The sequence below is a fragment of the Cherax quadricarinatus genome, chromosome 33 (assembly GCF_038502225.1).
Source record: "Cherax quadricarinatus isolate ZL_2023a chromosome 33, ASM3850222v1, whole genome shotgun sequence".
Taxonomy (NCBI): Eukaryota; Metazoa; Arthropoda; class Malacostraca; order Decapoda; family Parastacidae; genus Cherax; species Cherax quadricarinatus.
Genome location: NC_091324.1, coordinates 5,665,617 through 5,737,705, shown reverse-complemented (window position 1 = coordinate 5,737,705; position 72,089 = coordinate 5,665,617). Strand labels below are relative to the sequence as shown.

General features: G+C 40.6%; 1 protein-coding gene across 3 annotated transcripts; it reads left to right on the top strand.

Annotated features, from left to right (window-relative positions):
* The first annotated feature begins 14,772 nt into the window (after positions 1–14,772).
* On the top strand, positions 14,773–64,438 carry LOC138853538 (uncharacterized). Of its 3 annotated transcripts, none has more exons than XM_070090782.1 (3): positions 14,773–15,083; positions 16,928–17,061; positions 60,289–64,438. In XM_070090782.1, the coding sequence occupies exon 3, from the start codon at positions 62,372–62,374 to the stop codon at positions 63,884–63,886; it is 1,515 nt and encodes a 504-aa protein (XP_069946883.1). In that variant the 5' UTR covers positions 14,773–15,083; positions 16,928–17,061; positions 60,289–62,371; the 3' UTR covers positions 63,887–64,438. The 3 variants fall into 3 exon arrangements, with proteins under 3 accessions (XP_069946883.1, XP_069946885.1, XP_069946884.1); XM_070090784.1 differs by having other exon boundaries at positions 14,788–15,083; XM_070090783.1 differs by lacking the exon at positions 14,773–15,083 and adding an exon at positions 15,094–15,617.
* The last annotated feature ends 7,651 nt before the right edge of the window (positions 64,439–72,089 follow it).

Genomic DNA, 72,089 nt, shown 5'->3' with positions numbered 1-72,089 from the left:
CAGTAGAACTATATACAAAAGATGAGGTAATTAAACCCTTAGCCATAGAGTTGGTGTGAAGGACACCATATATAGTTCTGCTGCCTTCAAATTACATCGGAACCTTCGTTTTCGTCATTAATTTGTTCCAGAAATTCTGACGAAAACCAAATTCGATGAAAACTGAAGCAATATTTCCCATAAGAAATAATGTAACTCAAATTAATCCATTCCAGACATCCAAAAGCATTAACAAAAAATACATTATGACCCTGCCACCTCCTGCTTCGCCTCTCCTGACTACAGTATATAAGCCACGTCTACGGCCCCATGCTGTACATTCTACAAGATTGATGGACTAAACACATTGACTCCAGGCTGAGGGACTGATTACCTCAAACTACTACTCTCCTTACACCTTTCTACTTTGTATTGGACTGATAAAGCCACTGTGTGGCGAAACGTTTCTTCAATAAAGATTCCGATATGTTGCATGTCTCAATCTTGAACTTGTCGGTTTTTAAACCATTTATCACATCTGTCAGACTGCAGCATCATGGGATCTTGGTACAAAGAATTCTTCAAAACTTGTCCAATCTTTGGACGAAGACCTACTTCGACTAGTGGATGGTACCACTATGACCCCGCTGCCTCCTGCTTCGCCTCGCCTGGCTACAGTATATAAGCCACGTCTATGGCTCTATGCTGTACAATCTACAAGATTGATGGAGTGAACACATCAACTCCAGGCTGAGGGACTAATTACCTCAAATTCCTCCTCTCCTTATGCCTTTCTACTTTGTAATGGACTGATGAAGCCACTGTGTGGAAGGTACACCATTGAGTGCCCAAGGCAACTTGCATGGCTATATTTCTAATACCCCATTCTCATAAGCTCGGAGGGAAAGGGTCATGCTCTGGAGCCTGCTACACACAAGAAGAGCTAGGCCACCACCACCGGGTGTGGAAGTGTGAATTGCTCATTACTCTATAATTTGTTCATGATTGTAGCCAAAGTATAAACGTAAGTAACCATTCTACAGAATTCATTACCTTTGTAACTTGTGAGCTCATTACCTTTGTACCTAGTTCAGCTATCAAAACTTGGGGGGCCCAGTCCCTGGACCCATTACGTACCTCTGTAATCTGTAAATACCTTTGTAACTTGTCATGATTGTGACCAGACTTACCTGGAGTTCATTACCTTTGTAAATTGTGAGTTCATTACCTTTGTAAATTGTGAGTTCATTACCTTTGTAAATTGTGAGTTCATTACCTTTGTAAATTGTGAGTTCATTACCTCTGTAACTTGCTCAGCTATCAAAACTTTGGAGTCCAGTCCCTGGACCAATTATGTACCTCTGTAATCTTTTGACTACCGCCCACAGGATGGGTATGGGGTGCATAATAAACATATTAAACTAACAACTAACCACCACCACCCACCTCAAGGCGATCCCGACAGTAAACAGTACAACCAGACAACGGAACAGAATGACGAGGACGTAACCATGTCTTGGAGAGGCCCACCACTAGTGGTTATACCTCAGCCAGATACTTCTGGAGGTCTGGGAGCTTCCCCAATATGGAACGGACGTTCCAGAGAAGAAAAACGGAAGAGCGGAAATGAGTCGTGTGTGAACTAAGAAGCCCAGTGAGGTGAGGAAGAACCGAGACATGCATTCACAAAAGAGGAGTCCTGTAAGGAGTGAAGCACTTCCTCCACCAAAAGGAGGACAGGACAAAGAAATGAAGCTCCTACAGGCGAGAGTGAAACAGCTGAACCTTCAGTAGGGAAGGGTCCTGAAACAGGAACAGGTTGGGGCTGGGGTTGAGAAGAAATGGAGGGGAAAAAAAACTTGTTAGGAGTGAGGCACTGGGTCAGACAAGAGGTCCACTTTGACTGGGTGGGGTACTGAACTTCGAGTCGGTTTTAAAGCTGCGCCACCTTGAAAGGGAAGACACCCATCATGAACGAGGAGGAGCGTGAGCAGTAACTTCCGCAGTAGAAGCTGGTTCTGAAGACACCTTGAGATGCTGCTGCTCTGGAAGTGGGAAATCCTTTGAAGGAAGAGAGAGTTCCGCAAGAGCCACAAAGTGATTTGTAACGGATATTAGCCCTCACAGCTGTGAAGAACAGGCAACGCAGTCTGACTGCTGAGTGAAACCCGCTACAGAATGTGCATTTAACCTTACCATGGCAAGACAGCTCTCCATACCCAAAAGGGAAACATTTCTGACATCGGAGTGTAGGAAAAATATAAGGAAGGATGGGGAACCTAAGAATGCTAAAAGTCACAAATTCCAGGAGAGCACCTGAGAAACACACGAACCATACAAGACAGGGCTGGACGAGTGGAGAGGCTTCAAACCTTTCGTTTATGAAAGGTTTGGAGCCTCTCCACTAGTCCCCCCCTCTCAAAACCAACTCAGAATGGATCACCTCATTTGAGAGGGACTAGGAAATCCATCTAATCCTGCCATAACAACCAGTAACAAGGCTGGAGGAGCGGCCCTCCCAACACACAACACTCCACTTGCCTAGGACATGAATGGCACTAAGTAGTAAATTTCTGGGCAGAAAAAATTACGATGAAACCGGAGCCTTAGGGCAGCACCCCTGCCGAGTTGCTGGACACCCCCATCTATGGAAGCCTTGCTGAAAGGAGAGCCACTGATAACATTGGTGACTTCTCGTGGATTGGTGAAGGGTGTACCACCGTCCTTGGGGCGCACATGAACCAACATCACATCTGGAGTAATTTGGGATGGAGAAGGAGCCAAGTTTTGGGCCACATAGGGACCTAGCTCCATCATCAACCTCAAAGACCCGTTTATGTATCCCAGTAGGGGGCACAGTAACCATATCATGGCCCAGAGGTGAAGAAACAGTTGTCAACTGAGAAGGGGCCGGAGGGGGCGTCTTCCTCCACTGGGCGAAAGACATCCCAGCCTAGCTCACCAAAAAGGGGCCAAACACCACCGCCTGATAGGAAGGAAGCACTGTAGAACACACACACACAAGAAAAGAGATACGATGATGGGAAACCTGAAAACAAAACAGGACCAACACCTCCAAATAACTGAGAAGCTTCCAGAAAACACGTCTACACTCCACCAATGCTGGCCGAGGAATCCTTTTTGAGAGTTGAATGCCTCATTCCAACCCTATAGCTGTACCACAGCTCCCCTCAAGGAAGGTTCCTTGATGTTGGTGAGGGGCTCTTGATTTAGGGAATTAGATCTGTGCTCCAGTTCCCCGAATTAAGCCTGAATGCCTTCCACATCCCCCCCCAGGCGCTGTATAATCCTCCGGGTTTAGCGCTTCCCCCTTGATTATTATAATAATATGTACCACAGCTACAGGGCGTCGACGACGATTGTAGCTAATTGATCCATCACTTTCGCTGAAAAAAAAAACTCGCCATGCCTGTGTCATAAGGCTGCCCCCGCCATAGGGCTATAAACGGTACTCCACTTGACATCATAGGGACACTGTAAACAGTAACTAAGTTGAAAGTTAAGACATGTGTAACATCTGGTTATCTTTATTGTAGACGTTTCGCCATCCAGTGGCTTTATCAATACAGATTCTAGGACATAACTAGAAGACAGATGAGGTAATCAGTCCCTCAGCCTTGGAGTTGGTGTGGAGTGCACGATTGATAATGCTGCTCCCATGTTGATATTAGCTAGAGAAAGTTCTCTCCGACCCTTAGAGTTAATGCAAAATGAAGCTCTCAGAATTATTCTTGGTTGTCCCAAATCTACAAAGGTTCTTAATATGAGGAAGGAGCTTGGTATTTCTAGTATCAGCGACAGGATTGCTGAGATTAACACTGTACTTGGTATTAGAATGTTAAGAAATGAATCAGACACTGTCACAATGAATCTTACTAAGTGTCTCGAAGTAAATACACACAGATACACACCCCTCGAGGAAGGTTCCTTGATGTTGGGGAGGGGCTCTTGATTTAGGGAATTGGATCTGTGCTCCAGTTCCCCGAACTAAACCTGAATGCCTTCCACATCCCCCCCCCCCAGGCGCTGTATAATCCTCTGGGTTTAGCGCTTCCCCTTTGATTATAATAATAATACAGATACACAAATAGCCCGCACATAGAAGAGAGGAGCTTACGACGACGTTTCGGTCCGACTTGGACCATTTACAAAGTCACACTAACGAGAAGAGCAGGACGGGTATATATAGGGAGGAGGAGGAGGAGAAGAAAGAATCAGAAAGAAGAAGAAAAGAAAGAAGAAGAAAAGAATAAGAAAGAAGAATAAGAAGAAAGAAGAAGAAAAGAAGAAAGAACAAGAAGAAAGAAAAGAAAAGAAGAAGAAACAAAAAGAAGAAAGAACAAATAAGAAGAAAGAAGAGGAAGAAAGAAGAAAGAAGAAGAAGAGGAAGAAAAAGAAAAAGAAAGAAGAAGAAAGAACAACGAAGAAAAAGAAAGAAGAAGGAAGAAGAATAAGAAAGAAGAAGAAAGAAAGAAGAAAAGAAGAAAGAAGGAAGAAAAGGAAAAAAAATAAGAAAAGAAGGAAGAAGAAAAGAAGAAAGAAAGAAGAGGAAAGAAGAAGAAAGAAGAAGAATGAAGAAAGAAGGAGGAAGAAGAAGAAAGAAGGAGGAAGAAAAAGAAAGAAGAAAAGAAGAAGAAGAAAGAAGGAAGAATAAAAGAAAGAAGAAAAGAAGAAGAATGAAGAAATAAGGAGGAGGAAGAAGAAGAAACAAGAAGAAGAAGAAATAAGAAAGAAGGAAGAAATATGAAGAAAAAGAAAGAAGAAGAAGAAAGAAGGAAGAAGAAGAAGGAAGAAAAAGAAAGAAAAAATAAGAAAGAAGAAAGAAGAAGAACAAAGAAGAAGAATAAGAAAGAAGAAGGAGAAGAAGAAAAAGAAGAAAGAAGAAGAAAAGAAGGAAGAAGAAAGAAGAGGAAAGAAGAAGGAAGAAGAAAGAAGGAAGAAGAAAGAAGGAAGAAGAAAGAAAAGCAGCAAGAAGAAGAAAGAATGAAGAAATAAGGAGGAGGAAGAAGAAACAAGAAGAAGAAGAAAGAAGGAAGAAAAATGAAAAAGAAAGAAGAAGGAAGAAGAAGAACAAAGAAGAAAGAAGAAGGAAGAAAAAGAAAAAAAATAAGAAGAAAGAAAGAAGAAAAGAAGAAAGAAGAACAAAGAAGAAGAATAAGAAAAGAAGAAAGAAGAAAAGAAGAAAGAAGGAGAAGAAGAACAAAGAAGAAAAGAAAGAAGAAAAAGGAAGAAAGAAAAGAAGAAGAAGGAAGAAAGAAGAAAAGAAGAAGAAGAAAGAAGAGGAAAGAAGGAAGAAGAAGGAAAAAGAAGAAAGAAGGAAAAAGAAGGAAGAAGAAGAAAGAAGAAGAAAGAAGAAAAAGAAGAAAAGGAAGGAAGAAAGAAGAAAAGAAAGATGAAAATAAGAAAGAAGAAGAAAAGAAAGGAGAAGAAGAAAGAAGAAGAATAAAGAAAAAGAAGAAAGAAGAAGAAAAGAAAAAGAAGAAAAGAAGGAAGAAGAAAGAAGAAGGAAGAAAGAAGAAGAATAGAAGAAAGATGAAAATAAGAAAGAAGAAGAAAAAGAAGAAAGAAGGAGAAGAAGAATAAAGAAGAAAGAATAGAGAAGAAGAATAATAAAGAAAAAGAAGAAAGAAAGAAGAAATTAGAAGAAAGAAGAAAGAAAGAAAAAGAAAAGAAAGAAGAAAAGAAAATAAGAAGAAAAGATGAAAAGAAGAAAAGAAGGAAGAAAATAAGAAAAAAGAAGAAGAAAAGAAAAGAAGAAAGAAGAAGAAAAGAATGAAGAAGAAAGAAGAAGAAAAGAAAGAAGAAAAGAAAGAAGAATAAGAAAGAAGAAGAATAAGAAAGAAGAAGAAGAAAGAAGAAGAAAAGAAGAAAGAAGAAGAAAGAAGAAGAAGGAAGAAGAAGAAGAAAAGAAAGAAGAAAAAGAAAGAAGGAAGAAGAAAGAAGAAAAAAGAAGTAGTAATGGGGAAGTAAGGAGGAGGAACCAGTCAAACCAGAGTCACTTGTTTGCACAGAACTGCTAAATGCCTCAAATGATGTAGTGGAAGTTTTAGCAGTAAAGGTCGAGAACCAAAACCTAGTCATTGTGGTAGTCTACAAGCCTCCGGATGCAACTTCCCAGCAATTCCAGGAACAGCTGTTAAAAATTGACCACTGTCTGGAAAATCTTCCAGCTCCTACACCCAACATCTTGCTCCTGGGGGATTTCAACTTAAGGCACCTAAAATGGAGGAATATAGCAAATAATATTGTTGCAGTAATAACACCAGGAGGCAGCTCTGATGAAAACTCACACTCACACGAGCTTTTAAATCTCTGCACAAAATTCAATTTAAATCAGCAAATAATAGAGCCTACTAGACTGGAGAATACACTAGACCTCATCTTCACTAACAATGATGATCTGATAAGAAATGTCACCATATCAAAACCAATATACTCAGATCACAACATAATTGAGGTTCAGACATGTATGCGTGGAGCCCCAGACCGACATAATGAGACTAGTCACGAGGGAGCATTCACCAAATTCAACTTCAATAACAAAAACAAAGTGGGACCAAGTAAACCAAGTCCTAACCGATATAAGCTGGGAAGATATAGTAAGCAACACAGACCCCAACTTATGCCTAGAACAGATTAACTTGGTGGCACTCGATGTATGCACAAGGCTTATTCCTCTAAGAAAAAGGAGGAGTAGATGTAAAATAGAAAGAGACAGGCGCTCCCTTTACAGGCGACGGAAAAGAATAACAGAGCGGCTAAAAGAGGTCAATATATCTGAAATGCGTAGGGAGACACTGGTCAGAGAAATAGCAAGCATCGAACTCGAGCTAAAGGAATCTTATAGGAGTCAGGAATCGCGGGAAGAACTAAAAGCCATAAATGAAATCGAAAGAAACCCAAAGTATTTCTTCTCCTATGCCAAATCAAAGTCTAGAACAACGTCCAGTATTGGGCCCCTACTTAAACAAGATGGGTCCTACACAGATGACAGCAAGGAAATGAGTGAGCTACTCAAGTCCCAATATGACTCAGTTTTTAGCAAGCCGCTAACCAGACTGAGAGTCGAAGATCAAAATGAATTTTTTATGGGAGAGCCACAAAATTTGGTTAACACAAGCCTATCCGATGTTATCCTGACGCCAAATGACTTTGAACAGGCGATAAATGACATGCCCATGCACTCTGCCCCAGGGCCAGACTCACGGAACTCCGTGTTCATCAAGAACTGCAAGAAGCCCCTATCACGAGCCTTTTCCATCCTATGGAGAGGGAGCATGGACACGGGGGTCGTCCCACAGTTACTAAAAACAACAGACATAGCCCCACTCCACAAAGGGGGCAGTAAAGCAACAGCAAAGAACTACAGACCGATAGCACTAACATCCCATATCATGGTTTAGAAAGACACGTAAGCAAACACTATAACATATTTATTAGAAAACGTTTCGGTCCTGGAACCTTGATCACTTCTAACATACAGAGGTAGAAAGACATTATATATATAGGCGGAGAGTGAGATGTGACGCACGTGACCTGAGGAATGTCACTGGAAACTACAAAATTTCAAAAACATTGGCATACATGATACTTAAGCAGCACCAACCCAACAACACAGGAGTCACGTGATTTCATCGTCTACCCTCGCCTCGCATGGGCCAGTTGGCCTTCTACAGTGTTCCTCCATTCTTATGTTCTTATGACATTCCTCCGGTCACGTGCGTCACATCTCACTCTCCGCCTATATATATATAATGTCTTTCTACCTCTGTATGTTAGAAGTGATCAAGGTTCCAGGACCGAAACGTTTTCTAATAAATATGTTATAGTGTTTGCTTACGTGTCTTTCTAAACCAACTTGTCGGTATTTATTACCAAGGTTTATACCATCCCATATCATAAAAATCTTTGAAAGGGTCCTAAGAAGCAAGATCACCACCCATCTAGAAACCCATCAGTTACACAACCCAGGGCAACATGGGTTTAGAACAGGTCGCTCCTGTCTGTCTCAACTATTGGATCACTACGATAAGGTCCTAAATGCACTAGAAGATAAAAAGAATGCAGATGTAATATATACAGACTTTGCAAAAGCCTTCGACAAGTGTGACCATGGCGTAATAGCGCACAAAATGCGTGCTAAAGGAATAACAGGAAAAGTCGGTCGATGGATCTATAATTTCCTCACTAACAGAACACAGAGTAGTCGTCAACAGAGTAAAGTACGAGGCAGCTACGGTGAAAAGCTCTGTTCCACAAGGCACAGTACTCGCTCCCATCTTGTTCCTCATCCTCATATCCGATATAGACAAGGATGTCAGCCACAGCACCGTGTCTTCCTTTGCAGATGACACCCGAATCTGCATGACAGTGTCTTCCATTGCAGACACTGCAAGGCTCCAGGCGGACATCAACGGAATCTTTCAGTGGGCTGCAGAAAACAATATGAAGTTCAACGATGAGAAATTTCAATTACTCAGATATGGTAAACATGAGGAAATTAAATCTTCATCAGAGTACAAAACAAATTCTGGCCACAAAATAGAGCGAAACACCAACGTCAAAGACCTGGGAGTGATTATGTCGGAGGATCTCACCTTCAAGGACCATAACATTGTATCAATCGCATCTGCTAGAAAAATGACAGGATGGATAATGAGAACCTTCAAAACTAGGGAGGCCAAGCCCATGATGACACTCTTCAGGTCACTTGTTCTATCTAGGCTGGAATATTGCTGCTCACTAACAGCACCTTTCAGCACACGAAAATCACTCACTACGAAAGCAAAAGACTTGGCAGACGATGCACCATCCCCCCAATGAAAAGCAGGGGTGTCACTAGCACGTTAAGAGACCATACAATAAGTGTCAGGGGCCCGAGACTGTTCAACTGCCTCCCAGGACACATAAGGGGGATTACCAACAGACCCCTGGCAGTCTTCAAGCTGGCACTGGACAAGCACCTAAAGTCAGTTCCTGATCAGCCGGGCTGTGGCTCGTACGTTGGTTTGCGTGCAGCCAGCAGCAACAGCCTGGTTGATCAGGCGCTGATCCACCAGGAGGCCTGGTCACAGACCGGGCCGCGGGGGCATTGACCCCCGAAACTCTCTCCAGGTAAACTCCAGGCAAGTGAAATTGCCGACCTAGAAAATGTAGAGTACTTTCACGGCGCGCATAACGGAGATAAAACACCTCAATTACTGGGAGCGCTTGAGGTTCCTAAACCTGTATTCCCTGGAACGCAGGAGGGAGAGATACATGATTATATACACCTGGAAAATCCTAGAGGGACTAGTACCGAACTTGCACACGAAAATCACTCACTACGAAAGCAAAAGACTTGGCAGACGATGCACCATCCCCCCAATGAAAAGCAGGGGTGTCACTAGCACGTTAAGAGACCATACAATAAGTGTCAGGGGCCCGAGACTGTTCAACTGCCTCCCAGCACACATAAGGGGGATTACCAACAGACCCCTGGCAGTCTTCAAGCTGGCACTGGACAAGCACCTAAAGTCAGTTCCTGATCAGCCGGGCTGTGGCTCGTACGTTGGTTTGTGTGCAGCCAGCAGCAATAGCCTGGTTGATCAGGCGCTGATCCACCAGGAGGCCTGGTCACAGACCGGGCCGCGGGGGCGTTGACCCCCGAAACTCTCTCCAGGTAAACTCCAGGTTTCTAATAGGTATCAGGCCCGGTGGCTAAAGCTCCCGCTTCACATACGGAGGGCCCGGGTTCGATTCCCGGCGGGTGGAAACATTTCGACACGTTTCCTTACACCTGTTGTCCTGTTCACCTAGCAGCAAATAGGTACCTGGGTGTTAGTCGACTGGTGTGGGTCGCATCCTGGGGGACAAGATTAAGGACCCCAATGGAAATAAGTTACAGTCCTCGATGACGCACTGACTTTCTTGGGTTATCCTGGGTGGCTAACCCTCCGGGGTTAAAAATCCGAACGAAATCTTATCTTACCATTACGGCCACTTGATACTGGAGTTCCGCAGGGAAGTGTCCTTGGACCCCTGCTCTTCCTCATTTACATCAATGATCTTCCAAACATATCCCAACACCTGAAACCCATTCTCTTTGCTGACGACACGACTTATGTCATCTCCCACCCTAATCTTGCCACCCTCAACACCATTGTTAACGAGGAGCTGTTCAAAATATGGAGCACCTCCACCAAACTTGCCTGGATATGCAGCTTATAACCTAAGGTCAACCAACTGTTGTGTGATGTATGTCAGAAAGAGCTTGCCACATTCACTCCTTTCCTTGCAGAGTCGAGTTAACATGCAGTATCATGGTGTCAAAGTATATGCAGGCGATTTTTCCATAAACATTTTTAATCTCTATGCCCCAGCGAACCAGCTTCGACCTGATGCTTTACCAGATCGCATCAATAGTGAACCTACCATCATTCTTGGAGATATTAATGCCAGACATAAGATATTGGTGGGTCTATAACAAACACCAATGGAACTAAACTAGTGAGATTGCTAAATGAGCATGATAATGTTCGAATTGTGGGCACTACTGAGCCTACTCACATATATGGTGGCATACTAGATCTGTGTCTTGGATTTAATACATCATATACGATGCATGACTCTGTCATAGTTGATGATCTTCTATCTGATCACTTCCCAAGACTAACAACTGTCAATCTTGATCACATCTCCAGCAATCAAGGAGCTAAATACAGAAGGAGGAAACTTATTCTCAAACCAGAACACAGAGACAACTTTATTAACCACTTGGATCAATGGTATAAGAATTACGAGCCCATTGGCACAAAAATTTAATGATGATTTAATTACCACTATTGAGAGTGTTCTCACAGATCAAGTGGGCAGGAATAGGAAACAAAAACCCTCCACTATAAATAACAATAAAAACCAATGTAAATACTATAATGATCCACAGCTGCGCAATCTAACACATGCAGCTAGGAGGATTGGTAAAGTTAGTTTAATATGTTTATTATGCACCCCATATCCATCCTGTGGGCGGTAGTCAAAAGATTACAGAGGTACATAATTGGTCCAGGGACTGGACTCCAAAGTTTTGATAGCTGAGCAAGTTACAGAGGTAATGAACTCACAATTTACAAAGCATACCGTGAATGTAGAACCCCAGACCTGCTCAGAACGTTCCAAGCTGCACTAACAAATGCAAGGAATAGAAAGGAAGAACTTAGGCAACAGGAATGGGAACAGTTTGTTAGTGGATTAAACAGGTCCACCCCTTTGAGTTTGGCTTGGAAAGGTATAAATAAAATAACCAGGAAAAAGACTGGCAATGTTGCTCATCCCTTTCCTCTTGAAAAAGCAAATGACCTCATAAATGACTGGTCCAAAACATCCAGGCATGAAAGCCTTCCATCTCATATTAGAAAAAATTTAGGGAGTACTTCTGAAGAAATGTTGAAACTGGTTAATTTTATGAGCCAAAATATTGATGAGAGTGATTGCCTCTTTACCGAGTATGAATTAGATAATGCATTAACCAAAGGTCGATCAACTGCTCCTGGAGAGGATGGTATAACCTATGATATTCTCAGAACTCTAAGGCACGTGCCTGATAACCCTTTGTTGGCACTGTATAATCTCAGTTACATTGAGGGCGTTCTTCCTACTTCCTGGACCAATAGTCTCATTGTGCCTATCCCTAAGCCCCAACAGCCTGATGCATTTAGGCCGATCTCCTTAACTAGTTGTCTTTGTAAAACTTTTGAAAGAATGATGCTTAACAGACTGTACTACAGAATCAGAGATCAACTTTCCCCCTACCTCTATGGGTTCATGAAAGGTAAAAGTGTGCAGAACTGTATTTCCACCTTTCTCACTGCACACACCTCTACTAGTTTTACCACTTTTCTTGATCTAAAATCTGCATTTGATATTGCGAACAGAACCGTTATACTACATGAACTAGCCAAAATGAATATTGGTGGTAGCTTACTCTGCTGGATAATAGGATACCTGTCAAATAGAGTATCCTCTGTCCTTTACCAAGGCTTCAGAAGTGATTCTAAAGAAATGTCTTTAGGTACACCGCAGGGAGGAGTTCTTAGTCCCATGCTATTTAATATTCTGATTAATGCTCTCCTAAATGCTCTACCTGCCTCACCTAAACATATAGCTATAAGCTATGCTGATGATATCATGATCCATACAACAGGGCATAAGAAGATGAATACCATTCTTAATGAAGTTCAAGCAATTTGTAATCGACTAGGCCTCATAATATCTTCCTCTAAAACTAAGATATTAACAAGCAAACGACATCCCCCACCCATCTATTTGCAGGGTGAAATCATTAGCTACGTTAAAACTTACAGATATCTTGGTGTAGATGTACCCTTTAACAAATCCACTATACCACAACTAAACAAGAAATGTAAAGCTAGGCTAAATGCTCTCAAAGCTGTTGCTGGCTACAATCCCAACTATGGTGCAAATGTGAGAATCGTGAGAATGATGTACATAGCCTATGTTAGGTCCTTAATTGATTATGCTGCTCCCATGTTGATATTAGCTAGAGAAAGTTCTCTCCGACCCTTGGAGTTAATGCAAAATGAAGCTCTCAGGATTATTCTTGGCTGTCCCAGATCTACAAAAGTTCTTAACATGAGGAAGGAGCTTGGTATTTCTAGTATCAGTGATAGGATTGTTGAAATTAACACTGTACTCGGTATTAGAATGTTGAGAAACGAACCAGACACTGTCACAGTGAATCTTACCAAGTGTCTAGAGGTAAATACACACAGATCTAAATGGATTGTGAAAACGTGCAATTGCATTAAGTTTTATAACCTGCATGAACTGTATCACTGTAGGCAACAAGAGCATTTCACCCCTCCATGGAAGATGTGTTCATTTAATATCACATACCTACAAGTCCCTCCCAAGAAGCTCATTGCTAGTAATCCCTTCCTTAAATCTCTTGTTAGAGCAACAGCTCAAGAAGAAATTTCTCACCTAGCTGGTAGTAACAAGTTATCACAAGTTATATACACTGATGGATCTAAACAGGAGTCTTCTGGCAGGGCTGCATCTGCTCTTGTTGCCACCTCCCTAGTTAACAACGATAATAAATTTGTTGAGTTAGGCATAAGAATTAACAACTGGGCGTCTACACTGCAAACTGAATTGTTTGCAATCCTAATGGCGCTAAAGCTAACCTATGACACTGAGCTTGACTCTATCATCATTACTGATTCTATGTCATCATTGAAGGCTCTTGGCTCATATAATGACTCCAACAACATGCTCATTGGGGAAGCCAGGTATAGATACTCAAAAATTAGGGACAAAGGAATTAATGTACAATTGTTATGGATCCCATCACACATTGGATTACTCCTTCATGATAAAGTTGATATGTTAGCCAAGAAAAGTATCGAGAAGGAGAATGTAGAATATAACTTTGGTATAACTGTGTCTAGCATTAGGAATAATATTAGGAGAGAAGTAAATAATGAAGATGATTGTTATAGGAATGCAGTTAGAAGCCTGAGTAGATCTATAACCCACTATGATAACATGAACGTAGATAAGTATGTTTATGGAGCAACTTGCAATGTGAACAGACTGACTGATGTTGTAGTGGCCAGGCTTAGGCTTGGTTACAAGTACTTCTGGCAGTTTGGGAGACACACAGATGATGATCAAACTAAATGTAAATTATGTGATCAGGCATATGGTCACTCTCTTGAACAATATGTGCTTAATTGTCCACTTATTGAGGAATACAGAGACAGACAGTATAATAACCTATGTGACATGTCAAGATATCTTATTAATGAAAATAAGATACCAGATATACTAAGCAAATTTCCTAAATTTGCTTGTAACAGATAAGTGAACTATAGATATGTAGATATAAATCCATATGTATTCCTGTTAACCCTTTGGGGCCTAGTTCCTAGGCCTTTTGTGTATCCAAATGCTCTCGCGCTACCGTCCACAGGATGGATATGGGGTGCACAATAAACTAGCCACTTCGGTGGCAAAATCTAAAAAATCTAAATCGTGCCGCAAACTGCCCTTCTCACACTATACCATTCACTTGTACATCCATACCTCACCTATGCTATCTGCACTTGGGGTTCAACTGCAGCAACACACCTAAAGCCAATAATAACCCAACAAAAAGCCGCAGTAAGAATAATCACTAAATCCCATCCCTGGCCACCCCCCCCCCCCCACTCTTCATAGATCTAAATTTACTCCCTGTTCAGCACATCCACACTTACTACTGTGCAATCTATATCTACAGGACCTTAAATTCCAATATTAACCTTGACCTAAAACGCTTGATAGTTGTGACAGGACCCACAGGCATAACACCAGACACAAACATCTCTATGACATTCCCCGTGTTCAACTAAATCTTTACAAAAATTCAACGTATTTCAAAGGACCTAAAATCTGGAACACCCTACCTGAAAACTCTAAAACTGCAGACACATTCGTCACTTTCAATACTAGTGTTAGAAAACATCTTATCTCCCTGATCCACCCCGACAACTACATGATAACCACCTGGTGGTTCACAATTACACTCACTCACCCACTGACTATAAACCCAGAAATACTAATCTTAATATTAAAATAATAAATCCTAACTAGTCATAAGTTTGCCTATGTTACTCAAATACAGACACCTTTTATTGTGCCAAAACAAAAGCATTCACATTGCTAAACTTACAAATTATGATGTAGTCACTTAGCCTTAATACCATAATCTGTAAGGATTTAATGTTAAGAATTAATCTAAGTCTGCTCGAAATTCCTAGCCATATTAGGTGTCCTAGTGGCCCCCTCTGTAATTAGTATTTTATAACATGTAAACCACACAATACCCAAAACCTGTAAACCCCACATTGTAACCCTTATAGAGAACAAACTTGAATTGAATTGAGAAGGGTTTGATACGGCGTAAATTGTGGTGATCCTATAAACCGTCAACAAGACTGTGAGACTGAGCGCGACACTTCAGCACCGGTGTTGGTGGAGTGAGGTTCAGTACTTCACTACTGTCTTGAGTACCGGTGATGCAGAGCACATTCTAGCTGCAGGTAGGTAATTAGTTTCTCTTGACCTATACTTAATGGGGGGGGGTATTCCTTCGTGCTCTTGATTCAAGTAGTTGGAGCTACCCTCCCTTCAATCAAACCTGATTTATTTCCCAGGCGTTGTATAACTCCTGTAAGTTTAGTACTTCCTCATGAATATAATAATTCTCTTGATTTATGTCCACTTACATTACAAGTAAATACTGTTTATTCACTGGAACAAGGCATTTGTGTACAGTTCAGGACATTTATTGAAAGAAACTTTTCGCCAGTAGTGACTGAAGAAGTCACTCATGGTGAAACATTACTTTTAATAAATATCTTAAACCGCACACGTGTCCTTTTCTACAGTTCGTCAGTGACACCATACTATTTATAACCAACTGTTAATTGCAGAACAGGTGAGGGCTCGAACCTATGGGAAGCAAGTCTTAAAACTCAAGCTAGTGTGTAATACACTAGCTTGTGAGTCTTAGTATATCTTCCACGGCTCAAGGCCCATCAACTGTAATTTGAGCCATTAATGTGGTAAAAATGGTATGTGCAACTGACAGGTTGTTGGGAAAAGACAGACTTTGAACATTAGGATATTATGGATAGACATATGCAGCATTTACTGCATTTGTGTTTACCCACTGTGTTGGTATTTTATATCATTTCTTTCCACTAGGGCCATTTTATTGGAAATGTTTTGGACCTGGGATCTTGGTCACTTTTCACATTTGGGGTGACCAAGGTCCTAGGACCAAAATGTTTCCAGTATAATATCCTAGTGTTTACATTTTTTTTTTTTTTTTTTAGCAATCCATTATTTAAATTCTCAAATATTAATAATAAGTAACTTGTGTAGTGCAGACAGTTGTACTGTGTATGGGCTTTAGAAGTAAGTTCTAGGTTAGGTTAGTTTACATTTTTTGGGCTTACCCCCCCCCCCCCCCAAAAAAAAAAAAAAAAAAAAAAATATCCTCATGGATCCACTACATAATGGTTTCCTTTGCATAACCCATTTGATATTAGAGAATTTACACAATAAATAACTCTAGCCTCTAAACTTGACATTAATTGTGATAATTGTGCTATGTAATTGACAGTTACAGAATGAAGGTAGATCTTTATCTTACCTGTGTTTGGTAAGATTTTCTATCAAATAATAATTCTTTGCTTCTTTAAACATTACATTTCTTGTATCTTTTTACATTATAAAAATCCTCTATACACCAGCCTCTGGTGGCCTGGTGGCTAACGCTCTCGCTTCACATGGCGAGGGTCTGGGTTCGATTCCCAGCCAGAGTAGAAACATTGGACGTGTTTCTTTCCACCTGTTGTCTATGTTCCCCATCAGTAAAATGGGTACCTGGGTGTTAGTCGACTGGTGTGGGTCGCATCCTGGGACACTGACCTAATTTGCCCGAAATGCAGAGCATAACAAGGGACTTTCTATATAGTAGTATGTCATTGTTGTCAGCTAGGACTGTATACCTTGTACATGTACTTGTAGTAAATAAAGATATTAATATTGTTACAATTGTTAGTGCTTCATTTTATCAGTCACTTCTCTTTCCTCCTGCATCTGCCTTCCCACAACCATATGTTTTTTCTGCACACTGATATTGCATTCTTTAACCTATACAACAATTTTCAACATCCTTCTCAATACTTTTTACACTAGCCAACTTTTCATCCACCAGTACTAATGCCTCTAACAAGCAGTTCTTTTCTTTAATTGATTGGCCTAAATTTTCACTGCCACGTACCATAGAGGTTTAGAAAATTTACAAGTTTAAAAGCTATAGGTTGTCAATAAAACTCATCAAGGATGTGATGTATAATATATTTTTTTGTTTCAGTTGTGTAGTGTGATTGTGGCCTCTGGAAGATCAGCTACATTTATTGAGGATTGCATCGGTAGTAAGGCCATTTCTCAGTATGGCTCAATGCACATTACTTCTACAGTCAATGTTCGCCAAACATTTCTCTTCAGGTATGATTGATTTTCAAATTAAACTGTTCCACGTTACCATGACTAGGTTTCACCAAGATTATGCACCAGATGCTGTATTATGAAAGTCGTCACTTTGTGTGTCATGGTGCTTTTGCTTGCAGAGGTTAAACTTTCGATAACAGGTTTACAAGAACTCGTACAGTTTCAAGCTTTACATTGGTTTTACTGTATGTTAATATTTTTTTTTGTGTGTGTACTCACCTATTTGTGGTTGCAGGGGTCGAGTCTTAGCTCCTGGCCGTGTGTGTTTGTGTGTGTGTGTTTGTGTGTGTGTGTTTGTATGTGTGTGTTTGTGTGTGTGTGTTTGTGTGTGTGTTTGTGTGTGTGTGTTTGTGTGTGTGTGTTTGTGTGTGTGTGTTTGTGTGTGTTTGTGTGTGTGTGTTTGTGTGTGTGTGTTTGTGTGTGTGTTTGTGTGTGTGTTTGTGTGTGTGTGTTTGTGTGTGTGTGTGTTTGTGTGTGTGTTTGTGTGTGTGTGTGTTTGTGTGTGTGTGTGTTTGTGTGTGTGTGTGTTTGTGTGTGTGTGTGTTTGTGTGTGTGTGTTTGTGTGTGTGTTTGTGTGTGTGTGTTTGTGTGTGTGTGTTTGTGTGTGTGTGTGTTTGTGTGTGTGTGTTTGTGTGTGTGTGTTTGTGTGTGTGTGTTTGTGTGTGTGTTTGTGTGTGTGTTTGTGTGTGTGTTTGTGTGTGTGTTTGTGTGTGTGTGTTTGTGTGTGTGTGTTTGTGTGTGTGTGTTTGTGTGTGTGTGTTTGTGTGTGTGTGTTTGTGTGTGTGTGTTTGTGTGTTTGTTTGTGTGTGTGTGTGTGTGTGTGTGTGTGTATACTCACCTAGTTGAGGTTGCAGGGGTCGAGTCCAAGCTCCTGGCCCCGCCTCTTCACTGGTCGCCACTAGGTCACTCTCCCTGAACCATGAGCTTTATCGTACCTCTGCTTAAAGCTATGTATGGATCCTGCCTCCACTACATCTCTTCCCAAACTATTCCACTTCCTGACTACTGTGTGGCTGAAGAAATACTTCTAACATCCCTGTGATTCATCTGTGTCTTCAGCTTCCAACTGTGTCCCCTTGTTGCTGTGTCCAGTCTCTGGAACATCCTGTCTTTGTCCACCTTGTCAATTCCTCTCAGTATTTTGTAAGTCGTTATCATGTCCCCCCTATCTCTCCTGTCCTCCAGTGTCGTCAGGTTGATTTCCCTTAACCTCTCCTCATAGGACATACCTCTTAGCTCTGGGACTAGTCTTGTGGCAAACCTTTGCACTTTCTCTAGTTTCTTTACATGCTTGGCTAGGTGTGGGTTCCAAACTGGTGCCGCATACTTCAATATGGGCCTAATGTACACGGTGTACAGGGTCCTGAACGACTCCTTATTAAGATGTCAGAATGCTGTTCTGAGGTTTGCCAGGCGCCCATGTGCTGCAGCAGTTATTTGGTTGATGTGCGCTTCAGGAGATGTGCCTGGTGTTATACTCACCCCAAGATCTTTTTCCTTGAGTGAGGTTTGTAGTCTCTGGCCCCCTAGACTGTACTCCGTCTGCGGTCTTCTTTGCCCTTCCCCAATCTTCATGACTTTGCACTTGGTGGGATTGAACTCCAGGAGCCAATTGCTGGACCAGGTCTGCAGCCTGTCCAGATCCCTTCGTAGTTCTGCCTGGTCTTCGATCGAATGAATTCTTCTCATCAACTTCACGTCATCTGCAAACAGTGACACCTCAGAGTTTATTCCTTCTGTCATGTCGTTCACAAATACCAGAAACAGCACTGGTCCTAGGACTGATCCCTGTGGGAACCCGCTGGTCACAGGTGCCCACTCTGACACCTCGCCACATACCATTACTCGCTGCTGTCTTCCTGACAAATATTCCCTGATCCATTGTAGTGCCTTCCCTGTTATCCCTGCTTGGTCCTCCAGTTTTTGCACTAATCTCTTGTGTGGTACTGTGTCAAACGCCTTCTTGCAGTCCAAGAAAATGAAATCCACCCACCCCTCTCTCTCGTCTTACTGCTGTCACCAGTAGGTTTGTGACACAGGATTTCCCGTCCCTGAAGCCATGTTGGGTGCTGTTGATGAGATCATTCCTTTCTAGGTGTTCCACCACTCTTCTCCTGACAATCTTCTCCATGACTTTGCATACTATACATGTCAGTGACACTAGTCTGTAGTTTAGTGCTTCATGTCTGTCTCCTTTTTTAAAGATTGGGACTACATTTGCTGTCTTCCATGCCTCGGGCAATCTCCCTGTTTCGATAGATGTATTGAATATTGTTGTTAGGGGTACACATAGCGCCTCTGCTCCCTCTCTCAGGACCCATGGAGAGATGTTATCTGGCCCCATTGCCTTTGAGGTATCTAGCTCACTCGGAAGCCTCTTCACTTCTTCCTCGGTTGTGTGTACCGTGTCCAGCACCTGGTGATGTGCCACACCTCTCCGTCCCTCTGGAGCCCTTTCTGTCTCCTCTGTGAACAATTCTTTGAATCTCTTGTTGAGTTCCTCACATACTTCACGGTCATTTCTTGTTGTCTCTCCTCCTTCCTTCCTTAGCCTGATTACCTGGTCCTTGACTGTTGTTTTCCTCCTGATGTGGCTGTATAACAGCTTCGGGTCAGATTTGGCTTTCGCTGCTATGTCGTTTTCATATTGTCGTTGGGCCTCCCTTCTTATATGTGCATATTCGTTTCTGGCTCTACGACTGCTCTCCTTATTCTCCTGGGTCCTTTGCCTTCCATATTTCTTCCATTCCCTAGCACACTTGGTTTTTGCCTCCTTGCACCTTTGGGTGAACCATGGACTCATCCTGGCTTTTTCATTATTCCTGTTTCCCTTGCACATTGTTGCTACATATTCCATCATCTCATTAACTGGCTTCCCTGCCAGTTCTCTGTCCCACTGAACCTCGTTCAGGAAGTTCCTCATTCCCGTGTAGTCCCCTTTCCTGTAGTTTGGTTTCATTTGTCCTGGCCTTCCTGCTTTCCCCTCCACTTGTAGCTCTACTGTGTATTCGAAGCTCAAAACCACGTGATCGCTGGCCCCAAGGGGTCTTTCATATGTGATGTCCTCAATATCTGCACTGCTCAAGGTGAATACTAAGTCCAGTCTTGCTGGCTCATCCTCTCCTCTCTCTCTTGTAGTGTCCTTTACGTGTTGGTACATGAAGTTTTCCAGTACCACCTCCATCATCTTAGCCCTCCATGTATCTTGGCCCCCATGTGGCTCCAAGTTCTCCCAGTCGATCTCCTTGTTGTTAAAGTCGCCCATGATCAGGAGCCTTGCCCTGCATGCATGAGCTCTTCTGGCCACTGCAGCCAGTGTGTCACCCATCGCTCTGTTGTTCTGGTCATACTCATGCCCTGGTCTCCTGCTGTTCTGTGGTGGGTTATACATCACTGCAGTTACCACCTTGGGACCTCCAGAGTGAAGCGTTCCCGCTATGTAATCAGTTTCTTCTCTGCTGTCTCCTCTCTCCAGCTCATCAAAATTCCATCGGTGTTTGAGCAGCAGTGCCACTCCTCCACCCCCCTGTTCCTTCTGTCTTTCCTCAGGATCTGGTATCCTGTTGGAAATATGGCATCTGTTATTATACCTGCAAGCTTGGTTTCTGTGAGCGCTATGATGTCCGGTGATGTCTCTTTGACTCTTTCGTGCCACTCCTCCCACTTGTTTGTTATTCCATCAGCGTTTGTGTACCATACCTTCAGTTTCCTTTCCAATACTGTGGTTTGGGGGGCCTGTTGGGGTGGGAGACCTGGTAGCATACTGTGGGATTCTATGATTGGGGGTTGGGTGGAAGCTGTGGGTATGGATTGTAGTTTGTGTTGGGATGGTGTGATAGGTTGTGGGGTTCTGAGGATAGTTGTGTGTGTGCTTGCCCTTGCTTCTCTGTTCTGCTCTGACTGACCTCTGCTGGCTCCATCCTTGTTTCCTTTCCTATCTCCTTTCACTTTTGTCCTCTCCCTCAGCTGCTGTCTCTGTGTTCTGTCTCTGTCTAGGAACACCTTCTTGTACTCATCTGAGTTTTTCAACCTTGGTTTCTCTTGGAGGATCCTGTTCCTCACTGTTTCTGTCCTGAGAATCAGCTTGATTGGTTGGTTTCTCCCCTTCACGTACCCCCCTATTCTCTGAAAATTTACAATCTCGTCCATGTCTTCTCCCCCTATTTCTGTGATGATTTTCCCAATCTCCTTTCTTCCTGCCGTCTTTCAGTGTGTGTCTTTTCCTCTCTCTCCCAAAGCCCATGGATAAACATTGATTTTGCCCTTTTCTCCTCCCATTGCCTCTCCCTCTGTGACTCTGGTTCCTGTCTGTATATGGTCATTTTCTCCCTTGAATTTTCCAGTGGCTCTTGGTAGCATGGTTGTGCCTCAGCATTCGACATATCTCCCTCTCTATCTGCACCCAGCTGCTCTTTCCTTTTACTCCCTGACCCTTCTTTGCAGGCTGATATGACCTTAGCATAATTCATATCTCCTTCCTTCCTGTTCATCCTCTCAGCTTCATATGCTGTGTCTTCTCTGGTCACTGCCCCTGAAACTTGCTTCAGCCTGTTTACCTCAAACTCTAGGACCCTTACCCTGTCTACTGCAGTTTCGACTTGTGCCTCCCATTTCTTTGTCTCCTTCTCCAACCTCTTTTCCCATTTTGCAGAGAGCTTTTTCTCCATTTTTTCAGAAAGCTCTCCTAATTTTCTCTCCCATTCTTGCTCCATCCTTTTCCACTGCTCCTCCATCCATTCCTCCCTACCAATACCATTGTCATCTGATCCCTGATTCCTACGAGTCCCAACCATTTTTTTTTTAGTAAAGGAGAGAGAGAGAGAGAAAGGGAGAGAGAGAGAGAGAAAGGGAGAGAGAGAGAAAGGGAGAGAGAGAGAAAGGGAGAGAGAGAGAAAGGGAGAGAGAGAGAAAGGGAGAGAGAGAGAGAAAGAGAAAGATCCAGAACTTCACTCCATCTGAGATCCTATATACCCAGGATGACTCGAGTATGGAACACATTCGTACAGCATAATGATGTCAACGAGATAGTCACTTGATCAAATGAAAATGCTGGCCCACAGATGGCTCCAACTTCATCCTGTTCCCTACTTGTATGTCTCATAACAATAAAAATGCTTTCAAATGAGCTGATGTAGAGAGAGAGAGGGAGGAAGAGAGAGAGGGAGGAAGAGAGAGAGAGAGGAAGAGAGAGAGAGAGGGAGAGAGATAGAGAGGGAGGAAGAGAGAGAGAGAGGGAGAGAGAGAGAGGGAGGAAGAGAGAGAGAGAGAGGAAGAGAGAGAGAGAGAGAGGAAGAGAGAGAGAGAGGAAGAGAGAGAGAGAGGAAGAGAGAGAGAGGGGAAGAGAGAGAGAGGGGAAGAGAGAGAGAGAGGAAGAGAGAGAGAGAGGAAGAGAGAGAGAGAGGAAGAGAGAGAGAGAGAGGAAGAGAGAGAGAGGAAGAGAGAGAGAGGAAGAGAGAGAGAGAGGAAGAGAGAGAGAGAGGAAGAGAGAGAGAGAGGAAGAGAGAGAGAGAGAGGAAGAGAGAGAGAGAGGAAGAGAGAGAGAGAGGAAGAGAGAGAGAGAGGAAGAGAGAGAGAGAGAGGAAGAGAGAGAGAGAGAGGAAGAGAGAGAGAGAGAGAGGAAGAGAGAGAGAGAGAGAGGAAGAGAGAGAGAGAGAGGAAGAGAGAGAGAGAGAGGAAGAGAGAGAGAGAGAGGAAGAGAGAGAGAGAGAGGAAGAGAGAGAGAGAGAGGAAGAGAGAGAGAGAGAGGAAGAGAGAGAGAGAGAGGAAGAGAGAGAGAGAGGAAGAGAGAGAGAGAGGAAGAGAGAGAGAGAGAGGAAGAGAGAGAGAGAGGAAGAGAGAGAGAGAGGAAGAGAGAGAGAGAGGAAGAGAGAGAGAGAGGAAGAGAGAGAGAGAGGAAGAGAGAGAGAGAGGAAGAGAGAGAGAGAGGAAGAGAGAGAGAGAGGAAGAGAGAGAGAGAGGAAGAGAGAGAGAGAGAGAGGAAGAGAGAGAGAGAGGAAGAGAGAGAGAGAATAGAGAGAGGAAAAGAGACAAAGAGACGGAGAGAGAAGGAAGGGTTAGAGGGTCAGTTCACAAAAAGGTGTGAAATCCTGTGTGTGCGTGCGCGTGTGTGCGCTTGCTTGCTACAGCTATTCAAGTGCCTAACAGCAGATCCTGTTCTCACCTAGTGTGTGTGTATGCGTGCGTTTATGTAAGCAGTCCTTATTTCCCTCGTATGTATGTACTACATATGTTTTGCATATGTACCCTATCTCTTGGTTTCCACTGTACTGTCTTGTGTGCCTCAAATTATGTAAATTCACATAAAGGGGTGAGTGTGAGTGTGAGTGTGAGAGAGAGAGGAGGAGGAGGAGTAAGACTCATTTTTTTTAACAAACCGGCCGTATCCCACCAAAGCAGGGTGGCCCACAAAGAAAAATGAAAGTTTTTCTTCTTAAATGTAGTAATTTGTACAGGAGAAGGGGTTACTAGCCCCTTACTCCCGGCATTTTAGTCACCTCTTACAACACGCATGGCTTACAGAGGAAGAATTCTGTTCCACTTCCCCATAGAGATAAGAGGAAATAAACAAGAACTAGAAAGAAAATAGAAGAAAACCCAGAGGGGTGTGTATATATAAGCTTGTACATGTATGTGTAGTGTGACCTAAGTGTAAGAAGTAGCAAGACGTACCTGAAATCTTGCATGTTTACGAGACAGAAAAAAAGACACCAGCAATCCTACCATCATGTAAAACAATTACAGGTTTCCATTTTACATTCACTTGGCAGGACAGTAGTACCTCCCTGGGTGGTTGCTGTCTACCAACCTACTACCTACAATCATGAAGAATATCGGTCATATTATCATGTGAAATTTGGTGGTAGGTGGATGATGGACTCTCACAAAGATGTGAGAAGTAAACAATAAGTGTGTGTTAACTTGTGAATGCAAAATAAGGACCAGTAGTGATTTTTAAGGAAATACACTATAGGTTGGCCATCAGTAATCTGGCAGTCAGTAATCCGGTTCCATCAGTAATCTGGCACTAATTTCAGCTAGCATAATTTCAAATTTCCGGAGTTGCCACACCAACCTTCTGCTACCGTTTGGTGGCACTACTTGCTGCACAAGTCATTCAAATTTCATTTTCCTCCATTTATTGTTATAACCTGCTCATTTTAATCCCTAGCCATGGTTTCAATGAATAAAGGAAATGCTCTTGTGTAAAGCACATACACCGTATATTGTTCATAAAAGATGAGGTGGCTTCGAAGCCACTGTTGATCGCCATGAGCTCGGCTCACTCAGATAAGCTGTGACCGGTAAATTTGGGCCTACATATGAGAGAATAGATCTGTGTGGTAAGTGTGCACTACACAAAAAAAAATCCTGCAGCATGCAGTGCGTAATGAGAAAAAAATGACGACCGTGCTTTTGGTGTAAAACATGAACTTTGAGGTGTTTTTTCATATTGTTTGTATGGTTGTATTCTCGTCTTTTTGGTCTCATTTGATAGAATGGAAGATTTGTCACAGAAATATATATAATTTTGATTGGTTTCGCACCAGAAAGTACCTTAAAATTCAGCTCAAAGCAGCGGAAATGTTCAAATTTTGTCAATGTTCATAGTAAACAAATGACGTCACCGTCCAATACGTGTCCAACTGGCTGGTCTAATACGCAGTCAGAAATGGCTTGACATTATTTATACAGTTATTACAGTAATGCAGCAGTTTACATAACAGTAAATCTATTTTTTGTGTTAATAAAAATTCAGAATGGAAAGTAAGTGTAGTATAAGAGGGGCCTGTAGATGTGACTAATGAACAGAAAATGTTTTTTTCTAGTGCCAGGAATGTCTGCATTGTTTATTCTGGATCCTGATTTTGAAATGGGCATCTCTTGAAATTTGTGTGAAATTGGCCAAATTACCAATTTCTGATCACTTTATTGGGTAGTTGAAATAGGCAAATGGGCGGTTTCCTGTACTTAGTCAACAGAATAGAAGGATTACTAGTGAAATAGCTATGAGTTTGGTAGACTGGAACAATGAAATGGATCAAAAATAAGGCGTAAAGTGGATGAAATCACCGATGCGTAAATATCGGCATTGGGTTAAGTGTATTCTAACCTAACCACTCTGTAATCCGACATACTCACTAATCTGGCACCCTACAGGCCCCGATGATACTAGATTAGTGATGGTCAACCTGTAGTAGAGAACCCTTTTAATATTTCATTTCAGGCTGGGCTTGATCATGTATCATATTTGATAAAGTCCAGCCTTGGGTGAAACATTATATTAAAATGGATTCTCTGCTACCAGTACAGGTCCGCCATCACAAATCCGGCAATCGGTTATTCGGCACTAATTTTGGCTAGCATAATTTCAAATTTCCAGGGTCGCCACACCAACCTGCTGGTACTGTTTGGTGGTGCTACTTGCTGCACAAGTCATTCCAATTTCTTTCTCCATTTATTGTTTTAACCTGCTTGCTTTTAGCCCTAGCCATGGTTCCAATGAATAAAAGAAATGCTTCTCATTATGTAAAGCACCTACACAGTACATTATCCATTAAAGATAAGGTGGCTTTGAAACCACTGTTGGTTGTCATGAACTCAGTCTCATGAAGCAGGAGAATATGCTTTATTATTATGCTAATATCAACACTACAGCTTATTTGCCTATCAAAATTGATCTAATATAACATAATAAATAATATAAATAACATAAAACATGTTAAATACTCCAGAATGAATAATATTTGGCATAACACCAAGCAGTTCGACAGTTATGAAGAGGATATGGTAAACAAATACCATTCTCCTATCCTTGTCTTGGTGGCTTATATTAGAGAAAACGGAGTATAGCACAGGGCTTACTATGATATACACTCGTACTCCACCATAAACATGAAACAAAAGTTATTTTCTCTCTATAGATTATCACACACAGCAGCATGTGTGTAGAGAACCTAGGATAACCCCAAAAAAGTCAACGTGGCTTATTTTTAGTACCTGGCTTGGGTTAGCCATATATGATTTTTGGTAAATATTCGATTCCCAGCCAGGGTAGAAACATTAGGCGTGTTTCTTTACACCTGTTGTCTATGTTTACCCATCAGTAACTGGGTACCTGGGTGTTAATCGACTAGTGTGGGTGTTATCCTGGGACACTGACCTAATTTTCTTGAAATACTCAGCATAACAAGTGCCTTTCTATACAGTAGTATGTCACTGATGTCAGCTAGGCCTGTATACCTTGTACATGTACGTGTAGTAAATAAAATTATTATTATTATTATTATTTATTATTTTTTATTTATTATTTTTTATTATTATTTTATTTTCTCAGTTGTTTGTTCGGTTATCTTATTCAAACTTGGGCAATATATGATGGAAAGATACTTCTTCACGTACACCAAAAATGAAAGAGATCAGACTATAAATAGCGGAGTTCACTTCTCAGCCATTAGCGGCCACTTAGCGGTATATTTTTGTATGGTTGTTATGGTTATATTCTCATTTTTTCGGTCTCTTTTGATAGAATGAAAGATATATTACAGAAATAGATATGATTTTGATTGCTTTCATGACGAAAAGTACCTTGAAATTGCGCTCACAGTAGCGAAAATGTTCTATTCTTTAGCAAAGCTCAAGAGTAAACAAATGACGTCACCGTCCAATACTTGTCCGCCTGCCAGTCCAAATTCCAGTACGGAGTCAAGAATGGATTGACATTATTTATACAATTATTACAATAATGCAGTAGTCTGCATAACAGTAAATCATCTATCTTTTTTTTTTTGTGAATAAAAATTCCAAATGGTAAGCAAGAGTAATATTAGAGGGGCCTGTAGCCGTAACTAATGAACAGAGAAAATGTTATTTTAGTGCCAGGAATGTCTGCATTGTTTATTCTGGATCTTATTTTGAAATTGGCACCTGTTGAAATTTGTGTGAAATCGGCCAAATTGCCAATTTCTGACCACTTTATTGGGTAGTTGAAATAAGTGAATGGGCGGTTTCTTGTACTCAGTTGACAGACTAGAAGTAAATAAGTTTATTCAGGTATACACAAATACAGTTACATAGATTATCATACATAGCAGTGTATGTATAGAGAACCTAGGATAACCCAGAAAAGTCAGACAGTGACTTATTTCCAGTACCTGGCTTGGGCTTGCCATATATGGTTTTTGGTAAATATTTTTTTTTTCTCGGTTGTTTGTTGGGCTATCTTATTGAAACTTGGGCAATGTATGATGGAAAGATGCTTCTTAACGTACAATAAAAATAAAAAAGACTGACGATAAATAAGGGAGTTCACTTCTCGGCCATTAGCCGCCTCTTTGCAGTATATTTTCGTATGGTTTTTATAGTTGTATTCTCATTTTTTGGACTCATTTGATAGAATGGAAGATATATTACAGAAATAGACATGATTTTGATTGCTTTCATGGCGAAAAGTACCTTGAAATTGAGCTCAAAGTAGCGGAAATGTTAGATTTTTGCCGATGTTCAATGAACTCTGTAATTTGGCAAACTCAGTAATCCGGCACACTACAGGTCCCAATGATGCCGGATTTGTGATGGAGGACCTGTATCTTATTTCCACTTGTCAGCTTTTGCCAGTGTTCACCAGTGAATTTTAAGCAAATGGCTGCAAACCTGTTAACCCTTACATTTGTTGCCTATGTTGACCTAGTAGTATATAGGTACCCAGGTATTAGTTAACTGTTATGAGCAGTATTCTGAGGAAGGAGGTTGTACACCTTAGATAGGTCTGGGCTTTGAAATAAGCCCAGATTATATTGGGTTAAGGGATTATCTGATTAGTATCAATTAGGGTAAACTGACTAATGATTATCATGAGGGTGACCAAATGGATGTTGGAGATAGTTGCCAATTTTCCAAAGTATTGTCAGGAAAATTGACAGAAAAATTATATCAAACATTAATGACCAAAAATGGATCAACAGTTGACTAAAAGATCTCTTGAGTATAGAGAGAGAGAAGTCAGAATTGGAGAAAGTCATCTTATAGACCCAGTGCAGTTCAAATAAGTAAATTGAAAAGAGTAAGAGAATATGAAGTTAAGTATTTTCGAGAAAGTTTTGGGTTCTTTATATTTGTTAGTGTTGCAGTGGTAGGTGATAACACATGAGCTTCTTTCTTATAAATAAATGAATGAATGATGGTATGTTAGCTGTTGGTATAAACCTTGGTAATAAATACCGACAAGTTGGTTTAGAAAGACACGTAAGCAAACACTATAACATATTTATTAGAAAACGTTTCGGTCCTGGGACCTTGATCACTTCTAACATACAGAGGTAGAAAGACATTATATATATAGGCGGAGAGTGAGATGTGACGCACGTGACCTGAGGAATGTCATAAGAACATAAGAATGGAGGAACACTGTAGAAGGCCTACTGGCCCATGCGAGGCAGGTCCTTATCAAAACAACCTCTGCCTATGATGAGGAGTTGGGTAGATGGCATGAATATTTTGAGGAACTTTTAAATGTTAATGAAGAAAGGGAGGCAGTAATTTCATGCACTAGCCAGGGAGGTATAACTCCTTTTAGGAATGAAAAAGTGCAAGATGCGAGTGTGGGGGAGGTGCGTGAGGCATTACATAGAATGAAAGAGGGTAAAGCAGCTGGAACTGATGGAATCATGACAGAAATGTTAAATGCAGGGGGAGATAGTGTTGGAGTGGTTGGTATTTTTGTTTAATAAATGTATGAAAGAGGGAAAGGTACCAAGGGATTGGCAGTGTATGTATAATTCCAAGGGGGACAAAAGAGACTAAAAATTATAGGGGAATAAGTTTACTGAGTATACCAGGTAGTGTATGGTAGGGTTATTAATGAAAGAATTAGAGGTAAAACAGAGAGCAGGATTACAGATGAGCCAGGAGGCTTTAGAATGGATAGGGGATGTGTAGATCAGGTGTTTACATTAAAACATATATGTGAACAGTATTTAAATAAAGGTAGGGAAGTTTTCATTGCATTTATGGATTTAGAAAAGGCATATGATAGAGTGGATAGGGGAGCAATGTGGCAGATGTTGGAAGTGTATGTAATAGGTAGGAAGTTACTAAATACTCTAAAGAGCTTTTATGAGGGAAGTGAGGCTCAGGTTAGGGTGTGTATGAGAGAGGGTGATTACTTCCCAGTAAAAGTAGGTCTTAGACAGGGATGTGTAATGTCACAATGGTTGTTTAACATATTTATAGATGGGTTTGTAAAAGGCGAGATTAAATTATGGGGAATCAAACACAGAATGGGAGTTGACACATACACTTTTTACTGATGATACTGTGCTTTTTGGGGATTCTTAAGAAAAGTTGCAAAGGTTGGTGGACGAGTTTGGGAGGGTGTGTAAAGGTAGAAAGGTGAAAGTGAACATAAATAAGAGTAAGGTGATGAGGGTATCAAACGATTTAGATAAAGAAAAATTAGATATTACATTGGAGGGAGTATGGAAGAAGTGAACGTTTTTAGATATTTGGGAGTTGACTTGTCAGTAGATGGGTTTATGAAGGCTGAGGTAAACCACAGAATTGATGAAGGTGGGTGGTGCATTGAGGTATCTATGGAGACAACATTATCCATGGAGGCAAAGAAGGAAATATACAAGAGTATAGTGGTACCAACACTCTTATATGGGTGTGAAACATGGGTTGTAAATGCTGCAGCAAGGAGTTGGCTGGAGGCAGTGGAGATGTAGAGTCTAAGGGCAATGTGTGGTGTAAATATTATGCAAGGAATTCATAGTGTGGAAATTAGGAGGTGTGGGGTTACTAAAAGTATTAGTCAGAGGGCTGAAGAGGGGCTGTTGAGGTGGTTTGGTTATTTAGAGAGAATAGAACAAAGTAGAATGACTTGGAAAGTGTATTAATCTGTAGGGGAAGGAAGGTGGGGTAGGGGTCGTCCCAAAAAGGTTGGAGGGAGGGGGTAAAGGAAGTTTTGTGGGACTTGACTTCCAACTAGCATGCATGAACATGTTAGATAGGAGTGAATGGAGATGAATGGTTTTTGGGACCTGACAAACTGTTGGAGTGTGAGCAGGGTAATACAGTAGACCATTTTATTACGCAGATTTATTTGCCATGTTTTCGTTATTGCACTAATGAAAAATCGTGGCACAATTTTATACAACACTTTGTAAAATTAACTTTGCATGGTTCCGTTTTTGGGTGCGGAAAAAATTTTCCCAGCTCAAGCTGCCACCTTCTTGTGGGTCAGTTGGGGGAGACCTCCTGCCATCCACTGCCACCCCCGACACTCCAGCCACCACCATCCCAGCATTCATGAATACGTGTTCATTTCCATTCTGTCTTGGGAGCTAGCAGTGTTTGTGAATTGTGTTTTGATCTTTTAATTACCGTATCTTGTATCTGCCAAGCAATCATGGCACCCAGTAGGCATACCAGTGTTGCTAAAAGTGGCAAGAAAAGGTATATCGAAGAAAATAGAGATATTAGACAAGAGATAGCCTGTGGCCATAATGAAGCATCACTGCAATTAAAAAGAATGAGGTAAATATATGAGTTTGTGTGATGCATAACTGATTGACTGACTGACTTAAAATTAGACTTTTTCACTGAAGAAGACCCTGAAAAGGTGTTAAGAGCAGATGATGCCTTACCATCAATTGTATAATGTACTGCTGGGTAAAATAGAACAGATATCCATTACAGAATTTATGCACACTCCAGTACAACCATCGACTTCAGTTCCAGAACCTTTACCATCCACCTCAGCCCAGTAGGGCCACTGCATAACTCTCCACTCTCTTCACAATCATCCACAAACACCAGCAGCCACAATTTAAAGTAAGAAATACTATTATTTCTGTTGCATTTGTAGTCTTAGGCAGTAAAAAAACGTAATACATCACGACAATGAACTACAATTACATACTCTTATTTTTGTAAGATGTGGAGGTCTAAAAAAAGTTGTCTTTTTTGGGGCTCATAGGAATGTATCCCTATTTTTCCCACAAGTTCTTCAGTTTATCTAACATGGATTTACCTAACACGGCATTTTCAGGAACGTAACTACCATGTAATATAATGGTCTACATATTTTGTGAAGGGATACAGGGAAACTGGTTAGCCGGACTTGAGTCCTGGAAATGGGAAGTACAATGCCTGCACTTTCAAGGAGTTTGGGATATTGGCTGTTTGGAGTGACCTCTAAACTGTTGTATCTGAGTGCCTCTGCAAAGAGTGATTATGTATGAGTGATGGTGAAAGTGTTGAATGATGAAAGTTGTTCTTTTTTGGGGGGTTTTCTTTCTTTTTGGGTCACTCTGCCTCGGTGAGAAGCACCCGACGTGTTGAAAAAAAAAATTAAATATGATTGGATATAAGGATTTCCTTTGAAATTATATACTGTACTATGGCACCTTGACTTACGAGTGTCCCAACGTACGAGTTTTTTGAGATACGAGCTGTCGATTGGTTGATTTTTTGCTCTGAGTTACGACAACATTCGAGTTACAAGCCAGCTCCCCCCACTTCCCCTCAACCCAAAACCTGGAGACCTCTCTTGTTTATCTGTGATTTCATGCTTTAATTCCATGGAAATCATCCTCATTTTCTTATCAGCACTGTCATTTACACTTTCTTAGGACCCATGGTTAGAAAAGTGAAATTTGGCCAAATGACTATCAAAAATGTAAGCAAAGCAGGAGAGAAATCCTCCCACAGCTAGGTAAACAGTGCACTGAGTTGGCTTCGTTCTGAAGCTCTCATTGTTATAATAATTTATTATTATTAATTTAGGGAACTGAAGCTCTCTCGTTATTGTAATAATAATTATTATTATAACTATTATTATTGATGATACTTCAGGAAACTGAAGCCCCTCACCAGCGTCAAGGTTCCTTGACGCTGGTGAGGGTCTCTTGATCTAGGGAATTGGATATGTGCTCTAGTTCCCTAAATTAATAATAATAATAATAAAAATAACAATTATTATAATAGAGCTTCAGTTCCCTAAATTATCAATTTATTTATTTATTTATAATTAATTTGGACATGATACATAGATGTACAAAGAAATACAGTGGTTAAGTGTAACATGCCAGAAGCCCCTTGTATGCAGAGCATTATGGGCAGGCTTAAAATTAACTTAAGATTAACTAAGCAATGATATATTCAGTGGTAAAAATTATAGTAAACAAATAACGATTAAGCACAAATGAGTATTTCAAAGACAGGTCAAATGGTCATTTGCTGAGTTGCTGTGCATTCAATAGAATGGAGTATTCTGTTAGGTAATGTAATTAAAAAAAAAAGTTTGATAGGGTTACAGGTTAAACATTTATGAGATACAATTACTCAGTATTTATTTAGTTCTGGGTGAGTAAGTGATTTTTAAGAAGAGACTTGAATTTATAAACAGACAGTGTTTCTTTTATATTCACAGGTAATGAATTCCTGATTTTTTGGGCCTTTTATGTGCATTGAGTTTTTGCATAGTGTGAGATGGACACGAGGAACATCAAAGAGTGATCTGTGCCTTGTGTTATGGTCATGTGTTCTGTTGAGGTTGGCAAGGAGACGTTTGAGGGGAGGGTTTATATCCAAGTTAAGTGTTCTATTTATGTAGTAGGTACAGTAATAAGTATGGATGTTTTGTATGGTGAGTAGGTTTAGAGTTTTGAATATTGGTGGAGTGTGCTGCCTGTAGTGGGAATTTATCATTCTGACTGCAGCCTTTTGTTGGGTAATTAATGGTCTGAGATGGTTTATTGTTGTTGAGCCCCATGCACAAATTCCATAGGTGAGATAGGGGTAAATAAGTGAGTGATATAGGGTCAGGAGGGCTGACTGTGGAACATAGTACCATATCTTCGATAGTATGCCTACGGTCTCTGAAATTTTCTTGGAAATTTGTTGTACGTGTTTGAAATTTGAGTATTATCAAGGTGGATTCCTAAGATTTTTCCCTCTGTTAGCTTTGTGGTAGGTGATCTGTTTATCATTATGTTAAGAGGGACATCTGTAGCTCTGTTTCCAAACTGAATGAAGTAGGTTTTGTCAACGTTGAGAGTAAGTTTGTTAGTCATCATCCAGGTAGATATTTTCTGTAATTCGGTTTTCACAGTATTGGCTAGCATGACTGGGCTTGGGTGAGAGAAGACGTATGTAGCGTCATCTGCAAATAGTGTGGGTTCGAGTAGTTGCGATGCATTTGGTAAGTCATTTATGTAAACGAGAAAGAGAAGAGGGCCAAGAACACTTCCCTGTGGGACACCAACTGTAATTGGCTGTGCAGAAGAGTTTACTCCATTTGTGTACACGTATTGGCTTCTGTTGCTGAGGTATGACTTTAGGTAGTTGAGGGAGTGCCCTCTTATACGATAGTGCGACAATTTTATGTGGAGCAAATCATGGTCAACTGTATCAAAAGCTTCACATAAATCAAAGATGATCCCCAGTGGGACTTCTTTTTTCTCTAGTGCAGTGTATATTTGTTCTAGCATGTGTATAATAGCATCATTCGTATTTTTGTTAGGCCTGAACCCAAACTGACGGGTTGAGTATGTTGTGGGAGATGAGGTAGGAATAGATTCGCTTATGAATTAATTTTTCGAAGATTTTAGAGAGAGGGTGTAAGTTGGATATTGGCCTATAATTATTCAAATCTGTTTGGTCCCCTCCCCTATGGATCGGGGTGACCCTCGCTATTTTGAGAACTGTAGGGAAGGTAGAGGATTCGATGGATTTGTTAAAGAGTGTTGCAATGATTGGTGACAGCACTTGCGACGCTTTTTTGTATGTAAAGGGTGGTAAGGTATTTAAATCTCTTGTTTTTTAGTGTGTTGATAATAAGGGAGACTTCTGTTGGGTTAGTCGGAGCTAGGAACAGTGTGTTCGGGTAGTTGCCAATGAGGTAGTCATTGGGTGGGGTATTTGAGCTTGGGATTTTATTGGCAAGGCTTTTTCCTATGGTGGAGAAGAAATCATTGAGTCTGTTTGCTGTATCAGTTGGTGGGAGTTGGGGTTCATCTGGTTTTGTTAGTTCAGTTGTGCTATTTCCTGATATCTTTTTTGTTCCTAGAATTTCTGATAGGGTTTTCCATGTCTTTTTTATATCACCTTTTAAGTTGGATAATCTGTTCTCATAATACAATTTTTTAGCCCTTCTTATCAGGCTGGTTAGGATTGACGAGTAACGTTTTGTTTGGTCTCTGGTTATGTGACCCATTCTGTACTGTTTTTTGTATAGGTGCTTTGTATTTATGGATTTGAGGATGCTGGGTGTTAGCCAGGGACTGTTCAGTCTCTTAGCTGTCATCTGTTTAGTTCTTTTAGGGCAGTGCTTGTTATAGAATTATTGTCTTTTTTTTAGAAAATTATTAATTTTTTATTTTTATCACACTGGCCGATTCCCACCAAGGTAGGGTGGCCCGAAAAAGAAAAACTTTCACCATCATTCACTCCATCACTGTCTTGCCAGAAGGGTGCTTTACACTACAGTTTTTAAACTGCAACATTAACACCCGTCCTTCAGAGTGCAGGCACTGTACTTCCCATCTCCAGGACTCGAGTCCGGCCTGCCGGTTTCCCTGAATCCCTTCATAAATGTTACTTTGCTCACACTCCAACAGCACGTCAAGTATTAAAAACCATTTGTCTCCATTCACTCCCATCAAACACGCTCACGCATGCCCACTGGAAGTCCAAGCCCCTTGCACACAACACCTCCTTTACCCCCTCCCTCCAACCTTTCCTAGGCCGACCCCTACCCCGCCTTCCTTCCGCTACAGACTGATACACTCGAAGTCATTCTGTTTTACTCCATTCTCTCTACATGTCCGAACCACAACAACAACAACTCTTCCTCAGCCCTCTGGACGACAGTTTTGGCAATCCCGCACCTCCTCCTAACTTCCTAACTACGAATTCTCTGCATTATATTCACACCACACATTGCCCTCAGACATGACATCTCCACTGTCTCCAGCCTTCTCCTCGCTGCAACATTCATCACCCATGCTTCACACCCATATAAGAGTGTTGGTAAAACTATACTCTCATACATTCCCCTCTTTGCCTCCAAGGACAAAGTTCTTTGTCTTCACAGACTCCTAAGTGCACCGCTCACCCTTTTACCCTCATCAATTCTATGATTCACCTCATCTTTCCTAGATCCATCCGCTGACACGTCCACTCCCAAATATCTGAATACATTCACCTCCTCCATACTCTCTCCCTCCAATCTGATTTCCAGTCTTTCATCACCTAATCTTTTTGTTATCCTCATAACCTTACTCTTTCCTGTATTCACTTTTAATTTTCTTCTTTTACATACCCTACCAAATTCATCCACCAACTTCTGCAACTTCTCTTCAGAATCTCCCAAGAGCACAGTGTTATCAGCAAAGAGCAACTGTGACAACTCCCACTTTGTGTGATTCTTTATCTTTTAACTCCACGCCTCTTGCCAAGACCCTCGCATTTACATGTACTTCTCTTACAACCCCATCTATAAATATATTAAACAACCACGGTGACATCACACATCCTTGTCTGGGAAATAATCTCCCTCTTTCCTACATACTCTAACTTGAGCCTCACTATCCTCGTAAAAACTCTTCACTGCTTTCAGTACCCCCCCTCCTATATCATACACCTGCAACATCTGCCACATTGCCCCCCCCCCCCTATCCACCCTGTCATATGCCTTTTCCAAATCCATAAATGCCACAAAAACCTCTTTAGCCTTGTCTAAATACTGTTCACTTATATGTTTCACTGTAAACACCTGGTCTACACAACCCCTACCTTTCCTGAAGCCGCCTTGTTCATCTGCTATCCTATTCTGTCTTACTCTTAATTCTTTCAATAATAACTACCATACACTTTACCAGGTATACTCAACAGACTTATCCCCCTATAATTTTTGCACTCTCTTTTGTCCCCTTTGCCTTTATACAAAGGAACTATGCATGCTCTCTGCCAATCCCCAGGTACCTTACCCTCTTCCATACATTTAATAATAGCACCAACCACTCCAAAACTATATCCCCACCTGCTTTTAAGATTTCTATCTTTATCCCATCAATCCCAGCTGCTTTACCCCCTTTCATTTTACCTACTGCCTCACGAACTTCCCCCACACTCACAACTGGCTCTTCCTTACTCCTACAAGATGTTATTCCTCCTTCCCTATCTTCATCAACATTTAACAATTCCTGAAAATATTCCCTCTATTTTCCCAATACCTCTAACTCTCATTTTAATAACTCTCCTCTCCTATTTTTAACTGACAAAACCATTTGTTCTCTAGGCTTCCTTAACTTGTTAATCTCACTCCAAAACTTTTTCTTATTTTCAACAAAATTTGTTGATAACATCTCACCCACTCTCTCATTTGCTCTCTTTTTACATTGCTTCACCGCTCTTAACCCCTCTCTTTTTCTCCATATAGTCTTCCCTCCTTGCATCACTTGTACTTTGTAAAAACTTCTCATATGCTAACTTTTTCTCCCTTACTACTCTCGTTACATCATCATTCCACCAATCGCTCCTCTTCCCTCCCGCACCCACTTTCCTGTAACCACACTAACACTACATTTTTAAACCTACCCCATACCTCTTCGACCCCATTGGTTATGCTCTAATTAGCCCATCTATCCTCCAATAGCTGTTTATATCTTACCTTAACTGCTTCCTCTTTTAGTTTATAAACCTTCACCTCTCTCTTCCCTGATGCTTCTATTCTCCTTGTATCCCATCTACCTTTTACTCTGTGTAGCTACAACTAAAAAGTGATCTGATATATCTGTGGCCCCTCTATAAACATGTACATCCTGAAGTCGACTCAACAGTCTTCCATCTACCAATACATAATCCAGAAAACTAATGTCATTTTGCCCTACATCATATCTTGTATACTTATTTATCCTCTTTTTCTTAAAATATGTATTACGTATAACTAAACCCCTCTCTATACAAAGTTCAATCAAAGGGCTCCCATTATCATTTACACCTGGCACCCCAAACTTACCTACCACACCCTCTCTGAAAGTTTCTCCCACTTTAGCATTCAGGTCCCCTACCACAATTACTCTCTCACTTGATTCAAAGGTTCCTATACATTCACTTAACATCTCCCAAAATCTCTCTCAATCTCTCTCTCTCTTCTCCAGGTGCATACATGCTTATTATGACCCACTTTTCGCATCCAACCTTTACTTTAATCCACATAATCCTTGAATTTACACATTCATATTCTCTTTTCTCCTTCCATAACTGATACTTCAACATTATTGCTACCCGTTCCTTTGCTCTAACTCTCTCAGATACTTCAGATTTAATCCCATTTATTTCTCCCCACCGAAACTCCCCTACCCCCTTCAGCTTTGTTTCGCTTAGGGCCAGGACATTCAACTTCTTTTCATTCATAACATCAGCAATCATCTGTTTCTTGTCATCCGCACTACATCCACGTACATTCAAGCATCCCAGTTTTATAAAGTTTTTCTTCTCTTTTTTAGTAAATGTTTGCAGGAGAAGGGGTTACTAGTCCATTGCTCCCAGCATTTTAGTCGCCTCATACGACACGCATGGCTTATGGAGGAAATATTCTTTTCCACTTTCCCATGGACAGTAGAAGAAATAAAGAACAAGAGCTATTTAGAAAAAGGAGGAAAACCTACATGTATGTATATATATATATATGCATGTGCGTGTCTGTGAAGCGTGACCAAAGTGTAAGTAGGAGTAGCAAGATATCCCTGTTATCTAGCGTGTTTGAGACAGAAAAAGGCACCAGCAATCATACCATGTAAAACAGTTACAGGTTTGTTTCACAGTCATCTGGCAGGACGGTAGTACTTTCCTGGGTGCTTGCTGACTACCAAGTTACCGACCTACATTAATACATTTGTCAATATCTGTATAGATTTCTAGCTCAGTGTGCCAGTCAATGTTTGTCATTGCTGTTGTGAAGTTATTAATGGCTGCCTCATTATGAAGTCTGAAAGTGACTTTAGTAGTGTCTTGGGGTAATTTGCCTATATTAGTTATGAGGAAGGTAGGGTAGTGGTCTGTGGTATTATCTGTGATTATGCCTGACTTTAAAGGGGATATGATGTTGGTCCAGATGTGGTCTAGTAGGGAAACACTAGTCTCTGTAATTCTTGTAGGTTTTGTTATTGTTGGTAGCAACAAGCAGTTACTCAGTGTTTGTGAATTCAGTAACATGTGGGTCCTGGTCTTGCAGGAGATTTATATTGAAGTCACCGGAGAGTAGTAAGTGATCTTTATTCATGTGTGCATCAGTTATCATACTTCCTAGGTTTTCACTAAAACGGCTAATGTTTGACTGTGGTACTCTGTAGATGTTTATCACTGAGAGGTTTTTGTAGGTATTTGGATTTGAATTTAGCTATTATATATTCCCCATGTTCATCCCTTGTGCATGTATTATTGATACATTCTAGATGGTCTGAGTAGGATATAGTTGTGCCACCCCCCTTGTTGATCTGGCCTACAGTTGTGTATGGCTATGTAACCAGGAATGGCATAGACATCTGTAGTATCAGGCTTTTGCCAGGTTTCGGCGAGAGTAATGATGGACATACTGCCATGCAGGGAATTTAGTAATGCTATGAGGTCATCGTAATGTTTGCTTATAGATCTGACATTGTAGTTAATTCTGTAAGAAAAAATATTTTTTTTTTTTTTTCAAAATTTCTTGGACACTGGTGCGTGACTTCAGATTTTGGCCTTGGACCCTGAAAGGGTTAAACAAAACAAATTGTATTGGTTGTGTTCAGTTTGTAAGTACATATACACTTTATATAAACATTTTATTTTTTCTTTACATTCTATAGTGTATTATGATCTATTATGTGCTTATATATGATATTTTCAGTGTTTTCCTTAGAAAACTAGTGATCTACTGCAATTAGCCTCAAAAATACTCTGTTTTCTCTTATAAGAGCATGGGATGATACTATATAGTCAAATTGGACAGGAAATGGCAGACACTTCCGCTGCTGCCTCTGCCATCATATTATGCCATCATATTTATAGATGGGGTTGTAAGAGAAGTAAATGCGAGGGTCTTGGCAAGAGGCGTGGAGTTAAAAGATAAAGAATCACACACAAAGTGGGAGTTGTCACAGCTGCTCTTTGCTGATGACACTGTGCTCTTGGGAGATTCTGAAGAGAAGTTGCAGAGATTGGTGGATGAATTTGGTAGGGTGTGCAAAAGAAGAAAATTAAAGGTGAATACAGGAAAGAGTAAGGTTATGAGGATAACAAAAAGATTAGGTGATGAAAGATTGAATATCAGATTGGAGGGAGAGAGTATGGAGGAGGTGAACGTATTCAGATATTTGGGAGTGGACGTGTCAGCGGATGGGTCTATGAAAGATGAGGTGAATCATAGAATTGATGAGGGAAAAAGAGTGAGTGGTGCACTTAGGAGTCTGTGGAGACAAAGAACTTTGTCCTTGGAGGCAAAGAGGGGAATGTATGAGAGTATAGTTTTACCAACGCTCTTATATGGGTGTGAAGCGTGGGTGATGAATGTTGCAGCGAGGAGAAGGCTGGAGGCAGTGGAGATGTCATGTCTGAGGGCAATGTGTGGTGTGAATATAATGCAGAGAATTCGTAGTTTGGAAGTTAGGAGGAGGTGCGGGATTACCAAAACTGTTGTCCAGAGGGCTGAGGAAGGGTTGTTGAGGTGGTTCGGACATGTAGAGAGAATGGAGCGAAACAGAATGACTTCAAGAGTGTATCAGTCTGTAGTGGAAGGAAGGCGGGGTAGGGGTCGGCCTAGGAAGGGTTGGAGGGAGGGGGTAAAGGAGGTTTTGTGTGCGAGGGGCTTGGACTTCCAGCAGGCATGCGTGAGCGTGTTTGATAGGAGTGAATGGAGACAAATGGTTTTTAATACTTGACGTGCTGTTGGAGTGTGAGCAAAGTAACATTTATGAAGGGATTCAGGGAAACCGGCAGGCCGGACTTGAGTCCTGGAGATGGGAAGTACAGTGCCTGCACTCTGAAGGAGGGGTGTTAATGTTGCAGTTTAAAAACTGTAGTGTAAAGCACCCTTCTGGCAAGACAGTGATGGAGTGAATGATGGTGAAAGTTTTTCTTTTTCGGGCCACCCTGCCTTGGTGGGAATCGGCCGGTGTGATAATAAAAAAAAAAATAATAGAGTATATATTATGTTTCTGTGTTAATTATATTGTTTATTATGCCAGATGAATTGCAATAAATAATCTGTACAGTTGATAACATATTTAAGTATTTTTTCTCGTCTCTCCGGAGTGCAGGAACGAATTAACCCTTTGGCCGTATATATACATCTTACGAGCCACCATTTTTGACGTACATATACTCAAATTCTAGCGGCTTAAAATCAAGTAGGAGAAAGCTGGTAGGCCCACATGTGAGAGAATGGGTCTGTGTGGTCAGTGTGCACCATACAATCCTGCAGCATGCAGTGCATAATGTGAAAAAAAAACTCTGACCATTTTTTTTTTTTATTAAAATGCCGACTTTATTTTCTATTTTCCTGTTGTACATATTTATGGTTGTATTCTCATTTCCTTGGTCTCATTTGATCGAATGGAAAACATAGAAATGGAGGTGATTTTGATTGGTTTTACTCTGAAAAGAATGTTGAAATGGAGCTGAAAGTAGGGGAAATGTTTGACTTTTGCCGATGTTCAAAAGTAAACAAATGTCATTTTTCCAATAAGTGTCCAAGTAGCCATTCTAATATGCAGTCATGAATGGGTTGACATTATTTATACAATTATTGCAATATTGCAGTAGTCTGCATTACAGTAAATCTTCAATTTTTTGTTTGAATAAAAATTCAAAATAGAAAGCAAGAGTAATATCAGAGGGGCCTGGAGATGTGACTGATGAAATTGGCCAAATAGCAAATTTCTGACCATGTTACTGGGTAGTTAAAATCAGTAAATGGACAGTTTCTTGTACTCAATCGATAGAAAAAGTAGTTCTAAAGAAATAACTAAGAGTTTGGTCTACTGGAACAATGGAATTAGCCATAAATAGGGCTTAAAGTTGGCAAAATCATGAGAGCATAATTCCGTAAGTTTTTCATTAAATTTTGTGTTTTTGGTGTCATTACAGTCGGGAAAAGATTCTCTATCATAAAAAATAATTGGGGGGGGGGATTTTGCGACACCAAGAGACACCTCAGGATTTGGGGTTGCAACAGTCAAGGGGTGAATGGCTTTTCATTTAATTTAAATGAGGAAAATTAATTTGACATAGGAGTAAATTGAGTTATGAGCTAGCTCCTGGCATGCATTAAACTCTTAAGTCAAGGTTCCACTGTATATGATATTTAACATTTGACATTACAGTGGAACCTCTACTTGCGAGCGTGTCGACGTGCGAGTTTTTCCAAATACAGTGGACCCCCGAGTTTTGTGATTAATCCATTCCAGAGAGCCCGCCAAAGGTCGAAATTCACGAAACTCGAAACCATTTTCCCCATAAGAAATAATGGAAATAAAGTTAATCCGTTCCAGACACCCAAAATATTAAATTTTTTTTTTTTCAAATTAAATGAAGATTTGCATAATGAAAACAATCAGAAATCAAGTACATGCATTTAAAATAAATAATAATAACATTACACTTACCCTTACTGAAGACTTCTGGGTGGATGGAAGATGGGAGGAGGTGATAAGAGGAAGGTGTACACTATTGTTTGGAAGGAGAATCTCCTTCCATTAGGACTTTAGGTAGCAAGTCCTTATCTGGGGTTACTTCCTTTCTTCTTTTAATGCCACTGGGAACAACTTGAGTCACTGGACCCCTGGCGCACAAAATATCTATCCAGAGAGGTCTTTTTCTAGCGTTTCTTTAACCCTTTCAGGGTCCAAGGCCCAAATCTGGAGTCACGCACCAGTGTCCAAGAATTTTCAAAAAAAAAATTTGTTATTTTTTCTTATGAAATCGTAGAGAATCTTTTTGTGAAGGTAATAAAACAAAAAGTACGAAATTTGGTGGAAAATTGACGAAATTATGCTCTCGCGAATTTTGATGTCAGCGATATTTACGAATCGGCGATTTTGCCGACTTTGACTCCCATTTTAGGCCAATTACATTATTCCAATCAACCAAATTATTAGCTATTTCACTAGTATTACTTCTATTCTATCGATTGAGCACAAGAAATCGCCAAGTCAACTGTTTCAACTACAAAATAAAGTGATTGGAAATTGTTAATTTGGCCAATTTAACACAAAGTTCAAAATATTCCAATTTCAAAATAGGGTCCAGAATAAACAATGTAGGCATTCCTGGCACTAAACTAACATTTCCTCTGTTCATTAGTCATGTTTTGAGGCTTTACAAATAAATTCCATTTTGATTTTTTATTCACATAATGAATTTTTATTCACACCAAAAAATAGAAGATTTACTGCTATGCAATACTGTAATAATTGTATAAATATCATCACCATATTTGTGAATGTATATTAGACCCACCAGCTGACGTGTATTAGACGTGTGAGGTCGTTTGTTTACTCTTGAATATCGGCAAAAATTTAACATTTCCGCTACTTTGAGCTCGGTTTCAAGCCATTTCCAGTGCTAAAACCAATCAAAATCATCTCTATTTCTGTAATATGTCTTCCATTCTATCAAATGAGACCAAGAAATCGCAAATACAACTATAAAAAACATACGAAAAAACACTGCAAAGTTGCTGTTTTAATAAAAAAATCATGATTTCAGTTTTTTTCTCTCATTATACACAGTGTGCTGCAGGATCTGTTTTATGTGGTGCACACATACCACATAGATGTATTCTCTCATATCTAGGCCCAAATGTACCACTCACAGTTTATCAGAGTGAGCTGAGCTCATGGCGTAGATCTACGGTTTGGACACTCACCATAAAGCCGTAGATCTACGGGACGGACCCTGAAAGGGTTAAGATTTCCCTGAAGTGGGACACAACACTGTCATTGTACATGTTGCAGATACGGCTTGTTTCAGCTTGGTCAGGGTGATACTTTTCAACAAAACTCATTCCACACATGTCCTTAATCACTGAAGAAGGCACCTCATCCACTCCCTCTTCCTCCTCCTCTGAAGCAAGTTCCTCGGCTGTGGTCTGATGCTGTTCCAGTTGAAGCTCTTGCTGTTCGTCAGTGGTTAGCTCTTCCCTGTGGTCCTCCACCAACTCTTCCACATCACCGTCACTCACTTTATTTACCAAAGGGCCTGCACTAGCTTTCCTTGGGTCCATGATGACTTATTTAGCAGTTGCAAGCACAAAAAACAATGGATTATGAAATGTATGAACCCACGGGGTGATGGTCACGTGTTGGTAAACAATGACACACCGAGCATGAATGGCGTAGGAGACTGGCTTTGTGTGCGCGGTGACGGGCAGACGGGTACCGGACGGTCGCCGAAACAAGTTTTTTCACGAAACTCGAGGCAAAATTTTTCAAAAAAAAAAAAAAAAAAAAAAAAACGCCGAAGGTCGAATTTCACGAAAGTCGAGGCTGCCGAAACTCGGGGGTCCACTGCACATGTACGAGCAGTCGATGGGTCGATTTTTTGCTTCCATACGCGAGCAAAATTTCCATAAGCGAGCAGACCTCAAGACAGGTTCCTTGACACTGGTGAGGGGCTCTTGCTCTTGATCTCGGGAATTGTATCTCATTTGTTTGTTGGACTGTCTTATTGAAACTTGGGCAATGTATGATGGAAAGATGCTTAACATACACCAAAAATGAAAGAAATCTACGCATAAATAATGGAGTTCACTTCTCAGCAGTTAGCCACCCCTTAGCGGTGTTTTCGTATGGTTTTTATGGTTGTATTCTCGTTTTTTTGGTCTCATTTGATAGAATGGAAAATATATTACAGAAATAGATATGACTTTGATTGCTTTCACAACGAAAAGTACCTTGAAATTGAGCTCAATGTAGGAGAAATGGTCCATTGCTTGGCTATGTTTAAGAGTAAACAAATTACGTCACTGTCCATTCCAATATGCAGTCGTGAATGGGTTGACATTATTTATACAATTATTACAATGAGGAATAACAGTAAATTTTATATTTTTTGTGTGAATAAAAATTACAAATTTATATAATAATAATAATATGTATAATACGTATAATAATAGTACAGGTCCTCCATCACAAATCCGGCATCATTGGGACCTGTATTGTGCCAGATTAGAGAGTGGTTAGGTTAGAATACACTTAATAAAATTAACCAACTTGACTTACACAAAGTTCATTGAACATCGGCAAAAATCGAACATTTCCGCTACTTTGAGCTAAATTTCAAGGTATTTTTCATCATGAAAGCAATCAAAATCATTTTTATTTCTATAATATATCTTCCATTCTATTAAATAAGTCCAAAAAAATGAGAAAACAACCATAAAAACCACACGAAAATATACTGCAAAGAGGCGGCTAATGGCCGAGAAGTTAACTCCCTTATTTATCGTCCGTCTTTTTTATTTTTGTTGTACGTTAAGAAGCATCTTTCCATCATACATTGCCCAAGTTTCAGTGAGAACGCCCAACAAACAACCGAGAAAAAAAATTTTTTACCAAAAATCATATATGGCAAGCCCAAGCCAGGTACTAGAAATAAGTCACTTTGTTATAACTTTTCTGGGTTATCCCAGGTTCTCTATACATACACTGATATATATGATAATGTATGTAACTATTTGTGTATACCCGAATAAACTTATTTACTTCTAGTCTGTTGACTGAGTACAAGAAACCGCCCATTCACTTATTTCAACTACCCAATAAAGTGGTCAGAAATTGGCAATTTGGCCTATTTCACACAAATTTCAACAGATGCCAATTTCAAAATAAGACCCAGAATAAACAATGCAGACATTCCTGGCACTAAAATAACATCTTCTGTTCATTAATCATGGCTCCAGGCCCCTTTTATATTACTTTTGCTTTACATTTGGAATTTTTATTCACAAAAAAAAAAAGTGTTATGCAGACTGCTGCATTATTGTAATTGTATAAATAATGTCAATCCATGTTGCGAATAAGAATTTTTTTTAAAGAACTTCAGAATGTGGCCTGTTACCATTTATCTCTTATACAACAAGATTTTGGATCCGAGTTATAGGTATTTTAGAGTCTAGGGGAAATAATTTCAACTGGGAAACTCCATAGAATAATATTCAAATTTATTAAAGTATTTAAATACAATACTTTATCTTCTCTTTGTAGTTAATTTAACTTAATACTTTGTACAATAAAATTACCATATACATTTAGTTCCAAATCATAGAAATGTCATATGAATAAGGAAGTTTAATTATTCTTCCTGTATCTAAGTCCTCATTAATATTTACGTCTCTTTCTTAACAAGACTGTAAACTCAAAATACGAAAGGTACAAGATTTAACAAGATTTTTGAATCTGGCCGTAAAGTATCTATGGATTACTGAACTGACCAAGAATATAAATATCAAAAGAGTCTTTCAAAGTAATGAGGAACAAAGTGAGTCAGCTCTAGAGTCCAATTCTCAAAACCATTCAACTGTACACCGTAAGAGCCAATATACGATCAGTTGTCAGGGCTAGAGCTGGGAGCAGACCGACTACTTGCCAGTCTGTTGACGTGTCGTCAGGTTGGATCAGCTGAGCCACGTCAGCCAGCCGGACATAAACAATTCACCGGATGGTTCCGAGACTTAAACTTTATATACACAAGAAATCCTATCTAACCATAATAGTAAAATAATAGTGATAATTACAAAATAGTGATAACGATAATAGTGATAACGATAATACCATGGTATTTTACATATATTAACAGATAATAATATAACGCTGAAAGTCTCTATTTTAGCTATAAACGGGGACCTTCGCGCTATAATATTAAGTGATGAACATATTCTTTTACAATAGTTAAATAACACAGGATGACCAATTTCGAAGATATAACACCCCCCTGTACGACAATAGGTCGCAGTAGGGAGTTTGCAAGCGTCCTTGGTAATATCTCCTTTATAATAAGCGTCCTCTTGGTAAATAAGGCATGTAGTATGACGGAAGAATGGAGAAGAAATAACTCGATCAGCATGGTTATTTGCCAGAGGATGATTATAATTATAATTATAATCAAAAAGAAGCGCTAAGCCACAAGGGCTATACAGCGCTGCAGGGTAGGGAAGGAAGCAAGGGAATTGGATGGCAGGAGGGAGGGGGGATGATCAGCAGGTTACAGAAAACAGCGGGGCAGGGGATAGTACGGGGGTAGAGGGTAGCAAGAGATACAAGTAGAAAGGGCTGAAAGTATCAGAATTTGTGAAGTAAGTCAGTCGTTGTCAAAAAGTCAATAAGAGAGTCCGGATGAAAGGTGGGTCCATCAGCGAGAAGGGAAGGTAAAGAGAGAGCAGCGGGGCGAAGACGACGACAGAGGTAAATTCTGCGTGCTCGTTGATAAAGTGGGCAGTCCAACAGAATGTGGCTGACTGATAATGGAGCTTGGCAATTCTCACAGAGAGGAGCAAGACGCCTCTCCATGAGATATCCATGAGTAAGACGAGTATGGCCAATGCGAAGACGGGAGAGAGTAGTTTCCCAACCTCGACACTGGTGATAAGAAGACGGCCAGTAACCTATACTCGGTTTAATAGACTGAAGTTTGTTGCCGAGCATAGTAGACCAACGTTGTTGCCAACGGGTGTGAAGGTGGGAAGATATTACAGCAAAATAGTCCGTACATGGAATACCTCTGTAAGAAACTGGTAGGTCATGTACTGCTGACCGCGCAGCAGTGTCTGCCTGTTCATTGCCCTGTACGTCAACATGACCAGGGACCCAACAAAAAACAATATCTTTATGCTTAGTAAAGATGCGGCGTAGCCAAAGTTGGATACGGAGGACTAAGGGGTGAGGTGTATCAAATTTTTGTATAGCCTGTAAAGCACTAAGGGAGTCTGAGACAACCACAAATGATGACACAGGCATAGATGCAATACGGATAAGTGCTGTAAGGATGGCATATAATTCAGCAGTAAAAATACTAGCCGAAGATAGTAAATGCCCTTGTACGACGCTGTCCGGAAACACTGCTGCGAATCCTACGCCGTCAGAAGACTTAGAGCCATCTGTGTACACAGCAATGGCATGAGAATGAGAGTGAAAGTGGTCAAGAAAAAGAGAGCGGGAAGCGACCGTAGACAGTTGGGCTTTCGAGCAAGGGAGGGAGAAAGAACAGACTCGAACAGCTGGGACCTCCCAGGGGGGTAGGGAAAAGTGAGATGCTACATGTACATAGAAAGGTGGTAGTTGAAGAGAAGACAAGAGCGAATGAAGGCGAAGAGAGAAGGGACGGAGTAAGCAGGGGCGGCGAACAAATAAAGAATGTCTACTAATATCAGTGACCATTCTATAAATGGAAGGATTGCGGAGATCATGAGAGCGTACATAGTAGCGCAGGCAATGGGCATCACGGCGATCGGATAAGGATGGAGCCAGAGGATGAGCTTTTGGAACAATGGCCGGAAGAACTATCTGGAGTGGCTTCCATCATAATTCGAGAATAGGAGTCTCAGACGTGACTGTCAGGGTCATCCATGTGTACTTAATACTTCGTCCCATCAACGAAGCGGCTTTCATAGTCATACTGTCAATATAAAAGAAAATCATTAACAAAAATATATAATATATATACAAATTAGGCTCTAAGAGTACTCATTTCTTAACTTTACATTTTAAGGTATACATTTTTTTTTTTTTTCAAGGGCAAGAAAGGGTATCAGCAATTATGTTAAGGGATCCACTTAAGTATTGAATACTAATCAGATAAGGTTGGATCCTCAGAGCCCACCTGAGGATTTGGGTGTTCTTTGATTATATAGAATTAATATAAATTAAAGGGTTGTGATCAGAAAATACCATAATTTTATGGGGGGAGGTTCCCAGATAAATGTCAAAATGTTCCAAAGATATTACTAGGGCAAGAGCTTCTTTCTCTACAGTGGCGTAATTCTTTTGGTGACGTTTCAACTTTGAAGAAAAATAAGATATAGGATGCAAAATATCAATAGAGGGGGATTTCTGAAGTAACACCACCCCCACAGCATAACCGCTGGCATCAATGTGTAAATAGAAGGGTTGATTAAAGTCAGGACTTTTCAATACGGGTGACGAAGAAAGCAACTGATTAAAAGCTGAAGGGGGTAGGAGAGTTTCAGTGGGGGGAAATAAATGGGATTAAATCTGGAGTATCTGAGAGAGTTAGAGCAAAGGAAGGGGTAGCAGTAATGTTAAATGATCAGTTATGGAAGGAGAAAAGAGAATATGAATGTGTAAATTCAAGAATTATGTGGATTAAAGTAAAGGTTGGATGCGAGAAGTGGGTCATAATAAGCGTGTATGCACCGGGAGAAGAGAGGAATGCAGAGGAGAGAGAGAGATTTTGGGAGATGTTAAGTGAATGTATAGGAGCCTTTGAACCAAGTGAGAGAGTAATTGTGGTAGGGGACCTGAATGCTAAAGTAGGAGAAACTTTTAGAGAGGGTGTGGTAGGTAAGTTTGGGGTGCCAGGTGTAAATGATAATGGGAGCCCATTGATTGAACTTTGTATAGAAAGGGGTTTAGTTATAGGTAATACATGTTTTAAGAAAAAGAGGATAAATAAGTATACAAGATATGATGTAGGGCGAAATGACAGTAGTTTGTTGGATTATGTATTGGTAGATAAAAGACTGTTGAGTAGACTTCAGGATGTACATGTTTATAGAGGGGCCACAGATATATCAGATCACTTTCTAGTTGTAGCTACACTGAGAGTAAAAGGTAGATGGGATACAAGGAGAATAGAAGCATCAGGGAAGAGAGAAGTGAAGGTTTATAAACTAAAAGAGGAGGCAGTTAGGGTAAGATATAAACAGCTATTGGAGGATAGATGGGCTAATGAGAGCATAGGCAATGGGGTCGAAGAGGTATGGGGTAGGTTTAAAAATGTAGTGTTAGAGTGTTCAGCATTAGTTTGTGGTTACAGGAAAGTGGGTGCAGGAGGGAAGAGGAGCGATTGGTGGAATGATGATGTAAAGAGAGTAGTAAGGGAGAAAAAGTTAGCATATGAGAAGTTTTTACAAAGTAGAAGTGATGCAAGGAGGGAAGAGTATATGGAGAAAAAGAGAGAGGTTAAGAGAGTGGTGAAGCAATGTAAAAAGAAAGCAAATGAGAGAGTGGGTGAGATGTTATCAACAAATTTTGTTGAAAATAAGAAAAAGTTTTGGAGTGAGATTAACAAGTTAAGAAAGCCTAGAGAACAAATGGATTTGTCAGTTAAAAATAGGAGAGGAGAGTTATTAAATGGAGAGTTAGAGGTATTGGGAAGATGGAGGGAATATTTTGAGGAATTGTTAAATGTTGATGAAGATAGGGAAGCTGTGATTTCATGTATAGGGCAAGGAGGAATAACATCTTGTAGGAGTGAGGAAGAGCCAGTTGTGAGTGTGGGGGAAGTTCGTGAGGCAGTAGGTAAAATGAAAGGGGGTAAGGCAGCCAGGATTGATGGGATAAAGATAGAAATGTTAAAAGCAGGTGGGGATATAGTTTTGGAGTGGTTGGTGCAATTATTTAATAAATGTATGGAAGAGGGTAAGGTACCTAGGGATTGGCAGAGAGCATGCATAGTTCCTTTGTATAAAGGCAAAGGGGATAAAAGAGAGTGCAAAAATTATAGGGGGATAAGTCTGTTGAGTGTACCTGGTAAAGTGTATGGTAGAGTTATAATTGAAAGAATTAAGAGTAAGACGGAGAATAGGATAGCAGATGAACAAGGAGGCTTTAGGAAAGGTAGGGGGTGTGTGGACCAGGTGTTTACAGTGAAACATATAAGTGAACAGTATTTAGATAAGGCTAAAGAGGTCTTTGTGGCATTTATGGATTTGGAAAAGGCGTATGACAGGGTGGATAGGGGGGCAATGTGGCAGATGTTGCAAGTGTATGGTGTAGGAGGTAGGTTACTGAAAGCAGTGAAGAGTTTTTACGAGGATAGCGAGGCTCAAGTTAGAGTATGTAGGAAAGAGGGAAATTATTTCTCAGTAAAAGTAGGCCTTAGACAAGGATGTGTGATGTCACCGTGGTTGTTTAATATATTTATAGATGGGGTTGTAAGAGAAGTAAATGCGAGGGTCTTGGCAAGAGGCGTGGAGTTAAAAGATAAAGAATCACACACAAAGTGGGAGTTGTCACAGCTGCTCTTTGCTGATGACACTGTGCTCTTGGGAGATTCTGAAGAGAAGTTGCAGAGATTGGTGGATGAATTTGGTAGGGTGTGCAAAAGAAGAAAATTAAAGGTGAATACAGGAAAGAGTAAGGTTATGAGGATAACAAAAAGATTAGGTGATGAAAGATTGAATATCAGATTGGAGGGAGAGAGTATGGAGGAGGTGAACGTATTCAGATATTTGGGAGTGGACGTGTCAGTGGATGGGTCTATGAAAGATGAGGTGAATCATAGAATTGATGAGGGAAAAAGAGTGAGTGGTGCACTTAGGAGTCTGTGGAGACAAAGAACTTTGTCCTTGGAGGCAAAGAGGGGAATGTATGAGAGTATAGTTTTACCAACGCTCTTATATGGGTGTGAAGCGTGGGTGATGAATGTTGCAGCGAGGAGAAGGCTGGAGGCAGTGGAGATGTCATGTCTGAGGGCAATGTGTGGTGTGAATATAATGCAGAGAATTCGTAGTTTGGAAGTTAGGAGGAGGTGCGGGATTACCAAAACTGTTGTCCAGAGGGCTGAGGAAGGGTTGTTGAGGTGGTTCGGACATGTAGAGAGAATGGAGCGAAACAGAATGATTTCAAGAGTGTATCAGTCTGTAGTGGAAGGGAGGCGGGGTAGGGGTCGGCCTAGGAAAGGTTGGAGGGAGGGGGTAAAGGAGGTTTTGTGTGCGAGGGGCTTGGACTTCCAGCAGGCATGCATGAGCGTGTTTGATAGGAGTGAATGGAGACAAATGGTTTTTAATACTTGACGTGCTGTTGGAGTGTGAGCAAAGTAACATTTATGAAGGGATTCAGGGAAACCGGCAGGCTGGACTTGAGTCCTGGAGATGGGAAGTACAGTGCCTGCACTCTGAAGGAGGGGTGTTAATGTTGCAGTTTAAAAACTGTAGTGTAAAGCACCCTTCTGGCAAGACAGTGATGGAGTGAATGATGGTGAAAGTTTTTCTTTTTCGGGCCACCCTGCCTTGGTGGGAATTGGCCAGTGTGATAATAAAAAAATAATACAGTGGACCCCCGGTTAACGATTTTAATCCGTGCAAGAGGGTTAATCGTTATGCGAAATAATCGTTATGCGAATGAATTTTCCCCATAAGAAATAATGGAAATAAAATTAATCCGTGCAAGACGCCCCAAAGTATGAAAAAAATTTTTTTTTAGCACATGAAATGTTAATTTTAATACACACAAACTGAAAAAGGCATGCACAATTAAATGACACTTACTTTTATTGAAGATCTGGTGATGATTGATGGGATGGGAGGAGGGGAGAGCATTATCTTCTTACTGTTTAGAAGGGGAATCCCCTTCCATTAGGACTTGAGGTAGTAAGTCCTTTTCTGGGGTTACTTCCCTTCTTTTTTTAATGCCACTAGGGCCAGCTTCAGAGTCACTGGACTTCTTTCGCACAAGATATCTGTCCATAGTGGCCTGTACCTCTCGTTCCTTTATGACTTGCCTAAAGTGTTTCACAACATTGTCAGTGTAATAATCACCAGCACGGCTTGCAATAGCTGTGTGAGGGTGATTTTCATCCATGAAGGTTTGCACTTCAAGCCACTTTGCACAGATTTCCTTAATCTTTGTAGTAGGCAACTTCTTCAATTTCTCTCTCCCCTCCTCTGAACCAGTTTCCCCAGGTCTGGCCTCTTGCTCTTGAAGTTGATCTATCAGCTCATCAGTGGTTAGTTCTTCATTGTCCTCCTCCACCAACTCTTCCACATCCTCCCCACTAACCTCCAACTCCAAGGACTTTCCCAATGCCACAATGGATTCCTCAACTGGCACAGGATTCTCGGGGTTAGCCTCAAACCCTTCAAAATCCCTTTTGTCTACACATTCTGGCCACAGTTTCTTCCAAGCAGAGTTCAAGGTGCTCTTAGTCACTTCCTCCCAAGCCTTACCTATAAGGTTTACACAATTGAGGATATTAAAGTGATCTCTCCAAAACTCTCTTAGAGTCAGTTGAGTTTCTGAGGTCATTACAAAGCACCTTTCAAACAGAGCTTTTGTGTACAGTTTCTTGAAGTTTGCAATAACCTGCTGGTGGTCCATGGGCTGCAGGAGAGGAGTGGTATTAGGAGGCAAAAACTTCACCTTAATGAAGCTCATGTCCCCATAAAGTCGCTCTGCCACGTCTGTAGGATGACCAGGGGCATTGTCTAACACCAGGAGGCACTTAAGTTCTAATTTCTTTTCAGTTAGGTAATTTTTCACATTGGGGGCAAATGCATGGTGTAACCAGTTATAGAAAAATTCCCTAGTGACCCATGCCTTACTGTTTGCCCTCCACAGCACACACAAATTATCCTTGAGGACATTCTTTTGCCTGAACGCTCTGGGAGTTTCAGAGTGATACACTAATAAAGGCTTCACTTTGCAATCACCAGTAGCATTGGCACACATCAACAAAGTAAGCCTGTCTTTCATAGGCTTATGTCCTGGGAGTGCCTTTTCCTCCTGAGTAATGTAGGTCCTGCTTGGCATTTTCTTCCAGAACAGGCATGTTTCATCACAATTAAACACTTGTTCAGGTTTCAGTCCTTCAGTTTCTATGTACTCCTTGAATTCCTGCACATATTTTTCAGCCGCTTTGTGGTCCGAACTGGCAGCCTCACCATGCCTTATCACACTATGGATGCCACTACGCTTCTTAAATCTCTCAAACCAACCTTTGCTGGCCTTAAATTCACTCACATCATCACTAGTTGCAGGCATTTTTTTAATTAAATCCTCATGCAACTTCCTAGCCTTTTCACATATGATCGCTTGAGAGATGCTATCTCCTGCTAGCTGTTTTTCATTTATCCACACCAATAAGAGTCTCTCAACGTCTTCCATCACTTGCGATCTTTGTTTCGAAAACACAGTTGAACCTTTGGCAAGAACAGCTTCCTTGATTGTCTTTCTGGTGCCCACAATAGTAGCGATGGTTGATTGGGGTTTCTTGTACAGCTTGACTAGGTCGGCTATACGCACTCCACTTTCATACTTATCAATTATCTCTTTCTTCATTTCTATAGTAATTCTTACCCTTTGAGGTGTAGGGTTGGCACTAGAAGCTTTCTTGGGGCCCATGGTCACTTATTTTCCAGAAACAGCACCGAAAATACTGTAATAATACGAAATATTCCGAGTGTATGCTTGGATGTTACCGCGGAGGCTGGCTGGTAAACAATGGGACGGCCGGCACATGTGAGGCTGGCTGAGGGCACATTGGACGCGTCTCGGACGAAAATCGGTAAGCGGGTTTTTAATCGGTATGCGGGGCAAAAATTTTGCGATAAAAGTAATCGGTATGCGGAAAAATCGCTATGTGATGCCATCGTTATGCGGGGGTCCACTGTAAAAATAAAAGCTATCTCTCAATCTTTCGTCCAGCAAAACTCTATCTTACTACTGGTTAACTCAGTAAGAGGAGATGCAACCTGAGAAAAATTAGGACAGAAACGTCGATAATAACCAGTCATTCCAAGGAACATCTGTATAGACTTTTTATCTTGAGGGATAGGAAACTCGGCAATGGCCCTAAATTTTACATCAACAGGACGTACCTCACCTTGACCTATACAAAAACGGAGGTATTTAATCTTGGCTTGTCCAAACTGACACTTTGCTAAATTTATGGTGAAGTTGTACTTTTCTAACTTCTTAAATAAGGTTTCCAGGCGAATTAAATGTTGCTCCCACTCATTGCTATATATATAACAAGATCATCTAGATATGCATCCACTCCCTCTAAATCATTGGTCAGCAGGTTCATCAGGCGCTGAAAGGTAGAGGCCGCGTTACACAACCCGAAGGGCATAACACGATAATTGAATAATCCACCTTGTATAGTAAATGTGGATATTTCTTGGGCTCGCTGGGTAAGCGGCACTTGGTAATAGCCCCTTAATAAATCCAGGCGGGTGACATAGGCGGCTCCTGATACTCTGTCTATTAGATCATCAATACGGGGTAGTGGGAAACCATCTGGTACCGTGAGAGCATTAACCTTACGATAATCAGTGCACATTCTATAAGTTCCATCAGGCTTGGGAACTAATATACAGGGCGAGGCCCACGGACTTTTACTCCATTCTATGAGTCCATGGGACAACAAAAATTCTACTTTGTTTAACGTTTCTTGTTTGAGCGGACTTGCCCTATAAGGTGACTGTTTGCAAGGCTTTGCTACTTGTACATCTATGTCGTGAATTTCCAATGTACAACACCTAGGGACGTCATCGAATAAAACCTCATAACGTAATATCAAGTCTTTGATATCTTTGGCTTTCTTCAAATCAAGGTCCATAAGAAAGGTATCAAGAGATTGCAATGTCTCTGAGTTTTTTAAACGTACTTCTATCGCTTTAGATATGCTGGGCAGACTTACATTTTCAGTTTCATCTAAAGGAAGAACTGTCGAAAGTGGTACGATACTAGGGTGGTAAGCCTTAAGTTGGTTTATGTGATAAGTACATTTTGCTTTTCTCTTTCCTGGAGTTTGTAGTACATAATTTACCTCATTGAGCCGCTCAATCACTTCCAAAGGACCTTCGTATCTAGGTTTCAGAGTGTGTCCAGGTAAGAATTTCTGTGCCATCACTGTCACCTGTTTTGAAGAAACGAGAGCGTGTGGGTTTGTCATGACAATGCTTCATCTTGGATTTGGCCTTAACTAAGTTTTTTGAGGCTAATTCCCTCAGTTGTGACAAACGCTTTTGTATTAGAGTTGGAGTTGTTTTAAGCGAGGGTTCTGATTTTCCTGTCCATGAATCTTTTAGTACGGCGAGGGGGACGCGTACTTGGTGTCCGTAAATTAGTTCAAATGGACTAAACCCAGTGCTTTCTTGTTCGCTTTCCCTCAAGGCGAACAAGAGGAATGGTATTCCTTCGTCCCAATCTTTGGAAAACTTCTCGCAATATGCTCTCATCATTGATTTTAATGTTTGATGAAATCGTTCGAGGGCTCCTTGCGACCGAGGGTGATAAGCAACAGAAAATACGGACTTAATTCCGAGGCGTGATAAGGCATCACGAAACATCTTAGAGGTAAAATTTGAACCTTGATGTGATTGAATTATTCGGGGAATCCCCACCTGTGAGAAAAATTTATGCAAAGCTTGAACAATGATGCGAGAATTAATTTTTCTCAAAGGGATAGCCTCTGGATATCGAGTAATGATATCCATAATTGTAAACAGATATTGATTCCCTTGTTTAGTCTTGGGTAACTGACCAACATAATCTATTATCAGGCGTGAGAAGGGCTCACCGCTGACGGGAATCGGAATGAGGGGAACTGGTGTAGTTGTATGCGAAGGTATGCCGGTCACTTGGCAACCTTTTAGATAGCTTTCCACAGTCTCCTTCATTCTGGGCCAATTAAAATGATTGGCTATTTTGCCCAGCGTTTTCTTTACTCCCAATTCTCTAAAGGTGCTAGGTAGCACTACTAGATGTTTGCTGGTAGCCAGATGATCGTCGGAAGACAAAAGAGACTTTTCGTTTCTCATTAATATACCGTTAGCAAGGTAGTAACAATTTTCCAGGTCTTGGGCGTCGTCTTCTGTAATAGCTATCTCTCGTAATTTCTCTAGGGATGGATCAAGGAATTGATCCCTTATTAAATCTTCCTTTGATAGCATTTTAATATCAGAATCTTGAAAAGGGCCGATCATAGAATACAGTGGACCCCCGCATACTGTTGGCATCACATAACGATTAATCCGCATACCGCTTAAAAACTCACTCACCGCTGTTTGTCCGAGACGCGTCCAATGTGCGCCCTCAGCCAGCCTCACATGTGCTGCCCGTGCCATTGTTTACCAGCCAGCCTCTGCAGTAACATCCAAGCATACAGTCCGAATATTTCGTATTATTATAGTGTTTTCGGTGCTTTATCTGGAAAATAAGTGACCATGGGTCCCAAGAAAGCTTCTAGTGCCAACCCTACAGCAATAAGGGTGAGAATTCCAATAGAGATCGTTGATAAGTATGAAAGTGGAGTGCGTATCGCCGACCTGGCCAGGTTGTAAAAGAAACCCCAATCAACCATTGCGGGCACTAGAAAGGCAATCAAGGAACCCGTTCTTGCCAAAGGTTTAACTGTGTTTTCGAAGCAAAGATCGCAAGTGATGGAAGATGTTGAGAGACTCTTATTGGTGTGGATAAATGAAAAACAGCTAGCAGGAGATAGCGTCTCTCAAGCGATCATAAGCAAAAAGGCTAGGAAGTTGCATGAGGATTTAATTAAAAAAATGCCTGCAACTAGTGCTGATGTGAGTGAATTTAAGGCCAGCAAAGGTTGGTTTGAGAGATTTAAGAAGCGTAGTGGCATACATAGTGTGATAAGGCATGGTGAGGCTGCCAGTTCGGACCACAAAGCAGCTGAAAAATATGTGCAGGAATTCAAGAAGTACATGTTCAGGTTTCAGTCCTTCACTGTCTAAGTGTTTAATTGTGATGAAACAGGCCTGTTTTGGAAGAAAATGCCAAGCAGGACCTACATTACTCAGGAGGAAAAGGCACTACCAGGACATAAGCCTATGAAAGACAGGCTTACTTTGTTGATGTGCTCCAATGCTGCTGCTGATTGCAAAGTGAAGCCTTTATTAACGTATCACTCTGAAACTCCCAGAGCGTTCAGGCAAAAGAATGTCCTCAAGGAGAATTTGTGTGTGCTGTGGAGGGCAAACAGTAAGGCATGGGTCACTAGGGACTTTTTCTATGACTGGTTACAACATGCATTTGCCCCCAATGTGAAAGATTACCTAACTGAAAAGAAATTAGAACTTAAGTGCCTCCTGCTATTAGACAATGCCCCTGGTCATCCCAGACGTGGCAGAGCAACTTTATGGGGACATGAAATTCATTAAGGTGAAGTTTTTGCCTCCTAATACCACTCCTCTCCTGCAGCCCATGGACGAGCAGGTTATTGCAAACTTCCAAAAACTGTACACAAAAGCTCTGAAAGGTGCTTTGTAGTGACCTCAGAAACTTAACTGACTCTAAGAGTGTTTTGGAGAGAGCACTTTAATATCCTCAATTGTGTAAACCTTATAGGTAAGGCTTGGGAGGGAGTGACTAAGAGGACCTTGAACTCTGCTTGGAAGAAACTGTGGCCAGAATGTGTAGACAAAAGGGATTTTGAAGGGTTTGAGGCTAACCCTGAGAGGATTGTGGCATTGGGAAAGTCCTTGGGATTGGAGGTTAGTGGGCAGGATGTGGAAGAGGACAATGAAGAGCTGATAGATCAACTTCAAGGAAACTGGGTTAGAGAAGGGGGAGAGAGAAATTGAAGAAGTTGGTTACTACAAAGATTAACGAAATCTATGCAAAGGTTCATGGATGAAAATCACCCTCACATAGCTATTGCAAGCCATGTTGGCAACCTGTACACTGACAATGTTGTGAAACACTTTAGGGAAATCATAAAGGAACGAGAGGTGCAGGCCACTATGGACAGATACGTTGTGCGAAAGAAGTCCAATGACTCTGAAGCTGGTCCTAGTGGCATTAAAAGAAGGGAAGTAACCCCAGAAAAGGACTCGACACCTCAAGTCTTAATGGAAGGGGATTCCCCTTATAAACACTAAAATTTTATCTCCCCTCCTCCCAATCATCACCAGATCTTCAATAAAAGTAAGTGTCATGTAATTATGCATGCCTTTTTAAGTTTGTGTATTAAAATTAACATTTCATGTGGTAAAATTTTTTTTTTCATACTTTTGGGTGTCTTGCTCAGATTAATTTGATTTCTAATGGGGAAAATTCATTCGCATACCAATTAGCCCTCTTGCAAGGATTAAAATCGGTATGCAGGGGTACTCTATATTTCAGATTTGAAGATCCAGGTAGTAAGGATCGGCTGAACAATAAATAGAGACCTAAATTTTCGTTTTCACTTAGGACTTCAGTTGACAAAGGATTTTGAGGCACTCTAGACATTATAACTCTTCTTCTTCTTCTTCTTCTTCTTCTTCCACTGGCCAATTCCCACCAAGGCAGGGTGGCCCGAAAAAGAAAAACTTTCACCATCATTCACTCCATCACTGTCTTGCCAGAAGGGTGCTTTACACTACACTTTTTAAACTGCAACATTAACACCCCTCCTTCAGAGTGCAGGCACTGTACTTCCCATCTCCAGGACTCGAGTCCGGTTTCCCTGAACCCCTTCATAAATATTACTTTGCTCACACTCCAACAGCAAAAAAAAAACCATTTGTCTCCATTCACTCCTATCAAACACACTCATCCATACCTGCTGCAAGTCCAAGCCCCTCACACACAAAACCTCCTTTACCCCCTCCCTCCAACCTTTCCTAGGCCAACCCCTACCCCACCTTCCTTCCACTACAGACTGATACACTCTTAAAGTTATTCTCTCTACATGTCCGAACCACCTCAACAACCTCCAGCCTCCAACTGCCTCCAGCCTTCCCCTCACTGCAACATTCATCACCCATGTAAGAGCATTGGTAAAACTATACTCTCATACATTCCCCTCTTTGTCTCCAGACTCCTAAGTGCACCACTCACTCTTTTTCCCTCATCAATTCTATGATTCACCTCATCTTTCATACACCCATCCACTGACACATCCACTCCCAAATATCTGAATACATTCACCTCCTCCATACTCTCTCCCTCCAATCTGATATTCAATCTTTCATCACCTAATCGTTTTATCCTCATAACCTTACTCTTTCCTGTATTCACCTTTAATTTTCTTCTTTTGCACTCCCTACCAAATTCATCCACCAATCTCTGCAACTTCTCTTCAGAATCTCCCAAGAGCACAGTGTCATCAGCAAAGAGCAGCTGTGACAACTCCCACTTTGTGTGTGATTCTTTATCTTTTAACTCCACGCCTCTTGTCAAGACCCTCGCATTTACTTCTCTTACAACCCCATCTATAAATATATTAAACAACCACAGTGACATCACACATCCTTGTCTAAGGCCTACTTTTACTGGGAAATAATTTCCCTCTTTCCTACATACTCTAACTTGAGCCTCACTATCCTCGTAAAAACTCTTCACTGCTTTCAGTAACCTACCTGCTACACCATACACTTGCAACATCTGCCACATTGCCCCCCTATCCACCCTGTCATACGCCTTTTCAAAATCCATAAATGCCACAAAGACCTCTTTAGCCTTATCTAAATACTGTTCACTTATATGTTTCACTGTAAACACCTGGTCCACACATCCCCTACCTTTCCTAAAGCCTCCTTGTTCATCTGCTATCCTATTCTCCGTCTTACTCTTAATTCTTTCAATAATAACTCTACCATACACTTTACCAGGTATACTCAGCAGACTTATCCCCCTATAATTTTTGCACTCTCTTTTATCCCCTTTGCCCTTATACAAAGGAACTATGCATGCTCTCTGCCAATCCCTAGGTATTTTACCCTCTTCCATACATTTATTAAATAATTGTACCAACCACTCCAAAACTATATCCCCACCTGCTTTTAACATTTCTATCTTTATCCCATCAATCCCAGCTGCCTTACCCCCTTTCATTTTACCTACTGCCTCACAAACTTTCCCCACACTCACAACTGGCTCTTCCTCACTCCTACAAGATGTTATTCCTCCTTGCCCTATACACAAAATCACAGCTTCCCTATCTTCATCAACATTTAACAATTCCTCAAAATATTCCCTCCATCTTCCCAATACCTCTAACTCTCCATTTAATAACTCTCCTCTCCTATTTTTAACTGACAAATCCATTTGTTCTCTAGGCTTTCTTAACTTGTTAATCTCACTCCAAAACTTTTTCTTATTTTCAACAAAATTTGTTGATAACATCTCACCCACTCTCTCATTTGCTCTCTTTTTACATTGCTTCACCACTCTTAACCTCTCTCTTTTTCTCCATATACTCTTCCCTCCTTGCATCACTTCTACTTTGTAAAAACTTCTCGTATACTAACTTTTTCTCCCTTACTACCGGCAGCGGCAACAGGAACCTTGTCCTCTATTTTTACTTCTACCTGAGGTTCCCAGCAGCCCAGTGATGACCTAATCAAGACCCGCATAACACTTACATGTGTGGATACCCAGAATGATATAAAGCAACTACAGAAATCACCCAAAAGTTCACAAATTACCAACTAATAGGACTCGTTCTAGCAACTCCTACCCCGCTGCCACTGAAGTGATACTCCACAACATTCGCCCAACACCCATCGCCTACTATTCACCCGAAGCCACAGCCAATGGACAAGGGTCAGAACAATAAAAGAAGATCCAGTAACCAGCTAAGGACTCCTAACATCAAAGGTGAGAGCAGTAATAAAACGAGGAAAACTTGTGGTACTGCCAGCCAGGACACAACCCTCATCACCCACCGACATCACCACAACACACGACAGACGACAACAAACATGGCCACCGCTACAGTCCAAGATAACTCCTTCCCAGTATTTGATGTCAAGAAGATCACCGACCCAGAAATAGCTAAACTCCTTATGATTCAGAACCAAACGATCACCAAACTAACTCAGGAAATGCAGGAACTAAAGGCTAGCAATGCAGATTACCTCAACAAGATCACTGCTCCAGAACATAAACTAGACACTCTAGAACAACAAAGCAACACCCACACCCAGTCCCTAGACACCATCAACACTTTAAAAGACCAAGTCACCCTACTTACTACCAACATTACAGAGGAAAGATCAAGAGTGGACCAACAACTTGCCAATGTCATAACCAACTTCCAAGACCATAATGACCAACAGCAGCTATCTGACGCTGTTGTAGTTAACAGCAAACATCTCCCACCCACAGTCACCCAAGAGACCTGCATGGAGACCACCCTGCAGCTTATCAAGGACCACCTTCACCTTAACATACGTAGTGATGAATTAAAGGATTGCAAACTGATGGGCTATCATGCAGGTAAAAAAACAGTGCTGTTAAAATTCCAAACTAGCTTACAAAGAAACAACCTACTAAAAACATCTATTTCTATGAAAACTGATGTTTACGTCAATGAGTGCCTGACCAAAACGAGACAAAACCTTCTTTATCGGCTAAGAAAACTGCGCTATGCCCAAAAAATCCACCAGTGCTTTGTGAGGGATGGAAAAATAGCAGTTAGGAAACAGCCCACTGGAAAGAGATACTTCATCTCCACAGAACATGACCTTAAAACATTCCTAAGTGAGGCTGGACTAACAGAATCAGAGTAAAGTGCAGATAATACCCATAATCCACCGTTAGTGTTATATTGTCATCCTGTCTACCATCTTACTAGCATATTATAACCAAGTCATTGCCATTTTTATTTTTATCAATTCTTTTTTTTATTATTATCTTGCTACCTTAATTTGTGTATTTTATCCTGTCAATTTAAATCTAATTATACTCTAATTCTTGTAAACAACTTATATAAGACCTTAGTACAATTACAATTGAGAGTCTTGTTCCTTTATTATATTATTAGATTAATCACAGTTTTACTCTAGCTCATTCCAGCTCAGTACATAGTCAATACCAAATTCGCTATACTAGACCATAGTGCAATTACTAGTGAGAGACTGGTGCTATTTGTAATTTGTATTTTTATATTATTAGATTAAATTCAGTTGTACCATAGCTCATTCTACCTCAAGACATAGTCAATACCAATTTCACTATATTAGACCATAGTGCAATTACTAGTGAGAGACTAGTGCTATTTTTAATTTGTACTTTTATATTATTAGATTAAACCTATTGTACTTTAGCTCACTCTAGCTCAAAACAGACTCCACAAAAGTCATTATTAGACCTTAGCGCAATTACAAGTGAGAGTCTTTTTCTATTTTTAATTTGTATTTTTATATTACTAGTTTATACCTAGTTGTACTTTAGTTCATTCCAGCACAACACACAGACAACATCAACTTCATTATGTGTAGTAGTGACTATACCCTACATGACCAAAATACTCTAGCTATATACTTGTCCAAACTTCCAACCACTACAAATATCAGTAGTAGAACTCAACACACAACTCAGGATATAAATAACCATAATTCTAAACCTAGAAGATGATTGATCACGTTGACCCTGATCTAAACCTCCATAATCTGACACCCAATCAAAACCTATTGGAAAGTAACTGCCTTTATCACACAGCATCACAAGCCACCACTATCCTAAACAATGCTAAAAGTCTATCAGTACTTAACTACAACATCAGGTCCTTAAGCAAACACTATGATGACCTCCTAGCACTCCTTGAATCACTAAAGACACCCTTCTCCTGCATTATTCTTACCGAGACCTGGCTTAAGCAGGACACAATAGATATCTACCCTCTGCCAAGATACACAGCAATTCACAACTGCAGAACAAACCAAGTTGGGGGTGGTATTGCAATCTATTATTCTAACCAATTATCTTGTCTTAGCACCACTTGCTTTAGTGATGAATATGGGAGATACATTTTTGCTAATTTTACTGTAAAAAACCTTAAGACGCCTATAACAATCGGTGCCATTTACCGCATACCTCACACAAACATCCCAAATTTCAGTGAGAAATTTAAGTCACTAATAACAAACAGACAAATGAATAAGCACCACCTTCTCTTAGCTGGAGACTTCAACATCAACCTTGGCTTACTAGATGATCAGCCTGTAACTGATTTCATCAACAATATGAACAACACACTTCTCATACCAACAATAACTAAACCAACCAGGCTCACTGAGACAAGTGCAACCATAATAGACCACATATGGACCAATATACTAGCCCCCCTTAAATCAGGGATAATCACAGATAGCACTACAGACCACTACCCTACCTTCCTCCTGACAAACATTAGTAAACCACCACTTGAATACAACAAAGTCTCATTTAGACTCCATGACGAGGCCTCAGTAAGGAAGTTCACAGCTGACCTAGAGACTGTTGATTGGCCTACAGAATTCTCCAAGGCCAATGGTATTGATGACTGGACAGACATCTTTCTTAACAAATTACTTAGATTATACAACAAACATTGTCCTATAAAAACAAAACAGATCACAAACAAACGGCTTGGTTGCCCATGGCTAACCAGCACCATTCTGAAATCCATAGACAAGAAACACCAATATGAAAAGCAATATAGACAGGACTTAATACACAAAGATACTCTTAAACACTATTCATCAGCTCTCACCAAAGTAATAAAAAAGGCCAAACAACTATACTACTCCAGTAGATTCACAGACACTAGAGGAGATATAAAAAAGACCTGGAAAACACACTCTCAGATTCTAGGGACCCATAAACTGACAAAATCCAAGAATATTGTCCTAACTAAACCTAATGAAACACCACTACATCCCACTGACACAGCTAACAAGATAAACGACTTCTTCTCAAACATAGGATCTAATCTCGCCAATAAAATCCCACATACCAAGGCCCATGCCAGGGACTACCTAGATGGTAATTTCCCTAATTCCTTCTATCTTGCACCAACTGAGCCCACGGAATTCATTGGGATCATAAAGTCACTTAAAAATAACTCGGGGAATCTGTCTCATGTCCCACCATTACTGTACAAGTGAGCGGCCCATGTCCTTTCGCATGCTATTTCATTACTTTTTAACAAGTCAATAGAGACTAGCACCTTCCCGAAACTACTCAACATGGCAAGGGTTACACCAATACATAAAGGTGGTGACCCTACAGACTTAAACAACTATAGGCCAATATCTAACTTACCATTGCTATCCAAAATCTTTGAGAAACTCATGTACAAGAGACTGTATTCATTTATAACGGCTCAAAACATACTCAACCCCTGCCAGTTTGGATTCAGGAAAAATAAAAGCATTAATGATGCAATCATAAAAATGCTAGATCTGCTTTACACAGCATTGGAAAATAAGGAATATCCACTAGGAATTTTTATTGACCTAAGAAAAGCTTTTGACACAGTAAACCACCAAATCCTACTCCACAAACTTGACCACTACGGTATAAGAGGCCATGCGCTTGCTTATTTCAAATCTTACATTACTAATAGGTATCAGTACGTCACCATTAAAGACACAGCATCAGCAACACGGCCACTTGATACTGGAGTTCCGCAGGGAAGTGCCCTTGGTCCCCTGCTCTTCCTCATATACATCAATGACCTTCCAAACGTATCCCAACACCTGAAACCCATTCTCTTTGCTGATGACACGACTTATATCATCTCTCACCCTAATCTTGCCACCCTCAACACCATTGTGAATGAGGAGCTGATTAAAATATCGACTTGGATGACAGCCAATAAACTTACGCTTAACACTGACAAAACTTACTATATTATGTTTGGTAGCAGAGCAGGAGATGCACAAATTAACATTAAGATTGACAACACTCTAATTACCAGAAATAATGGGGGAAAATTCCTTGGCTTATACCTTGACAACAACCTGAATTTCAGCACCCATATCCAGCATATAGCCAAAAAAGTATCCAAAACGGTTGGGATCCTCTCCAAGATACGATACTACGTTCCGCAAAATGCCCTTCTCACACTATACCACTCACTTATTTATCCATACCTCACCTATGCTATTTGTGCTTGGGGATCAACTGCAGCAACACACCTAAAGCCAATAATAACCCAACAAAAAGCTGCAGTAAGAATAATCACTAAATCCCATCCCTGGCAGCACACCCCCCCACTCTTCAAAGATCTAAACTTACTCCCAGTTCAGTACATCCACACTTACTACTGTGCAATCTATATCTACAGGGCCTTAAACTCTAATATCAACCTTGACCTAAAACGCTTTCTTGATAGTTGTGACAGAACCCACAGGCATAACACCAGATACAAACATCTCTACGACATTCCCCGTGTCCGACTAAACCTTTACAAAAATTCAATGTATGTCAAAGGCCCTAAAATCTGGAATACCCTACCTGAGAACTCTAGAACTGCAGACACATTCATGACCTTCAAAACTACCATTAGAAAACATCTGATCTCCCTGATACACCCCGTCAACTAGCTACACGAATACCACCTGGTGGTTCACACTTACACTCGCTCACTCATTTGACCATAAACAGAAATATTAATCTCAGTCTTAAAATAATGAATCCTGTGATACTCCAATACTGAAACTATATACTGTGCCAAAACAAAAGCATTCACATTGCTAAACTCACAAACTAGTATTTAGTCACTTAGTCATAAGACCAACTTACCTCATAATTTGTAATATTTTACAATTAAGAATAAAACTAAGTATGCCCGAAATGCCTAGCCATGCTAAGCGTTCTAGTGGTACACTCTGTAATCACAATTTTACTACATGTAAACCAAACAATAACCAAATTTCTGTAAACTCAGCATTGTAATCCTTATAGAGAATAAACTTTGAATTTGAATTTGAATCATTCCACCAATCGCTCCTCTTCCCTCCCGCACCCACTTTCCTGTAACCACAAACTTCTGAACACTAACACTACATTTTTAAACCTACCCCATACCTCTTCGACCCCATTGCCTATGCTCTCATTAGCCCATCTATCCTCCAATAGCTGTTTATATCTTACCCTAACTGCCTCCTCGTTTAGTTTGTAAACCTTCACCTCTCTCTTCCCTGATGCTTCTATTCTCCTTGTATCCCATCTACCTTTTACTCTCAGTGTAGCTACAACTAGAAAGTGATCTGATATATCTGTGGCCCCTCTATAAACATGTACATCCTGAAGTCTACTCAACAGTCTTTTATCTACCAATACATAATCCAACAAACTACTGTCATTTCGCCCTACATCATATCTTGTATACTTATTTATCCTCTTTTTCTTAAAATATGTATTACCTATAACTAAACCCCTTTCTATACAAAGTTCAATCAAAGGGCTCCCATTATCATTTACACCTGGCACCCCAAATTTACCTACCACATCCTCTCTAAAAGTTTCTCCTACTTTAGCATTCAGGTCCCCTACCACAATTACTCTCTCACTTGGTTCAAAGGCTCCTATACATTCACTTAACATCTCCCAAAATCTCTCTCTCTCCTCTGCATTCCTCTCTTCTCCAGGTGCATACACGCTTATTATGACCCACTTCTCGCATCCAACCTTTACTTTAATCCACATAATTCTTGAATTTACACATTCATATTCTCTTTTCTCCTTCCATAATTGATCATTTAACATTACTGCTACCCCTTCCTTTGCTCTAACTCTCTCAGATACTTCAGATTTAATCCCATTTATTTCCCCCCGCTGAAACTCTCCTACCCCCTTCAGCTTTGTTTCGCTTAGGGCCAGGACATTCAACTTCTTTTCATTCATAACATCAGCAATCATCTGTTTCTTGTCATCCGCACCACATCCACGCACATTTAAGCATCCCAGTTTTATAAAGTTTTTCTTCTTCTCTTTTTTAGTAAGTGTCTACAGGAGAAGGGGTTACTAGCCCATTGCTCCCGGCATTTTAGTCGCCTCATACGACACGCATGGCTTACGGAGGAAAGATTCTTTTCCACTTCCCCATGGACAATAGAAGAAATAAAAAAGAACAAGAACTATTTAGAAAAAGGAGAAAAACCTAGATGTATGTATATATATATGCATGTGCGTGTCTGTGAAGTGTGACCAAAGTGTTAGTAGGAGTAGCAAGATATCCCTGTTGTCTAGCGTGTTTATGAGACAGAAAAAAACCAGCAATCCTACCATCATGCAAAACAGTTACAGGTTTCTGTTTCACAGTCATCTGGCAGGACGGTAGTACTTCCCTGGGTGGTTGCTGTCTACCAACCTACTACCTAGAATTTATGCGTATAAATACATCAGAAACATTGGCTCGTAAGACGTATTTATACGTCGGAAACAGTCAGAGGGTTAACAAGACCTTTGAATCTGGCCGTAAAGTATCTATGGATTACTGAACTGACCAAAAATATAAATATCAAAAGAGTCTTTCAAAGTAATGAAGAACAAAGTGAGTCAGCTCTAGAGTCCAATTCTCAAAACCATTCAACTGTGCACCGTAAGAGCCAATATACGATCAGTTGTCAGGGCTAGAGCTGGGAGCAGACTGACTACTTGCCAGTCTGTTGACGTGTCGTCAGGTTGGATCAGCTGAGCCACGTCAGCCAGCCGGACATAAACAATTGAACAATTCACCGGATGGTTCTGAGACTTACTCTATATACACAAGAAATCCTACCTAACCATAATAGTGATAATTACAAAATAGTGATAATAACAATAATAGTGATAACGATAATAGCGATAATACCATGGTATTTTACATATATTAACAGATAATAATATAATGCCGAAAGTCTCTATTTTAGCTATAAACGGGGACCTTCGCGCTATAATATTAAGTGATGAACATATTCTTTTACAATAGTTAAATAACACAGGATGACCAATTTCGAAGATATAGCAATCCATTCTTGACTCCGTACTGGAATTTGCACTGGCAGGTGGACAGATATTGGACGGTGACGTCATTTGTTTACTCTTGAGCTTCGCTAAAGAATAGAACATTTTCGCTACTGTGAGCGCAATTTCAAGGTACTTTTCATCATGAAAGCAATAAAAATCATATCTATTTCTGTAATATATCTTTCATTGTATCAAATGAGACCGGAAAAATGAGAATATAACCATAACAACCATACAAAAATATGCCGCTAATGGCTGAGAAGTGAACTCCGTTATTTATGGTCTGATTTCTTTCATTTTTGGTGTACGTGAAGAAGTATCTTTCCATCATACATTGCCCAAGTTTGAATAAGATAATTGAATAAGATAACCCAATAAACAACTGAGAAAATAATAATAATAATATTATATCTTTATTTTATTGCACGTACAAGGTATACAGGCCTAGCTGACATCAGTGACATACTACTGTATAAAAAGCTGCTTGTTATGCAATTTCAAGAAAATTAGGTCAGTGTCCCAGGATAACACCCACACTAGTCGCCTAACACCCAGGTACCCATTTACTGATGGGTAAACTGACAACAGGTGCAAAGAAACATACCTAATGTTTCTACCCTGGCTGGGAATCAAATATTTACATAAGAACATAAGAACGAAGGAACACTGCAGAAGGCCTACTGGCCCATGCGAGGCAGGTCCAAGTCTCCTACCGGCTTAAGCCAATGCACCCAACCTAGTCAGGTCAGGTCACATTGACTTAAGGGAGGAACACGGCAACCGACCTGGTAGCTCAAGCTATCAGGTCCAACTCACACCCACCCACATCCACTCATGTATTTTACCAAAAATCATATATGGCTAACCCAAGCCAGGTACTAAAAATAAGCCACGTTGACTTTTTTTGGGGTTATCCTAGGTTCTCTACACATATGCTGCTGTGTATGATAATCTATCGAGAAAATAACTTTTTTATTTCAGGTTTATGGTGCAGTACGAGTGTATATCACAGTTAGTCCTGTGATACACTCCGTTTTCTCTAATAAGCCACCAAGACAGGGATAGGAGAATGGTGTTTGTATACCATATCCTCTTCATACCTCTGTTGAACTGCTCGGTGTTATGCCAAATATTATTTATTCTGGAGTATTTAACATGTTTTATGTTATTTATGTCATATTAGATCAATTGTGATAGGCAAATAAGCTGTAGTGTTGATATTAGCATAATAATAAAGCATATTCTCCTGCTTCATGACTGAGCTCATGGCAACCGACATTGGCTTCAAAGCCACCTTATCTTTAATGGATAATGTACTGTGTAGGTGCTTTACATAATGAGAAGCATTTCTTTTATTCATTGAAACCTTGGCTAGGGCTAAAAGTAAGCAGGTTAAAACAATAAATGGAGAAAAAGAAATGAGAATGGCTTATGCAGCAAGTTGCACCACCAAACAGTACCAGGAGGTTGGTGTGGCAAACCTGGAAATTTGAAATTATGCTAACCAAAATTAGTGCTGAATAACAGATTGCTGGATTTGTGATGGTGGACCTGTATTATAATTTATGAGGCAAGTTGGTATTATGGCTAAGTGACTAAATACTAGTTTGTGAGTTTAGCAATGTGAATGCTTTTGTTTTGGCTCAATACATTGTTTCAGTATTGGCATATCACAGGCCAGCTTATGACTAGTTAAGATTCATTATATTAAGATTGAGATTGATATTTCTGTTTATGGTCAAATGGGTGTGTGTGTCCCTACTTTGGTACTGATCATAGCTAGCACAATTTTATTAGAAACCTCTAAAGAATGTTACCTAGAAACTAAACTAAATTTTCACCTGAGTTTTAACCATCTTCCAAACTATTCTTGTGTATTTTTACCAGCGCTGTATGATCTTTGGCGGTTTAGCACTTTGATTATAATCTATTCTTGCATGTACTTTTTATACAAAGCCTTTTGTACTATTAATACATTAGCTCTAACTTTTTTTCAGCTAAGCTGTAACCTGGTGTTGCCCAACAGGACACTAACGATTTTTTTTTTTCCCCAGATACAGGAAAAACCAATTAGACTGGAGTCCTGGAGGTGGGATGTACAGTGCCTGCACTCAGGAGGGCTGTGATGTCAGCATACTAGTGGCAAGATAGCCATTGATAACAGATTTGCTTTACATAAACCAAATTTTGCTCTAGAGCTTTATCTGTGTTAGCACCAAGGGTGGCTGAAGGGGGAGGAGCAGTGTTCATAAGGGAAATTCTTAACAAGTCAGATTTTTTTTTTTTATTGTAAGGTTGTAAAAAGTGTATACTAAAAGTTTCATAAAGTTTACCCAAAAATAAGAAATATATTATTATTATAATCAAAAAGAAGCGCTAAGCCACAAGGGCTATACAGCGAACAGCGAAGAAATAAAATAAAATTATTTTTGATAGGGCATCACCTTTGTAAAGTCTAGGAAGTTAAAGTTGACTTTGCATGAACAAGTAAAGGCTAACAAAGAATTGTATACACGGATATGAATGACTTCCAAAAAAATTAATAAAACAGTCAATTGCAAATTCAAGCTATAAGACTGAAACCATGATCCCTGAATGAAGTGTGTAGAAATCATAATCTGATGAATAATTAAAATTTTATTAATAGAATAACTTGAAAAACTAATGTACAGTGGAACCTCGGCTTACGAGTTTAATCCGTTCCGTGACCTTGCTCGTATCACGATCTGCTCATATGCCGAGTCAATTTTCCTCATTTAAATTAACCGAAATGCCATTCCAGCAGAATTCCTGCTCTCAGGAGGCAGGACAAAATACTGGAACATGATGCTAATATCAATTCTGACTTATTTATCTATCAAAACTTATCTAATATGATATAATACATAATATAAATAACAGAAACCTGGTATATACTCTAGAATGAATAAAATGTCATGTGACAAGTGGCGGCGGCCATTCTCGCACACCTGCTTGTTTACTTTCTTAGGACCCATGGTTAGAAAAAATAAATTTGGCAAAATAACTGCACAAAATGTAAGCAAAACATGAGAGAAATCCTTCCACCATGAGGTGCACTGCTATCCTCCCGACACCACCATCCCAGCTTTCATGAATACATCTTCAGTTCCACTTCTCTCTTACAAGTTACAGTGTAGCTGTGTTTGTGAATTCTTTTGACTTGAATGACCGACTGAATTTTATAATGGTGAAGCACTAAACCCGCAGGTTATACAGCACCTGTGGGGGAGGGGGGATGGAAGGTATTCAGGCTTAATTTAGAGAACTGGAGCACAGATACAATTCCCTAGATCAGGAGCCCCTCACCAGCGTCAAGGAACCTCCCTAGAAGAGGAAGCTCGCATCCTGATTTTTTTTTTTTTTTGTATCCAGGAGATGCGTGTATTCATGAAAATGTACTTATCACTTCCTTTTGATATGAAAATCTACGGATGTGAACCTCTTCAAGGGGGGCTCCTTGGCGTGGTGAAAAGGCTCTTGGTCTGAGGAATTAGACCTGTCGGTCACCTTCCTCAGACCGAACCTAATTAACCCCCAATCCCATCCTCCCCTTCCCCACCCCTCCCTTTTGCCCTTCCTCTTTTTGGCCTTTGGGATTTTTCCCACAGGCGCGCTAGTTCCTAGGTAGGGGAAAGGGTACCAGGGTCCATCCCATTCCGTTGAGGTTCTTGGCGGTGGTGTAGTTTGCCGTGGAATCTGGATCGCCTGGGGATGTCCCGATCCCTCTCCGGTATCCCGGAGAGTGGCTTTGGGTGTCTTTCGGGCGACAGGTGTATCTCTGGAAGCCACCTTTCGGATTCCGGGGGTGGTGGCATGCTTTGTGGCGGATATCCGGCCGCCCTCTCTTTTGTCCACCGAGGTAGCTCGGCAGATGTGAGGTTGCTATCCCGGATTGCTAGTTTACTGGCATGATGGGTAGGGTATGGCACGGGTTCCATGCTGCATCTATGCTACTTGCGGTGCCGAGGTCCTCTTGGGCGTGGAGGGAGATTTCTGGCCCTTTCATTCGTCCTAGGAACTATCCCTCCCTAGTCCCCCCCTTTTTTTATTTTATTTTCTTTCTTTTTTTTATTAAAAACTAAAAGAAAGAAGTAACCTAACCATGGCAGCCCTAGTCCATGAACCTGATTCCCCCTGGCCCCTTCTTGATACCGCACCCTGTTCTGACCCCGCCTCGTCTTTGGACCACTCTTCGGACACTTCTCATGCCTCTGTACCTCTTGCCGGTGCTGTTTTCTCACCCGCTTCAGGTACTGAGGTCTCGACTGACTCCTTTGATTTATCTGACCTCCGCTCTCTGACTGACTATGCTTCCAGCCTCTCCCTCTACGG

Bases quoted from the DNA above. Each gene is read 5' to 3' on its own strand.
- LOC138853538 (XM_070090782.1), top strand. From the start codon at position 62,372: ATGATTGATCACGTTGACCCTGATCTAAACCTCCATAATCTGACACCC.